Here is a 72,089-nt window from a genome sequence, read left to right on the forward strand (position 1 = left end):
GGACCTTCGCTCATTACCACTGTTCTCACAATTACACCCCTAGACACCGCCAGGGTAACTTAGTAGGCCGATCCGAAAAACAACCAGCGGCTCCTTCGGGGGTGAGCACTACATGTGGGGGCTCGTCCGGGAGAGTATTTATTGGAGAGCTCAGAGTGCCCGTGATGGATACGGGCATTCGGCTGTCCACGGCGGGACAGTTTGTCTTGTTGTCCTCCGAGGGGACAGAGATGTTGGGCCTCTTGTGCCCCAGATGTGAGGAGCTGGCCGTCAGCCTCCTGCCCTTTGGGCGATGCCGGGCTCCACTGTTCGTGACCATACCAGTGGTCGGACCCCCGCGGGACTATCATGTGAACAGGTCCTCCGGAGCCATCACCGCGGAGGTAGAGACCGCGTGGCCGGGGCCCATTGCTCCGGCTGAAGGAGGATCCGAAGTCCAGGAGCTGAGTGTTGTTCCCTTCGCCTCGTCCACTAAAGCCCCACTACCAGTGGCCGGGATCATTTACCCCCAAGAGGTGAGCCCGTTGGATGGGATGGGGGAACTGAGCGACTTCATGGCCTGCGCGGCCTGCTTACAGACCGAGACTACTCATGAGACCGCCTCGGCTGGCGCGGCCTTCATACGATGCGTGCCTGCCAGAGATACATCTCCCAAACCGATCGACTGGGGGGAGATACAGAGGATCATCCGATCAAATCCAGCCACTGCCCTGTCACCTTACCTTCCCGCTGGAGCAGAAGATTCTTCGGACCTTGATCGTTGGTCAGAAGGCTCCCAGATGGATGGTGGCGTGTGTTTTTTGAATGTCCAAAGGAGATCGAAGATTTGCAGTCCAGGGACCTCGGCTGTGGAATGCGCTACCAACTACCATCCGACTGGAGTCGGACCACTTGGCCTTCAGGAGAAAGATTAAAACCCATCTCTTCTGAGGTCAAGGGGTTCTCCTTACCCATGGAATGGAAACAGCGCCCAGAGGCGATTCAGTTCGCATGTGTTGCGCTTTTCAAGTTTTCCACTCACTCACTCAATGTGAGTTTAATTTTGCATTTAGGTATCTTTATGCACACATGTGAAGACACTTTCCGATCGGCTTTGGGAGTTCCCTTCACTAATTGGGTCTCACTTGCGGATGGTCAGTGTTGGCTGTTATTCCCGTTCTCTGCTTGTTAGCATTGATGGTTAGCATTGGTTTGGAGCATGCGTGTTTGTACTTCGGATTTTAGTCTTACAGACTTGTTTACACACGATCGGATAATCTGATGTAACAGATTTATTGTCAGACAGTTGGTGAGCATGAACAGCCAACATATTTTGTCGTTAATTCCGCCAACAATTGTCTGATGGAGCATACACACGGTCGGATTATACGACACAACACGTCCATCAGATCAATTATTGTCGTAAAATCCGATCGCGTGTATGTGCCTTAAGAGCGAGAGCAGTAATTCTAGTGCAAGAAGAAAACAAAAAACAACGCATATGGAGATTTTTAAGTACCATAGTTTATCGCCATTCCCTGAGTGTGTGAAATTTTAAAGCAGGACATGTTAGGTATTTATTTACTTGGCGTAACATCATCTTTCACATTTTACCAAGAAATTGGGCTAACTTTATTGTTTCGTTTTTTTTTTTTTATTCATTCAAGTGTATTTTTTTCCACAAAAATTGCTTTTGAAAGACCGCTGTGCTAACACAGTGTGACATAAAATATTGCAATGATCACCATTTTATTCTCTAGGGTCTCTGCTAAAAATATAGATATAGTGTTTGGGCATTCTAAGTTATTTTCTAGCAAAAATACTGATTATAAAACTTGTAAGCAACAAATCTCAGAAATAGGCTTGAAGCGGTTAAGCAATAAAATCTGGAAGCTGATTGGTTACTATGCAGACCACATTTTACACTCTCTGGCTTTAGTAAATCAACCCCAATGTGTTTTTGGGATTATATTCTATGCTGCACACGCTGCGTGTATAACCGACATGGTGGACGTGTTTCAGTGTAGCACATTTGTAACAAAAAAAATACATCAATGATGATGCAGCACTATAAACATGTTAAAAGCAGCTTGCTAATCATCATGTGGTTTAGTGAAAAGCTCTAATTAAACAAATAGTGGGTGGACAATGATGACGGGAGTGGAGAAACTCTACTGTAGTGCATACACAGACTGACTATTATACATGATTCATCATTCAGTTTAAAAGGATCGCCATTAACCATTAAGTATAATGGATTTTTATAGAAGACTTCCTTGTCTGCCTGCAGAACAAACACCCGTCATACATGCAAGGCTACAATCTACAAACACAATTGATTTCTGATTGATAAATTGTAGTGTGCAGCTGCAATTAACTGGGTACATCACACAATTCTGAACTCAAACACATTTTATAAGGGTTACCTTTGCAAGCGCCCTGTAAGTTACCTTTTTTTTTATAGCTTCAACAAAAGAACAGGATACTGTACACAGAAGAATGTGGCAGCTGATGTTTAACATTTTTGGGGGGGCGCAAACAAACTAAAAAAAAAAAAAAAAAAATTGCAGCCACTGTGCCCATCAAAATGTAGCCACTGTGCCCATCAAAATGTAGCCACTGTGCCCATCAAACGCAGCCACTGTGCCATCAAACGCAGCCACTGTGCCATCAAACGCAGCTATTGTCCCCTTAAATTGCTGCCAGTGTGCCAATCAATTGCTGCCACTGTGCCCATCAATTGCCGTTACTGTACCCCATCAATTGGAGCCACTGTGCCCATCAAACGCAACCACTGTGCTTATTAAACGCAGCCACTGTACCCATCAAATGCAGCCACTGTGCCAAACGCAGCCACTGTACCCATAAACTGTGCCATCAAACGCAGCTATTGTCCCCTTAAATTGCTGCCAGTGTGCATATCAATTGGCGCTACTGTGCCCCATCAATTGCTGCCACTGTGCCCCATCAATTGCCGCTACAGTGCCCCATTAATTGCTGCCAGTGTGCCCATCAATTACTGCTACTGTGCCCTATCAAATGCTGCCAGTGTGCACCCCCAGCCCGGCACTTACCTGTCTCGGGTCACGGTGCTGTCCTCCACGCTCCGAGTCCTCGATGTCTTCTCCCGTCCTCTGCTATGATTGGACACCTGTCGCTTGAGCCAATCAGGTGACAGGTAACCAGCGTCAGTTGGGTCAGTGTTAGGAAATTCCCTAACACAAAACTGAGTAAACAGCGAACGCACAGCATTGTGGCCGCTGTTTTTGCCATTTTGGAAGCCTATTAGAGCCTATGGTTCTAATAAGGACACCTATAAGGCCGGGTTCACACCTATGCGAATTGAGTGCAGCTTAAACCGCATCCAATTCGCAGAACATTTCTAAATACATTCATTTCAATGAGGCTGGTTCACATATGTGCGATGCATTCGCACTGCGCATTGCCAAAAAACCGTGTGCGTTTCCTAGGCATTGCAGTGCGGCTCAGGTGCAAATTCAGGCCCATTATCTTCTATGGGCACGCATCTGATTCGCAGATGTGTTCATTTCTCTTCAGGATTTCTCTCATTCTACTCAATACACTTCCCCCCTTCCCCTCCCCTCTCCCAGGTCTCCAAATTTGCAGCTAAAACAGAGATGATCTGCTGAACAGTTCTCTTATCTCTCTGCAGAGAGAAGAGCGCTGGAATTTGCACAGCACAAGTGTGAATCCGGCCTAAGAGCCTATGGCTCTAATCAGCCACTTAAAAAAAATGCAGCTGTAAGCCGACAAGGGCCCGGACACCTGAATAGGGGGCTATGGGGATAGAGGGGTGACAGGAAAGAGGGGGTGGCGCTCCTGCGCCCTTTATGGACGCACTGCCACTGGAAGAATGCTTGGAGTAGTAAAATGGACCCAACATCCGCTATATTTATTAATGTTAAGTGCATTCACGCTAAGTAATGTGTAAGTGTAACATTTACAAGCCTGTACAATGTATTATTTCTCTCACATATTACAGTACAACCCTTTATTTGCCGTTCTCTCTTGAAGGTAAAGAATTTGTACATCCTCACAGGGTGGCATTGTGGATGCGGGTATAATTAGCAAAGCGCCAAGTCATTAAATTTGTTAGTGAACCCTATGAATCTTTTAGTCACCAAATTACACAATTGTATTAAAAGATTATATATTTTATTACAAAACTTCTAAAACATATTAATACAAGTTAAAATTCTCACGGTAACATACTGTACCAAACTAAAGCATGAACATTGTGAACAAAAAATGTAGCGCTAAAGATACAATGTGAGATACCAGGTGAGGCACCAACACTAAATGGTGCAAGTGCACATATCCAACTGACATTAAAAAGTCAGAAAAAAAGTTCCATGTAAAAAAGAAGAAAAAACATGTAACCAAGTCTCTATTAGGAACTTGAAGTGGATCATCAATTGAACAATTGGTGAAGGGTGTGAGGTGGACTGATATCCAATGATTGAAGGAACAAAGAGGTGATCAAGTTGTCTGCAGTAATCTGTGAAAATCGCAATAACATCAGATATATGGTAGGTATGAATACGCTTACCAGATAAGTTGGACTCTGATACTGTACAGCAAAAGAGTCAAAGGGGCATAGTGGTCATTTGGAAACCGGGACCACTGCAACCGGGTATAGGATGGAAGTTGTAGATGAAGCTCCAACTGGCATGGACACCGGGAACCAGTGATGTTCGAATGGCGTGCTGTAGAACTGCAACGAATTCCGGATGGGATCCTTAGGCTGCGTATCCAGGAGTGCAGGCAATGAACTTAGCTGAAGCTCCGGTCAGACCATGAGATAAAATAAAGAAAGGGGGCTCCAATAGCGCAGGTCAATAAAACCAATGTAAGGTTTATTTAGTAAAAGTCATACATTAAATTATGACATAAAAGTGATTATGTGGTAAAGCAATATGGGGTGCTCAATGGCGTATACCACGTGATCACTTTTATGTCATAATTGATGCTGGCTGCTGGGAGATCTATTATTGCTGGTGGGGTCTATTGTTGCTGGGGAGGTCTATCATTGCTAGTGGGGGGGTCTGCTGTTGTTGAGGGGCCAGTTGTTGCTGGGAGGGATCTACTGTTGAGGAAGTGTTCATTTGTTGGGGCCTACTGGGGAGTCTATAGATGCTGGCTGCTGGGAGATCTATTTTTGCTAGGGGTATTTTGTTACAGGGGATCTATTGTTACTGGCTGAAGGGGATCTATTGTACTGCTTTCCTTGTTATTAACAAATTCCATTAAAATGACTTAGCTTACTTGGTTCTGTATTCCCTAAAAGGGGCCGTACTGAAAGTTGGGTAGGAGGAACCAAGTGAAGGTGTTTGGAGGTGAGCAGGGGCAAGGGCTGACTGGGAAGGGGAGACCTGCACCTATTCTTTGAGAATAAAAGCCCTGGATAGCGCCTTTATTCAGGCATCATCCAGGGCCATCATACACTTACAGGACTAGGATTCTAGCTCGGTGATGTAAATCCTGATGCCTGTTTAGTTATTGTCTGTGTTCATTTATGTCCGACACAGATCGGCCCCTGCTACAGCCTACCACCTTATTATTAACCACACATTTATTGATCATTGGGGGAGAGGAGACTGAAGAAATGTAACCTACTGCCTGCAGCATTATAACTATCTCTGCCTAGGAAAAGGCACATGAAGGTAGCCCAGGGCATGTTTTTAATGATAAAATGTACCACTTTTTGTACAAAATATTATTATTATTGCATATTGCGACATGCCAGGAATGTATTACTGCATATGTGTAAAGTTACTGAATGGTCCAGTTGAAGACATTATATTTTCAGAAAAGAAAAAAAAACAAAGCCCTCCTTGTCACATATTTAGTAGCGATCTGTTTTCAGAACACTGGTTATGCTATTTTTAAGCCAAACGTAACATTTTGATGCACAGACCTCCATGCATTCAGATACTGCATGCATTTAATAATAATGGCCCAATACTAATTTGGGCCAAAATTCCTCATAAACTCCTTGAATACTTACATGTTTCTAAACGTAGTACAAATGTGATCCTTAAGGGGTAAACTCCACTTTCGTGGGGGAGAAATTTACATTTAAAAAACATAATATAGCATATACAATTGTTATACAAGTCATATTGTAATTAAATGTTATTAAAAAAAACACCTTTGCTTTTTAGTCTGCAGCTCTGTAATTTTCTGTAAAATTCAATACAATGTGCAAACCGGGAGGAGTTCTGTACACCGTTGTTTTACAGAACTTCTCCATAAATGTAATTTTCTGCTTCTATAATTGGCTCACTGATTTTCCCACAAGTCTTTTGCAACAAAAATGTCATGTTGGGTGGGATGCTCCCAAAGGGTTTATCATTTCTAAAATGGATGCAAACACTGCAATTTTTTCATTAGAACACTGCAAGTGCAACAGCTAATTGATAATGAAAAAGTCACTCCCATTCAGATTCACTTTATACATGGACACAGAAAAACAAAGTTATCTCTTCGGAAAATAACAAAAAGTAGAAATCTGCAAAAAAGTTTGTTAAAATTCTTGCAATGTACATTATCAAGGTAAAGAAAAAGTGGCCGCACACTGCACCAAGATGCATTTCCAAAATGGTCACTTTATTCCAATAAAGTCAGTGTACGTACGTGCGTACGTACGTACATACAGCACCAAATACAAGAGAAGTTGACACGTTTTAGACAGTAGTGTGCTTAACCAATTGAGCTCGTTGAACGTACTATGTACATCCAAAGAGTGAACCCTTAATCACAAGCTGATGGCTGCACCAGCCATCAGCCTGTGTGTGTTTCGTTCAGTCGGCGATCGGCTTCAAAGTGAAAGTGATGCGACAGCTCCATGGAGCTTCCAACCACTTTCACACAGCTAGCTGCAAAGTGGCCCGCCCCATCCCACTGGCGGCCTTCCCTCCTCCTGTGGTGTCCTGCACTCACCGGAGCCAGGGAACACATCCGCCGGCTGGAGAGAGACTGCAGTGAGACCAAGGCAAATCCATGCCTCAACCTCACTTGCAAACAGTGAAACCAGAAGGGATGAAACTTCCAGTTTCATATGCACACTTTCCTGGCCCGTACAGCCAGGAGACACATCTAACCAAGCCAATCTGTGCTTGGATAGATCGAGTGAAGGACAGGGGAGACATTGGGGTCCATTAGACCCCTAATGTCTCCATAAAGAGTACTTGTCACCTGCCTAATGCGATCTCATAGGGGTTTATTTTAATAATACTATTAATGATAGTAATCAAGTAAAATAAATCTAAACCATACTGGCGGGAAGTGCGGAGCATTGTCCAACAATTCACTGACTCGGCCTTTTTACTGTACATTACGACCATTCCAGCCAAAAAATATAAGAAATAAATTCTACGACATTTGATAAATGCCGCCAAGGCATGCATCCCCCTCAAGTGGAAAAATGTTTCTCCCCCAACAATCGGCTGCTGGCTCCACAAAGTAGAAGAGATTAATAAATTGCAAGAGCTTACACTTAAAGCACAAAATAAACATGAAAAATATGCCGAATTATGGAGAATATGGAATATATTTATCCTCTCTGAAGAAGGTCTAAACCTACTTAGATCATTGAGCATGTGTGTCCTACCTAGCTAACCAAAGACTGGGCACTCTCATCCATCCCAGGGTATCCCCCCCCCCCTATTTCTTTTTATCTAGCTACTATATGCTGTTGTCTTATATTTTTCTCTCCCCTTTGAAACTACAAGCTGTCAATGTGATAACCTGGAATCGCCGGTTGAGATTTAAATAAAATATTTAAAAAAAAAAAAAAAAAAAAGAAACAGTAAAAAAAGAAAATAAATTATAATGAAATATATAAAGATAAAATGCTGAAAACCCTCTTGGCCAGCACAGCTGCGCAAACGCGAGGCCAGGGTGTGCACGTGCCTTTAAACAACGGTTGCACCACACGTGACATATTGTTGCAAAAGTCAGAGTGAGAACAATAATTCTAGCACAAGAGCCAACTCTAAACTGATGAGCTGTAAAAGCTTTTAAAGCATCACCTATGGTGGGGCCATCCCATTATACAAACTGACCTACGAGGCTAAGTGTTGCCCTAAAAAAATGTACACAGTCTGGGTCTATGGGTAAAATCCACTACCACTAATTCCACTTCTTACTTGACATGTACATTTGGATCAATTTTGGTATTTAAAGACTGTTGCAATCGTAGGTATAGACTGTAGCCTGTGAATGTTTCTGTAATCTTTCTTTTGTATACATGTTTTTTTACTCCTAGGAATACATATAAACAAAGGGCCAGATTCACAAAGAGATACGACGGTGTATCTACAGATACACCATCGTATCTCTGACTTACACTGGTCCTATCTATGCGCCCGATTCATAGAATCAGATACGCATAGATAGGGCTAAGATCTGACAGTGTTACACTGTCGGATCTTTTTTTCAATTTAAGAATGGCGCCGGGGGCGTTCCCGCTGATTTACGATAAATAATATGTAAATCAGCGAGATACGCAAATTCACGAATGTACGCGGACCCGTCGCAGTGTTCTTACGTCGTTTCCGTAGCGTTTTCCCGTCGTATACTTACCCCGGTTTTTAGCAGGCGCAGCCAATGTTAAGTATAGCTGGCGTTCCCGCGTCGAATTTGAATTTTCCAACGTCGTTTGCGTACGCCGATTCACGAACACGCGCGTCGCAAGTCCCGCTCACGTCTAAACCACTGACGTCCTAGTGACGTCAGTGGGAGCAATGCACGCCGGGAAATTCCCCGGACGGCGCATGCGCATTTAAATCGGCGCGGGAACGCGCCTGATTTAAATAGTACACTCCCCTAGCCGCGGAATTTGAATTCCGCCGGGGGATTTAGGATCCGCCGTCGCAAGTGGTTTGTGAATTAGCCACTTGCCTCCTAAACTTGCGGGAGCGGATCTTAATTCACGTAGATCGAGCGGATCTATAGATCTGCTGAGCTACGTGAATCTGGCCCCATGTCTTCATGTACCTGAATTTTGCATTTGTTATTCTGATGGTAACTGTTTACTTTTTATGTCATACACCATTGGTAAAAGAGCACTTTGCTCTCGTTTGCATATTTTTATTATAAAACGAATAAAGCTACTTTAAAAATATATATGTCAAATATACAGTACTGTACAAAATTTTAGAAAGGTGTGAGGAAATGCTGTAAAGCAAGAATCCCTTAAATATATATTTTGTTTATCAATTTACAAAATGCAAAGTGAATCAACAGAAGAAAAATCTAAACAAAAATCAAAATTTGGTGTGACCACCCTTTGGTTTCAAACCTGCATCAATTCTTCTAGGTACAATTGCACGCAGTTTTTGAAGAAACGTGCAGGTAGGTTGTTTCAAACATCTTGGATAACTAACCACAGAACTTCTGTGGAAGTAGGCTGCCTCAAAATCAAAATAATTTTGTCTCTGCATGTATTCCCAGACCGACTCACTGATGTCAGGGCTCTCTGGGGACCAAACCATCACTTCCAGGACTCCTTGTTGTTCTTTACACTGAAGATAGTTCTTAACCTCAATGGTTGTATGTTTGTGATCGTTCTCCTGCTGCAGAATAAATTTGGGGCCAATCACATGCCTCTTGATGGTATGGCATGATGGAGAAGTATCTGCCTTACATCCCGTTTTGGTTTGGGACAGATATTGAAGGGAAATCTCTCCAATGGGACACAGATGGCAAAAATCTGGCAGATGTTATAACCTTCCTTTACTCCATCCAAATGAAAAACATTTGTACCTTTAGTTACACTTTAAGTATATTGAGGTAGACTTTAAGAGCATTAGTGATCTCAAAGTGGTCAAAAAGGCTGAAGGTTTTGTTACCTTCATGCATTCTATGCATGAAGGTAAAAAGCTTCTGTGTGCCGCTCCCCCCAGGACACCCCCCCCCCCCCAATTCTCACCAAGTCCCCTCCCAATACAGTGATGTGCAGGAGAGCCTCGGCTGTACCGGGACTCCCTCTCCTCATTGGGTGAGACGGCAGTGGGAACCATTGGCTGTCAATCGCAGCCAGTGCGCCAATGAGGAAAAAGTGGATGCATACAGCAGGGTTTGGGAGCAAACATGCACCAGGGCCCCCATAGCAAAGGGGGGGGGGGATAGAGAAGCCATGAGCACCATCAGGAGACCCCAAGAGAAGAGGAGCAGGGCTACGCTGTACAAAGCAGGTAAGTATGACTTTTCTTTACTAAGTAAAATTCCAGCAAAATCTTTTTCTTTCATTTTTTTTTTTTAATGGCTTGCATATTTATTTTTGATAGTAGAGCTATGACTCATGATATTGTTAATATCCCAGCCTAAGCCACAAACAGGAGTAGAGTGAATTTCCCCAAAAGGCAGCCACTGCAAAAATGATACCAGATACTGGACATACATCTGTGTAAAATCTAAATTTGGCATTAGTGTTATTCCACTGCAAACAGACTCTGGGTACTGTATTTTGTGAGAAAAAGGAAATATAGCAGCGGTAAATGCAGACAGGTTCAGAGAGGTCAGATCTGCAAGGCCCTATTAGTGCAACCATTGCCTGAACATTTGTGTTTTCCTGCCTTATGTACCAACTAGTGTTTCAGCACAGGGACATTATAGTGCTGTCATTTCTCCATGTGTAAAAAACAATATTTGCAGAGGCTAGCAGAACTGCAGCACTAAATAAGCATACCATTGCAGGACAGTCAAAGACCACTGAAGAGCCTGGTACAATCCTTGCATCATTTTCAAAAAGAGGATATTTTTCTACGTTCTAAATTTCCTGCAATGGCAGCAAACAAGTTGAAGTCAAGTAAGCTTGCCTTACCACCTAACTTGTGAATAGTGTAATCAATGAAGATTTTGGACAAAACCTAGCAAGGTCAAAACGTAGAACAGCCTTGATAACCAGACCATCAAAAAAAAAACGAGTGAAAGATTCAGCAGTCCAGACTTTACTCAGATATTGGCACTGGACAGCAAAATTAACTCTGATGGCTGTAATACATTATACTGCTGTAGACATTTAGGTCTCATGTACACTTCTGCTGGTAAACGCACATTTAGGAGTAGTTGGGCAGTTGCCCCCGAACTCTCCTCTATGTTATTTTATCAGTACATGTACACAGGGTCATTTCTAGGTAGTTGAGTTTTTTTGGAAAGTAAAAAAATATAAAAAATACATTGAGACATTTGAAACGCCAAAATGCCTGTAACAGCTTGTAAAATGCAGTAACTCATTTCATTTACAGACATTTTTCATTTTTGGCCATTTAAAAAAAAAAAAAAAAAAAAAAAAGTTATATAGCATGCACATCAGGATTTTTTCGTCCGGCATCTCAGAATCAACCGTCGAAAGGACCATACTAACAGTAAGGTTATCAGACATCATGAAAATTACCGTACAAATTTCAGAACGTCTGTATGGGGCTTTAGTCTGCCTGAAAACCAGACAGCTGAACCCAATCAGACCTCTTATGTGAAAAGGCACTTATGGGTAAACTTCAAGGAGACCTGTGCTGGAAATGCTACTTGCTTGATTGTCAGATTTTTTTTTTTATGCAACAATCATGAAGCATTCACTTGCTTCATGCTTTTATTAGGGTACAGGCTCAATACATTAAAATCAGCAATACTGTCTGGGAACTGGCATTGTCAAAAGATGGCAAGCAATGGCAGCCTCTAAAATGTAAAAGGACAATTGTGCACATATTGTTTGGCTGTCAGTTTGTGCAGCTCTCATGAGCTACAATGAAGCATTTCTATTGTATTAATGCAAGGGCTGTATACGCATTCACAGTTCACACAGAATACGATTTGGAAAAATATATACCGTATTTATCGGAGTATAACGCGCACTTTAACAAATAAAAAAACTGAAAAATTGGGCGTGCAAAATTAACAGAACCTTTACTTTCAGTGCAGCAAACTCTCTCCAGAAGTACAGTGAGGATCTCTGAATGATCCAATGTTGACCTAAATGACTAATGATGATAAATAGAATCCACCTGTGTGTAATCAAGTCTCCGTATAAATGCACCTGCACTGTGATAGTCTCAGAGGTCCTTTTAAAGCGCAGAGAGCATCATGAAGAACAAGGAACACACCAGGCAGGTCCAAGATACTGTTGGAGAAGTTTAAAGTCGGATTTGGATACAAAAAGATTTCCCAAGCTTTAAACATCCCAAAGGAGCACTGTGCAAGCAATACTATTGAAATGGGAGTATCAGACCACTGCAAATCTACGAAGACCTGGCCGTCCCTCTAAACTTTCAGCTCATACAAGGAGAAGACTGATCAGAGATGCAGCCAAGAGGCCCATGATCACTCTGGATGAACTGCAGAGATCTACAGCTGAGGTGGGAGACTCTGTCCATAGGACAACAATCATTCGTATACTGCACAAATCTGGCCTTTATGGAAGAGTGGCAAGAAGAAAGCCATTTCTTAAAGATATCCATAAAAAGTGTTGTTTTAAGTTTGCCACAAGCCACCTGGGAGACACACCAAACATGTGGAAGAAGGTGCTCTGGTCAGATGAAACCAAAATCGAACTTTTTGGCAACAATGCAAAACGTTATGTTTGGCGTAAAAGCAACACAGCTCATCACCCTGAACGCACCATCCCCACTGTCAAACATGGTGGTGGCAGCATCATGGTTTGGGCCTGCTTTTCTTCAACATGGACAGGGAAGATGGCTGGAGCCAAATACAACACCATTCTGGAAGAAAACCTGATGGAGTCTGCAAAAGACCTGAGACTGGGACGGAGATTTGTCTTCCAACAAGACAATGATCCAAAACATAAAGCACAATCTACAATGGAATGGTTCACAAATAAACATATCCAGCCAAGTCAAAGTCCAGACCTGAATCCAATCGAGAATCTGTGGAAAGAACTGAAAACTGCTGTTCACAAACGCTCTCCATCCAACCTCACTGAGCTCGAGCGGTTTTGCAAGGAGGAATGGGCAAAAATGTCAGTCTCTCGATGTGCAAAACTGATAGAGACATACCCCAAGCGACTTACAGCTGTAATAATTTTGCACGCCCAATTTTTCAGTTTTTTTATTTGTTAAAAAAGTTTGAAATATCCAATAAATTTCGTTCCACTTCATGATTGTGTCCCACTTGTTGATTCTTCAAAAAAAATTACAGTTTTATATCTTTAGGTTTGAAGCCTGAAAGGTGGTAAAAGGTCGCAAAGTTCATAACACACACACTTACAGAATCATCATAAAAATGCTAAAAGACAGGTAAACAGAACCTGAAAAAGAATGCACATTTGAAATAACTACAGCAGGTAATAAATACTATTTACGACACTGGTGTTTTTATCGTCCTGAAATGCTGAATGTTTCAGGATACAAGCAGATAGTCTGCAAGTCACACTGCAGGACTGGACATTTTTGGCTGACTCAGTGAGTGCTCCAATGTGAAAAAGAAAACCAGTTTGACAGGACATACATAGTATAAATCTCTATTGCACATAAATCTACTGCATAATTTTAAAAGTCAGAACACATTGGTGGATCACCAGAAGTGTTCTTAGAACAGATTTTGTGTAAGAAGCAGGTTAAAAGACAGGTCCACTTAATATAAACAAAAAATCATTTTAGTGAACAGCTAGTCCTCCTGATATTGGCTTTAAGGGGGGAGCTGGAAACACAAGTGCATAGATTTTACTTCCAGTCTTCACATCATACTAGAAACTGGCGAGTGCCTAAGCAAAATTTGATAGGCCTTATTATAGAGGTTCATAACCAAGATGTGGCACACAAGTCTGATTTCATCCTTAGGATTCCACTTCCTGTTACAACACAAGCATCCAAGAATGAGAAGTCTGGAGAAAGCCTTAATTTTAAAGAATATATTTAGATGGTCTTTACTATAAAAATATACTATGCATTTAAAAAAAAAAAAAAAAACATGGCCAAGTCTTTTTCCATTTCAGGGATTTGGGGGAGGAGGATTAGGGGCAGACTCCGCAGAGTCATTTAAAGTTGATGGCGATGATGTGGCTTCTGGATCAGGTAAAGCAGGATCCTTCTCTTCATATTTTGGTGGAGGGTCCGATGAAAAGTAAGGGTTAGTATAAGCCTCAGGGGGTTCACTTGGCAGTGAAATGGTGTATATACTTTCTTGGTCTCCAATGCTTCCTTGGCCAATATTACAAGACCTACAAAACATAAAAAAAGTAATAGAAGTAAACCTCTACAAAATAGAAAACTAAAATTTCAGGTGATATTAAATGCATCTCTTGTAAAAAGCACAGGCTGATAGATCTGATTTTGAAACTTTAGTGCAAACTCAGTCAGCAGGAAATGGACAGTGAAAGGTAAAGTGACGAGCGCAATGAATATGACTAAGTAATCAAAGTGTTAATCAGTGAACATTGATAATAAACTAAAATTGAAACAAAGTGCTAAAAAATATAAAAACATCAATAATGAATAAAAACGTTCAGCCAGCAAGTGGCCAGTGAAAAAAAAAAAAAAAAAAAAAGTGTGCACAAAAATAGCTGCAAAAGTCAGCAGGCAAACATAAATATGAAGCCTAAATCAGTCCTGGAATAATAGGCTAACAATACAGCCTTTATACGTGCATAAAAGTGTAGGAAGTTCCATAAAGACAAAAATAAATATAAACTTCTCCAATAGTGATAAACAAATGTTTAAAATCTTCTCATGTGGGTCTTCAAATAATGTGGGCTCACAATGCGCTTACCTTCCCAAGGTAGTAATCAAGCCTTGATTAAATGGATATCCACAAGGGGTGTTGTTGAATCTGCAACTAGCTGTGGATGTTCAGGGCGTCCTGTATAATCCAATGTTTGTAGGCTCCAGATTTCTATTTGGCAGCGGTGGTGCTCAGCATGGGGAAATAAAAAAGGTAGCTTCCCATAGTGTAGTAAACCAAGGCTAATTTATTGGTAAAAACGCTAACAAGTGCATTTTAAAAGATCAAATAAAACGAAACTAAGAAACAGCTGATGACAGCTTACTGATGTATTGCTTCAAAAATCAGTCCGTCCCTTACATGTTACACCACGTCACGTGGCTTCATCAGAGGAAGCCACGTGATGTGGTGTAACATGTAAGGGACGGACTGATTTTTGAAGCAATACATCAGTAAGCTGTCATCAGCTGTTTCTTAGTTTCGTTTTCTTTGATCTTTTAAAATGCACTTGTTAGCGTTTTTACCAATAAATTAGCCTTGGTTTACTACACTATGGGAAGCTACCTTTTTTATTTCCCCATGCTGAGCACCACCGCTGCCAAATAGAAATCTGGAGCCTACAAACATTGGATTATACAGGACGCCCTGAACATCCACAGCTAGTTGCAGATTCAACAACACCCCTTGTGGATATCCATTTAATCAAGGCTTGATTACTACCTTGGGAAGGTAAGCGCATTGTGAGCCCACATTATTTGAAGACCCACATGAGAAGATTTTAAACATTTGTTTATCACTATTGGAGAAGTTTATATTTATTTTTGTCTTTATGGAACTTCCTACACTTTTATGCACGTATAAAGGCTGTATTGTTAGCCTATTATTCCAGGACTGATTTAGGCTTCATATTTATGTTTGCCTGCTGACTTTTGCAGCTATTTTTGTGCACACTTTTTTTTTTTTTTTTTTTTCACTGGCCACTTGCTGGCTGAACGTTTTTATTCATTATTGATGTTTTTATATTTTTTAGCACTTTGTTTCAATTTTAGTTTATTATCAATGTTCACTGATTAACACTTTGATTACTTAGTCATATTCATTGCGCTCGTCACTTTACCTTTCACTATTTTATTGTATTTCTATTTGATATTTATACATTATTAGATTGAGCAGCATCATCACTTTTAGTTCATTACTATTATTTTACTTCACATCTTAAGCTTTACTAGGTAGGCGCAAGAGCACCCTCACTTTATCAGGAAATGGACAGTGCCATCTTCTCCAGGTTAAAATCATTATGTTATGGATTTATAGATGAATAATTAAAAGTAGTATGAAGCTGCAGGGCCATTACATGACATCCTATTTTTTTTCAAGCCTAAAAGGTTTCAAATGCAGTGACCAACTGGATCAGGACAAGGCATACCACTGACTGTATAGGTTTTAATACTACACTACAACCACTTATCCATTTATGCTGCATCATCCCCAAATGTTTCTAGCAGTCTTTAAAATGTAACGATCATCTGAGATGAGTCATGTGGCTGGGAAAGGGAGAAATTGTGATCATGTACCATCATTGCTCCAGTCTACTCACCTGAAGATGGTCAGAACAAGGCCAACTGCAAGTCAGATGCACTGGTCAATGACTTCCAATGATCCCAGAAATGTCTCAATAGCAAAATGCCACTGACACAAGTGCAAAGTCCACTGACAAGGGCCATAATAAATCCGCAGCACAAATGTGATGGCATGCCATACTGCTGAATAACTGATACTGAATCCTAAGAACGAGTACATATTCCTACTGTTCAAACTCAATCTTCAAAATTCTAATAAGCAACTCACAGTTAGTGTCGCTAACCAGAAATATGTACATTGACATGTCTAGGAGGAGCAGGATGGGAGGGGCAGACAGAGCGGCTATATAAGACGCATTGCTGCTGGAAAGGAGACCAGGTGGTCCAGTGTCAGAGGTATAGCAATAGCTTTTCTCCTGGCACTCAGTAAAAATATAAAAATAAATTGTAAAGATAAGTCCATGAGGTGGCATGCACCTTGTTGGACAAAGACAAGAAAGCTGGATTATGAATATTTATGTCCCTCCCTGGCCAACAAATATGAGATTTGATGGCAGTGTAACATGCTGGGGAAAAATACAACCATTTGGATCGACCTTGAAAAGGTATTTATACCCCACAGGCCATGGCCTGGGAAGGAGCTGTATCAGTATCACCATTAGGCCCATTATGCTTAGTTAACTAGACCTAGGTTTAGGTCTAAACTCTAAATCTTGCTCTGCATGGAAGGAGAGAAGCTGGTATACCAGGAAAGAAACGCTAACATTAGAGGGGTCCTGGAAAGCTGTGCGAATCTGGAGCCTTGTAGGAAGGCTGGTATCTCATCTGGGAGATAGCTTTATTCTTCTATCTGCTCATCAGCGAAGGTCCTGCAAGATACAGAATGCTGGTCAGAGCTAAAGGTTTCTGTTCTGTACTGATGCGAGAAGAGTCTTCAGTCTGTACGGTTCTTAGGGTATCTGGTGCCCTATCAATACCTTTCAATAAGATGCTGAATAAACTCCACCATTAGTGGCTGATGCCAAGTGTTTCATACACCCAGCACATACCGGGAACACAGCCTTCAGGTGAAATGCTTGCTTATTGTGTCACCTGGGAGACCTCCACCACAGTTTAGTGATGACAGCTTGGTCACATACAATACTATTAAGAAAAATTGCTGCAAGTGAGCAATCAAAGCTATAAAAAATTTAAATGTCTTTTACTTCAAATCTTAAGTCGGTCATGTGTTTCCTAAAAAGAGTATTTTAAAGTAAATTTACATTTGGAAGAAAGAATATCCAAATGTGGACAGAGTAGTAGACTGAGCTAGTTGAACACTTCTGAATAATTAGAATTTATAAACTACCAGCACTTAATGTAAAAAAATGTATGCAGTTTAGTTGACTAAATTAGCTTTATAAATCGATATATAAACAATATATAATATGTCTAGGTAATTAGGAGAGCATTGGTAATAGTGAATTTCAAGTAGGGGATGAATTGATTTCAATTTACAAATACTGTACTGGTGACCCTACAATAGGGATAAAAAATTTCCGCGGAAGGGAGTTTAACAAGACACGTGGCCACACATTAAAATTAGCAAAGAGGTTTAACCTTAAACCACGTAGTAAGTTCTTTACTAAAAGAGTGGCAAGGATGTGGAATTCCCTTCCACAGGGGGTGGATTAAGCAGGGAGCTATTAGATAAGCACCTGAACGACCACAACATACAGAGATATACAATGTAATATTGACATATAATCACACACATAGGTTGGACTTGTGTCTCTTTTCAACCTCACCTACTCTAACTATGTAACCCCCCACAATACACTTAAAAGGTTTGTTACAAAAAAAAGGGGGGGGGGGGAGAATATCCTGTTGCTTGTAAAGCATGTTATATAGAACAGTGCTTGTACTGTGCAATTTTGCCCTCTGTAACACCTGAAATACCTGGCTGATCCTGCCCTCTCCTCTGTAAACTGACCATGGTTTATCATGGCTGCTGAACACAAGACACCGTGGTCAGTTTACGTGCCTATGTCATCCGCAGCTCTGTCTACCCCTGTCCCCCCTGCCTGTCTGCTTGGTGTTAAGTGCCGTCCCCTCTCCTCCTCCTGAAATAACATTTTAAATCTTATATAATCCTGTGTGTTTGCTAATGATATGTGCTCCTGTCTCCATCTTTTTTTTTTTTTTAATGATGTCTATACCTGATTTTAGAGCGATCCTCACGTGACTGGCCAGCTCTCTTCTCCTTTCGTTCCGACCGACGTCAGCGGGGGAATCTCGGCCCCGCCCGCACTAGCTGTCAGGAGGTGAGAGGAGAGAGCCAACCAGTCACATGAATGCTCTGAAATCAGGTATAGCCAGCATTATTTTTTTATAAAACACAGAAGCACCCATCATTAGCGAACACACATGATTATATGAAGTTAAAGGAGTGGGTTAACAACCACTTTAGGAGCGCCAATATATAGAACACAATCCAACAGTCTTCAGGTTTAAAGCAAAAGGAAGTCCTTCTCAGAGGCAGAATACCAACTACACTCTGGAAACACAAAGGGTGGGCCTGGTATACATTACTTACTGTAGAGCAAGACTTTTTACCTCGATATGAGTTTACAAATACCCTGTATGCTGATGCTTACCTTATGTTAAAAATACTGTTATAAGAAGGTGGATTGTCACTCCTGGGTAAAGGAGTTCCTTGGCCAGTCCCCGATGATGAAGGATCAGCAAAATAGGGAGGTGGGGGTGGCGGGAAAATTATAATAGCATCACCTGAAAAGTAAGGAGGTGAAAAAAAGTTACAAAGTCTGACACATCTCCACTTGAGGCTAAAGAAAAAAAAATTTACACCATTAGGCAGCAATCCATACCAAGAACAAAATTAAAAGATTAAAGCTATGCTTATACAAATTACAAGAATTTTGAGCTTGCATAGTGCTGAACAACATGCGATAGACAAGTAGTGCTCATAATTACTATTAAAATTTTTCCCTTTCCTAAAGAAAAACTGCTCTAGGCTGAATGCATCAAGATAAAAAAAAACCTGACTTTACAATCACTTTAAATGCATATCCTCTAGAAATTGCTGCTCCATGCTTTCATTGCCGACCACGTCTGCAGGTATATGGACATGTACTCTATGGTGAACTGAATGATCAGCCAATCTGATCTGATTTAGACCTTCTTTGGAGAGAACCATGGGCTTAGGCCTTCGAACATGACTGAATGGCAGAACGTACTCTCATGTTGCCCCAGGATGCATCTAAACCCATGGGTCTGTTTGCTTAGTTATTACTGCTACCTAGATTTTTTTTCAAATCTCCTGATCCTTTATATTTTGCATACTGCTTTATTTTGAATCATTGCCAGATCTATCCTTTTGCGCCAATATACAATCAGATGTACAGTGCCTTGAAAAAGTATTCACACCCCTTGAAATTTTCCACATTTTGCCAAAAACATAAAATGTATTTTATTGGGATTTTATGTGATAGACCAAACACAAAGTGGCACATAATTGTGAAGTGGAAGGAAAAATGATAAATGGTTTTCAAAATATATTACAAATAAATATCTGAAAAGTGTGGCGTGTGCATCTGTATTCAGCCCCTTGTTGAAGAACCACCTTTCGCTGCAAGTCCTTTTGGGGAGGTTTTGCTTTGCACATCTAGAGTGACCTTTTGACCATTGCTCGTAACAAAATAGCTTAAGCTCTGCCAGATGGATGGAGAGTGCCTGAATAGCAATTTTCAAGTCTTGCCACAGATTTTCAATTGGATTTAGGTCTGGACTTTGACTGGGCCATTCTAACACATGAATATGATTTGACCCCAACCATTCCATTGTAGCTCTGCCTGTATATTTAGGGTCGTTGTCCTGCTGAAAGGTGAACCTCTGCCCCAGTGTCCTGTTTTTTGCAGACTCTAACAGGTTTTCTTCTAAGATTGCCCTGTATTTGGATCCATCCATCTTCCCATCAACTCTGACCAGCTTCCCTGTCCCTGCTGAAAAAAACATCCCAACAACATGATGCTGTCACCATCATGCTTCATGGTGGAAATGGTGTGTTCAGTCTTAGTTTTCCGCCACACATATAGCCAGATTCAGGTATAGTTACAACGGTGTATCAGTAGATACGCGGTCGTAACTCTGAATCCGCGCCGTCGTATATTTAAGCGTATGCTCAAACTGAGATACGCTTAAATATTGCTAAGATACGACCGGCGTAAGTCTCCTACGCCGTTGTATCTTAGCTGTCTATTTACGCTGGTCGCTAGGGGCGTGTACGCTGATTTACACCTACAATATGTGAATCAGCAAGATACGCCTATTCACGAACGTACGCACAGCCGTCACAGTAAAGATATGCCGTTTACGCAAGGCGTTTTCAGGCGTAAAGATAAACCACCAAAAAGATGGCACAGCCAAAGTTAAGTATGGACGTCGGACAGCCGTCAAATTTTTCACGTTTTCCCCTTTTTTTCGTAACTCGTCCGTGAATGGGGCTGGGCGCAATTTACGTTTATGTCGAAAGCATTGACTTTTTGCGACGTGATTTGGAGCATGCGCACTGGGATACGTCCACGGACGGCGCATCGAAGCGTCATTTACGTGAGGTCATGAATAATTTCCATAAAACACGCCCACCTCTTCCACATTTGAATTAGGCTGGCTTACGCCGGCCAATTTACGCTACGCCACCGCAACTTAAGGAGCAAGTGCTTTGTGAATACTGCACTTGCCTCTCTAACTTGCGGCGGCGTAATGTAAATAACATACATTACGCCCGCACAAAGTTAAGCCGCCGTACGTTAATCTACCTAAGAGCGTTTTTCTTTTAGGCCACAAAGTTCAATTTTGGTCTCATATGACCAGAGCACCTTCTTCCACATGTTTGCTGTGTCCCTCGCATGGCTTCTCGCAAACTGCAAATGGGACTTATGGCTTTCTTTCAACAATGGCTTTCTTCTTGCCACTCTTCCATAAAAAACTAATTTGTGGAGTGCACGACCCTTTGGAAAATAAAATTCTGATCACTTTTATTGCTGTCAAAAGGAATGTAAACATACCTTGTGACAGGAATAGGCAGTGACAAGTACTCTTTATGGAGGGAAAGGGGGGGGGGGGTCTATGAGACCCCAAATCCCTCCTTTGTACCGAAAAGCTTTCAAAAACGGCAAATATGTTTTGAATACTGTAATTCTTTTTACTTTGGCACCTTTAAGTCTTCTGTAAACCGAAAGTGATGTCAGGACGCATTGGTTGTTATCCTAAGAAAGCCAACCGCCGGCTCAAAAAAACGGTACTGGGGTGATGCCTGCAGCTGCAAGCATCACCCCGTAAAGGTCAGCGTGAAGGGATTAAAAAGTCTGTGGGCCAGGTCCACGTGAATTCATCACGTGCACGGATTTTGCGGCAACTCGCAGGTTGCCTACCCGTGGGCCATAGGTTGCTGACCCCTGCCCTATATAGATCTTTAGTGAGACCACATTTAGAATACTGTGTCCAGTTCTGGAGACCTCACTTACACAAAGATACTGACAAGATAGAACAAATTCAGAGACATGCAACAAAAATTATGAACTGTCTGAGGGACAAAAAATATCATCACGGAGGAGTGGAAGAGAACTCCAGTGGCAACCCTTTAAGCTCTGGTGAATGCCATGCCCAAGAGGGTTAAGGCAGCACTGGAATATAATGGTGGCCACACAAAATATTGACACTTTGGGCCCAATTTGGACATTTTCACTTAGGGGTGTACTCACTTTTGTTGCCAGTGGTTTAGACCTTAAAAGTCCAAGTTCCGTAAGTCTGGAGCTGTGTTTACACTTAGAACTCCACTGGAACTTCCAGATCCGTTCCTGTTCCTTGAAGTATCACCTATTCAGATACCAAACTGGCTATTCCCTATGACCTATATGGGGAATGGAAGTAGACCCCCAACAAGGTCAGGACAAAGACAAAGACAGGACCCACAGACTCATACTCAGGAGGATACTAGCAGACAAGGTGATCCGGTAAATGGACAAGTAGAGTAAAGGTACTGACCTTCAGGAAGAGAAGGGGGGACAACGTACAGAGGGGGTGGAAAAAGTTGATGAGAAGAGGAGGCATACATGGGCCAGTTGGAAAACGGAGGATCGGGGCTAAAGTCCCCCGCACCCCACTTTTTTTTTTTTTCTCTCTGCCTCTCCCCGGAAGAACCCTATGCATGGCCCCGACCCTCGACCTTCATGGCCCCCCTTTTTTTTTCATGGGGGCGGAGCCTTACATGTGTGTGTATATATATGTACCCACAGGGTTTTTGTGGTTTTTTTTCTTTTTGTCACTCTCGGTGGGGGGGGGGGGGGTGAAGTGGGACTGGATGATGAGTTGAAAAAAAAAGGGGTCCTCCCCCTAACACCTTGAAGGAGAATCACCGAGATGGACAAGAGAATGGACTTAAAATTAAAAAACAATAAACTAGGGAAGTAAATAAATAACTTGAGGGGTAAATAAGTAGAGGACGGCTGCTGGTAAAATTGAGTGAATAAGGGGTAGAATAAAGAGGGCCTACCAAGAGGAAGTAAAAGTGGGACTGGGGTGGTGATTGGAGAGGGAGGAACATAGAGGGTTTTTTTTTTCTCTCTCTTTTTTTTTCTCCCCTTTTTTTTTTTTGGCACTGGTTATAGTAGCAGGGTTAGTAATAAGATAATTATAATGGAACTAAGCACCAACAATACACCTATATACACTTTAATATTAATATTAAGTCGCAAGTGCACACAGCACTCAATGCACAACACAACGCACAATAACACACATTATAAACACCAACAGGTCACAACAAGGGCACAATAGGCCATAACAGGCCGTAAAAAGGTTTAAGATGGGGGGTCTGACTATGGGGTTAACTGCGGGGACACACCCCCCTTTTTTTTTCCCCCCCTCACACTTGCACTAATTATGTATTATACAAGAACACCACAACACAAAAATGGACACGCTGGAACCGGGGGGCCGCAAAGGAGGGCTAAGGGATTGCGGCTCCTATAGGGGGCACATCACAATTCCTCTAGAATAGTTCCTCTCTCTCCATCTCTCTCTTCTCTTTTTTTTTGTGGTAAATGTAGGTGTGTAGGTACATGCGTAAATGTGGGCATGTATATTCATAATCTCCGATGAGCTACCACTTGTTATAACCACATAGAAGTTAAGGACATGCAGTGATGAAGTAAAGCACCCTTCCCTCCCCCCTTTCCTTTGTTTTTTTTTTTCTTCTTCATACCACCCCACTGGTACTCCCCCCTTGGCCGGGAAGGGAGAGGGGGAGGAGGGGAGAGGTCGGGGCATGTATATGAGCGAATACCAATATATGTAATATATGTAATTTATGTAAATTCAAACCTATCTATATATGTAAGTAAAATGTATAAATGTACTGGTAAGGGGGAAGAGGTAGCATCTTTTTCTAATTAGTACCCTCAGAATAAGGGTACGCGACCTGGCCCCTCAGTACTATCTCCTCATATGAAATGAGAAATATAGAGTAACACAGTGTAACACAGTGCACTATTGGGCCTTTATGGCCCTCTCCCAAGGAGCCTAGATGGGTACCACAGAGAGGCCAGGAGCTCCAAGCTTCTTCTTTTTTTTTTTTCCTTTCTATTAGGCTTGTTTTAACTGGGGTTTCTCCTCTTCTTCTTAGAATCGGAGGAACCGCTATCTCTTGCTGGATTCTTATTTTTTTTTACTTAACTTTTTTATCTCTCCGTCCCCAGGGAAGAACCTCTGCATATATCCATACCCAGAGGTTTACATAATTGTGTATTTTTCTATGGAGCAAACAGGCTCCCTGAAGGAGAAGGGATGTAGGGAGGTATAGGACCCACCTGGGGGTACACGCCCCTAACCATAGGCCGACGCTCAAATACCGTGGATACTGTGAGTGTTTATTAGCAGATTGCTAAGAGTAGTACTAGTTTTTTTTTTTTTTTGTTTTTTTGTTTAATTTTTTTTTTTCTCTCTTTTTGTGTTTTCTCTCCCCTTGTCCTACCTCCCACTGCCCCTGTCCTCCCTAACACGAAGGAATAAAGGGAAGTGAGATGGAGGTCTTAAATATATTGTCCCTGAACGCAAAAGGACTGAACTCACCAGAAAAAAAGAAGGGTCCTTATGCACGATCTGCAAAGACTAGGAGTAGACGTGGCATATATACAGGAAACCCACTTTAGAGAAGATAAAGCCCCGGTCTTAAAGAATAGGCTATACCCAACCGCATATCACGCAACAAATCAAGAGTCAAAGTCAAAAGGGGTGTCTATTCTGATAGGAGGGAGAATTAAGTGGACACACGTGGACTCGATGAGACACGAAAGGGAGATACTTATTCGTAAAAGGCAAAATAGGAGGAATCGGGGTAACGTTTGCCAACGTATACGCACCAAATGAACAACAGGAAACCTTCCTGAGGAAAACGATTAAACGCCTACAAGACTTTACAGAAGGTCACTTGATACTGGGTGGGGATCTGAATATTCCGTTGGATCCCAAAATGGATACATCAACGGGAAAGTCATCCATCTCTTGTGGGGTTAGAAATCGTATCACTCAAATCCTATTTAAAAATCAGTTGTCTGATATATGGAGACTGATACATAATAAAGAAAAAGACTACACATTTTATTCTATACCACACAAAACTTACTCTCGAATAGATCTTTTCCTAATCCCACATGCCCAACTACACTCAGTACGATCGGCTAAAATAGGATCCATTACGTGGTCAGATCATGCCCCGATATTTTTGGAATATGAGATACAAGATTTTAGACAGACTAGACCCAACCAGTGGAGACTAAATGAAAGCTTACTGCAAGACAAAAATACTTTAGAAGAGGTAACCAAAGAGCTAGAATTTTACTTCAGCACCAATGATACCCCAGAGTGCGATCCCGGAATTATCTGGGAAGCACACAAGGCGGTCATCAGAGGGGTGCTAATTAAACATGGGTCTAGAATAAAAAGAGAACGAACGGAAAAACTAAAAAAGCTAATGGAGGAGCTAGCCAAGTTAGAGAGTAGGCATAAGCAAACAGGATCCATAACAGGAGAGGAAGAGGTGGTTAGGAAAAGAAGGGAAATTACAGATCTTTTGTACTACAAAGCACAAGCAGCAATACAGAGGTGTAAAAAGTTTGCATATGAGTCAGGAGATAAGTGCGGGAAGGGATTGGCTAGATTATTATGCGAGCAGAAAACGAGTAACTATATTCCGTGCATTAAATCATCAAAGAAACAGAAGGTTTTTAAACCAAAGGATATAGCGAAAGAGTTCCAAGAATATTATTGCTCTCTCTATAACATACAAAGTAAACCCTCGAACAAAGGAAAGATCGATCAGTATCTTATGGAATCAGCAATACCAAAATTATTGGAAGCAGATAAAGAGAAGTTAGATACCCCCATTGCAGAAGAGGAAATTAAAGCGGCAGTTAACTCAATGAAACGGGGGAAAGCGCCAGGGCCCGACGGGTATACGGGTCAATATTACAAAACCTTACTCTCCCCGCTATTGAAATATATGACTAAATTTTACAACGCTTTAGGGACATCGGCTAGTTTTACAAAGGAAACTTTATTGGCCTATATTTCGGTGATACCGAAAGAGGGGAAAGATTTGAGCCTATGCGGAAGTTATAGGCCGATTTCCCTGCTGAATTCGGATGTAAAGATCTTTGCTAAGGTTCTGGCAAACAGGATACAACAACATATCCCAGACCTGATACATCTGGACCAGGTGGGGTTCGTGCCCACGCGGGAAGCACGCGATAACACGATAAAAGTCATCAACCTGGTACAGATCGTAAATACAACACAGACACAATGTGTACTATTAAATACAGACGCAGAGAAGGCCTTCGACAGGGTGAATTGGAGCTATATGAGGGCAGTCTTACAACATGGAGGCTTTGGAGATAAAATAATAAAATGGATACTGTCTATGTACTCAGGCTTAACGGCCCAAGTACGGGCTAACGGAATACTATCAGAGCCTTTTCAGATCCTGAACGGTACAAGACAGGGGTGCCCCCTGTCTCCGCTCCTCTTCGCCCTGTCGCTAGAGCCCTTCCTATGTACCGTGCATTTAAATAAAAATATATCAGGAGTACACATAGGAAAGAATCACTGCAAAATAAGTGCCTACGCAGATGACATGTTGTTTACACTCACCAAACCATTGATCTCTATTCCGAATTTAATGAGGGAATTCGAGAAATATGGCTCTCTCTCGAATTTAAGCATCAACTTTAATAAATCAGAAGCATTGGGAATTGGTGTCCCACAAACACTAATAACCCATTTAAAACAAAAATGTAAGTTTAGATGGGCAGAAAGAGCACTAACATATCTTGGTATACAATTAACAGGGAGAGTAGACAAGATTTTCGACTTAAACTTTCCCCCGCTACTTCAGAAGGTGAAGATACTATTGGATAAGTGGAACCAGGGGTATCACACCTGGCTAGGCCGATGTAATGTGATTAAGATGAGTATACTCCCAAAAATTCTCTACTTATTGCAAACATTACCAATTCATATCCCAGGGCAGTTTTTTAAACAATGCCAGAGTCATCTTTGAGTTTATATGGGCACATAAAAACCCCAGAATACAAAGAAAACAACTAATGTATACAAAACAACAGGGAGGACTGGGGGTGCCAGATATACGGAAGTACTACTACGCCGTCCACCTGAACAGGTTAATTGATTGGAACAGGCATTCAGATACCAAACTCTGGGTACAAATTGAACAGTCCCAATCTAAAACGCCATTAGAAAGGGCATCATGGTGGTATGTTTCACTACCTAAAGAAATTAACAAAAACCCGATACTGGGAAACAGTGAAGACATGTGTAATAGCTTTTTCCATGATGGGGATGGACCCCAGGACATCCCCACTATACCCAATACTGGGAAACCCCCTTTTTCCCCCGGGAGACGAGGACGGAGCCTTTCGGCAACTAAGGGAGGCGGGTTGTAGACAGGTACAGAACTATATACGAAGGGGAAGATGGCTAACAATAACTGAACTGATGGAGCAAGAGGGGGGTTTCTGTTTAAAGTTCTGGAATGCACTCCAGCTAGTTCACTTCCTGAACACACTACCAAATCCGGGGGTTTTTGAAAGACCAATCATGAGTTTTGAGAAAATGTGCAATGAGAGGGGAATATTACAACACACTCTCTCAAAAAGCTATGATATATTGGCACAGTCAGGGAATCACCCTTTGAAGTGTGTTCAGGTCTGGGAACAGGAACTAAAAAAGGTATTTAGTATGGAACAGCGACAATGCATGTACAAACGAACGTATAAAACATCAATATGCGCAAGGACACAGGAGACAAATTATAAGATCTTCGCGAGGTGGTACAGGACACCGGAGAGATTAAACAAAATGTTCCCAGAGGTGTCAGATGAATGCTGGAGGTGCCAGGGTAGTAGAGGGACGATGCTACACATTCTGGGACTGTCCTCTGCTAAAGAGTTATTGGCTGGAGATTAAAAGGATACTTCAGATATGCTCAGAGTATGAGATACCGGAAGATCCAGAATTTTACCTCTTACACGTGAATCGAATTCAAGAGAAAGTATACAGGGAGACAAGCCTAGGTCATCTATTAGATGCGGCGAAAGCGTGCATAACAAAGAATTGGAAGTCACCAACCCCACCCACAATAGAGATGTGGATAAACAAAGTAAAAGAAATCAGTAAATTAGAAGAACTAGTACAAACAGCACAACAGCGAAAACAGCGAAAGGAAAGATACTTAAAGCGGGGGTTCACCCTTAGAGGGCACTTTTCCCCCTTAGATTCCTGCTCGTTATTACTAGGGGAATCGGCTATTTATTTTAAAATATGTGCAGTACTTACCCGTTTACGAGACGCATCCTCTCCGTCGCTTCCGGGTATGGGCTTCGGGAATGGGCGTTCCTTCTTGATTGACAGGTTTCCGAGAGGCTTCCGACGGTCGCATCCATCGCGTCACGATTTTCCGAAAGAAGCCGAACGTCGGTGCGCAGGCGCAGTATAGAGCCGCACCGACGTTCGGCTTCTTTCGGCTACGAGTGACGCGATGGATGCGACCGTCGGAAGCCTCTCGGAAGGCTGTCACTCAAGAAGGAACGCCCGCTCCCGAAGACCCATACCCGGAAGCGGCGGAAGAAGATGCAGCTCGAAAACGGGTAAGTACTGCACATATTTTAATATAAACAGCCGATTCCCCTAGACCGAACGAGCAGGAAGCTAAGGGGAGATTTTTTTTTTTTTTTAAATGGGTGAACTCCCGCTTTAAGAATATGGTCCTCCTGGAAATCCTTCCTGGATTTAAGGGATGGAGGGGGAGAGGGTGGGAGTGCGGGATAACGGAGAGAGCTTAGATGGAAAAATTTTTTTTTTTTTTTTTTCTGAACTCCCTTTTTTTTCTTTTTTTTCTAAATTTCTATTATTTATTTATTTGTTATGGTTTTTTTTTTTCCCCTTTTTCCCTTTTTTTCTCTTATATGGGTAGTAGTGCCTAGGACCGCACTTACAGGTTAGAGGGGACGCATAACAGGATGCAGATGCATGCATAGTGGATTTATTTGAATTGTATATATACTGAGTTGCGCACCATAATAGCATCATAACAGTAATAAGCACTATTACGATTGTACAATGTATTATTAATTTATATTTAAATAAAAATGGAGGTTTAAATCTAAAAAAAAAAAAAAGTCCAAGTTCACCTTTTTTTTCTAAATTCCAGCTCCCCTATGTACCAATATATCATTTATGTACCTTTTTTGCAAAAATAACAAAGCGTTCCATAAAATCTACAGACACATACCTTCCTTACTGTCCTACATCCATGATTCAAAATGTATGGTCATGACACAGAAAGGAGTTGACCAGCTGATCTCATTAGCACACACCCTGCATCATCCATCCACCCCCCCCATTCCTAGCTGCAATCAGTGATCACCCTTCTTACTAAATACACAATATACAATCAGATTGGATAGTGTATGGCCATCTTTATACAAGTAAATAAGAGGAAGTGGACAGAAACACACAGCTGTCAAGCCCCATTCACATCTCTGCATAGTGGGAACTCGCATTTCCACATGCATTTTTTTCTAGCAAAGTTGAGAGGCGTTTGGAGCATTTTCGCTCATCGCACATTGGGCAGCCCATCCACCTGAATTGGCTGCCCTACACACAGTAATTGCCCCAAAGAAACTTCAGATTCCTCCGTTAATCCCCGCTGAGCTGTTGGCTGACAGGGCGGTCCCCGCGCACTGTGCAGAGACCGCCCTGTCTCTCCTCCGCTCTCCCCTATGGGGAATCGGATGAATACGGACCGTGTGTCCGTATCCATCCGATCCGTTCCGCCAGACGGAAGAAAAATAGGGTTTTCTTCCGTCTGAAAAAGCGGAACTTTGCGGACGCGGATCGTTGCATCATCCGCTAACGTCTGCAATCCCATAGGGATACATTCCAAGTCCGTAAACGGACTTGTAATAAACAGTCCATTCGTCCGCCCGTGTGAAAGGGCCCTAAGACCCCATTCACACCTGAGTGTTTTGTAGCTTGAAGCTACAAAACGCTGGGGGGGGGGGGGGGGGGAATCTATTATTCTCTATGGAGATGGTTCAGATTTCAACTTCAAAACGCCTGAAGCTCAAACAAGTTCCGGGACTTTAAGGCAGATTTGGGCGGTTTTCTGCTTTTTACATTGGTGACCCTTTGACCTGTACAAAAATGCGGCAAAACATCGCTGTAAAATTGGTCTTAGGAGCAGTTGGGTGTTTTTTTTCAGCTGCCCCTGAATCCTCCTCTATGTTATCTTATCAGTACATGTACACATTTAAAAAAAACACACTTCTAAAAACGCGGCAACACAGAAGTTTTTAAATGTGGGTTACCATCTCTCAAGTTAAATCGTTCAGGAGAGGTTTTTAAACGTCCCGTGTAGCCTTAAAGTGGATGTAAACCCACTCTCATCCTTTCTAAACTACTGCCATAGGGCTGATCTATAAGGATATAGATGCCTCCTGCATGTATCCTTACCTGTCAAATGTCTCCTCTCCGTCTGTTATAAGAACTGAAAAACTGCAGATTCTGTGGGTGGGTCTGTTGTCTGGAGCTCGGTGGGTGGAGTCGTGATGTCAGTAGACTCCCCGCCCACCTCTACACTCCCCTTACACTAAATTCTGCCATGATCACCAACATCGAGTCGAAATCCAGAAAAGTAACCACATGACTTCAGAAAAGGAGTGGGGGTGGGAATTAAAAAAAAATGCCCGTCTCAGGCTAGTGCATGAGATATGTAAATAACCTGTCGCTCACAGAAAGGGGGAAGAACGGGCAAAAGTTTTCTCCCGTTTGTCAGTTTATCTCACTGAAAAAAGAAAAGAGGATTGCTCAGAGCTGGATTAACTCTTTGTGGCAAGACTGGACACAGGTCATAGGAAATCGTATTCTCTACATTGGGACAGCAAAAAAAAAAAAGGGCTTGGTGGATTTTAACCCCTTAAGTACCGTCGCACGACTATTTACGTTGGCAGGATGTGCTCCGTGACCTGATCGCCGCCGGTGTCCCGCGATCGGGTCACAGAGAGGAAGAACGGGGAGAGGCAAGTGTAAACAAACCTCTCCCCATGTTTCCTAGTGAGCCTGTCACTGATTGCCTGTTCCCTGCCATAGGGAACGATCAGTGACATCACACGCCCAGCCACACCCCCTACAGTAAGAAACACAAATTAAGTCACTTAACCCCTTTAGCGCCCCCTACAGGTTAACCCCTTCACTGCTAGGGTCATTTTCACAGTAATAAGTGCATTTTTATAGCACTTTTCGCTGTGAAAATGACAATGGTCCCAAAAATGTGTCAAAAGTGTCCGCCATCATGTCGCAGTCACGAAAAAAAAAAAAAATATCACTGATCGCTGCCATTACTAGTAAAAAAAATATTTTGGGGATATTATAGCAAAAAAATATTGATTTTTTTTTAAATTGTCGCTCTATTTTTGTTTATAGTGCAAAAAAAAAAAAAACGCAGAGGTGATCAAATACCAGCAAAAGAAAGCTATTTGTGGCAAAAAAGGACGTCAATTTTGTTTGGGAGCCACATCGCATGACCGCACAGTTGTCAGTTAAAGCGACACAGTGACGAATCGCAAAAAGGGGCCTGGTCCTTTACCTGCATAATGGTCGGGGGCTTAAGTGGTTAAGGAGATTCTCCCTCTCCATTTGTCCTGTTTATCATTGAAAGTAAAAAAAATGCAAATTTTGGATTGTCCCCAGAAAATTAATAGGAGGGGGAAATCTTCCAACAGGGACACTAGTTCTGGGGACCCCAAGATCACCAAAGAATTCCCTTCATTTGCAGGGATTTCCCCTAACATCAAGTTTGGCTATGGAGCATGAAGTGAAGGGAAATTTCTACAATGGGACACAGAAGAGAAAAAGAAAAAAAATATCTGACGGGTTATATAAAAAAAAAAAATAAAAAAAAAAAAGGTTTTGCCTATAGTTCTACTTTAGGCTCCATTCACACTTGTGTGACTTGTCATGCTACTTTGGACATCAAAGTTGCATGACAAGTCATTCCCAGTGTTTGCCAATCATAACCATTCATTTATGGGTGACTTAAAGTTGCAGCGAGTTCAAAGTAGGGGCCAAAGACTTCAATGTTAAAGTTGTTATATGCCAAAAAAAATAAAAATAAATAAACACCCTGTAAAGCAAAAAAGGCATAATGAACTAGTATGCACCGCAAACTAGCTCATTATGAAATACTTTCCTTAGAACGAAGCTCCCACAGGCCACCCTTGCACCGCTGAGGGAGCGGACGTAAAATTTACCAAGTGGACAATACAACCGCTTTAACTCTCAGAAGTAGCCTGAAAGTCATACCTAAAGGTTATACAATGCAACTTGGTCCTTTTTCTACTGGTCACTTTCTGTTTCTATTGCGGTTTTGGTTTTCAAATTTATAAAACACGTAACATGGTTGGAAATCGGTGGCGATTTTTTTTTTGGGGTGGGGGGGGTTAGGGGGTAGGATAAATGATAAGCTACTGATATGATAACTGTAGATTTTTCCCTGCAATGTTCAAGTTTAATATATAAATGATGGTACATAAGAATGTAAAATGTTGTATGGAATACTGTGAATAATAATAAAAATTTTTGATTATAAAAAAAAAAAAAAAAAATCGGTGGCGTTTGTTTGAATAGGGATATCATTCTAGTACACCTAGGGCATTGTGTGCATTAAATATCAGAATTAGTTAAATTTCAACCCTTGTTTGACAAACAATATAGAAGAGAATTCACACTTTCCAGGATATGCCTAGAACAAACAGGTGAGAACAGGCTAAAAGGCTTTGGTGGATTTAAAGTAAAGCCGCCCTTCCATGAACACTGTACAACCATAAACAATGTAAATATAGAATTTTTTTTATACACACACACACACACACACACACACACACACACACACACACACACACACACCTATATAAAACTGTGTTAAATATGAAAAAGGGAGATCGCCTTATTTCACAGCACAAAGCTGATTTTAATTACACCTGCCAAACTAAAAAGGCAACCTGTCACAATAAAAATATATATATATATATATATATATATATAATTTATTTGATTTTGCAACGAGTGTCATCCTCATCTCTCTAGTTTATGAACAAATACGTAGGTTGGAATTCTTCTCTAGCTGCCCACAATGATGCAAGGATGAGGATGACCTCCCAGAAACCATCCATCCTGAAAAACAATTTCCAAGTGCCAGCGTTAAAGTGGTTATATAGTCTATTTTTTTATTTTTACCTACAGTATAAAAAGGCTTATCTGTACGTAAAGAGTATCTCCTAAACCTGTACGGTTTAGGAGATATTCCCCTTGCAATGAGCCGCTGACTTCAGCGGCGTATTCGCATCAGGGATTGACTAAAAGCCCGGCAGACATCGGACCTTGCCAGAAAGAAGTCTCCTGTGCGCATGCACAGTGCACAGGAGTGACGACATCGCAGCTCCAGCCACTCACAGCGCTGGAGCCGGGATACCCGTAAGACACGCCGAGTCAAAATGTCAGTTGCCTTGGCATGGACCAGGTGAGATACCGACGCCTCGTTCTAAGGTAAGTATTTCGTAATGAGCTAGAATGCGGTGCATACTAGCTCATTATGCTTTTGCCTTGCAAGTGTACCAAAAAAAAAAAAAGTGTCAGCAGGTATACAACCGCTTTAAGGCCTTGTTCATACCTATGCATTTTTAGTGCCATTTGCACTACAGAATATGTTCCATAGGAAACCATGTTAAAGTGGATGTAAACCCACTGTCATCCTTTCTAAACTACTGCCATAGTGCTGATCTATAAGGATATAGATGCCTCCTGCATGTATCCTCATTCCTCACCTGTCAAATATCTCCCCTCGGTCTGTTATAAGAACTGAAAAACTGCAGATTCTGTGGGTGGATCTGTTGTCTGGAGCTTAGTGGGTGGAGTCGTGATGTCAGTAGACTCCCCGCCCTCCTCTACACTCCCCTTGTCAACGTGCATTTTTTCCTATGTATTCCTTACACTAAATTCTGCTATGACCACTAACATCCAGTCAAAATCCAGAAAAGTAACCACATGACTTCAGAAAAGTAGTGGGGTGGGAATTAAAAAATAATGCCCGTCTCCAGGCTAGTGCACGAAATATGTAAATAACCTGTCACTCACAGCAAGGGGGCGGAACGGACTAAGGTTTTTCTTTGTAAGTCCGTTTTATCTCACTGAACAATAAAATAGGATTGCTCAGAGCTGGCTTAACTCTGTGTGGCAAGACTGGGCACAGATGATATCTTATACTGTACATTGTGACATAAAAAAAACAAAAAAACAAACGGGTTTACATACACTTTAAATGGACTGTAGTGTATTTCTGCAAATTGCAAAAAGCATTACAAATACATAGATGTGAACCAGGCCTAAGATTATATCCCAACAGGTTCTCCTTTCTACAATGTACAACCTCCACATCAACTGACGTGTGAAGCCTGAAAAAGGACTAGTAGATGGAGGCTAAACCAATGCCCCAGAACACAAGGTTACAGAGCACGTTTGGACTACAGAGTGGCCCTGCCAAACCTAGACTGAATCATGTTAAATCAGGGCTTGACAAATTTGTTTGGAATCTAGGAGCCAGCAACGCGCCCTGTCCCGCCAAGCTCGCGTGCAGAAGCGAACACATATACGTGAGTAGCGCCCGCACATGAAAATGGTGTTCAACCCACACGTGAGGCATTGCTGCGATTGGTAGAGTGAAAGCAATAATTCTAGCCCTAGACCTCCTCTAACTCAAAACATGCAACCTGCAGGATTTTTTAAACAATGGATATTTTAAAAGGGTAAAAGTTTGTCGCCATTCCACGAGCGGACGCAATTTTGACATGTTGGGTATCAATTTACTTGGCGTAACATTATCTTTCACAATATATATATATAAAAAATAAAACTGTATTAACTTTACTGTTGTCTTATTTTTTTTTATTAAAAAAAAAAGTATTTTTTCCCCAAAAAAGTGCGCTTGTAAGACCACTGCGCAAATACGGTGTGACAGTAAGTATTGCAACGACCGCCATTTTATTCTCTAGGGTGTTAGAATAAAAAATATATATAATGTTTGGGGGTTCTAAGTAAAGGGAAGGAGATGGGCGGGCAGTTAAAAACAGGCAGGGGAAGCCCCATTAGCATAGCTGGTTGTCTTGTCATACCAACAGCCACTACAAGAGGGCGCCAGATTCCAGAAGGAAGCATAGAACTGCAGAAGGCCGCAAAGCCGTGCCCTCAATTACCGCCCGGCGAGGCCCAACGCGATCGCGCTGGAGGGGAGCGCACGGACACAGGATACCCCAGCTGTGCCGCCCCAGGTGCCAGGTCACTAATTCACTGCCCCCCAGCAGTAATTTTTTCTCTAGTCGCTAATTCTAGTCGCAAATGCCGACGCCTGGGGTTTGTCGAGCCCTGTGTTAAATTGTAAGAGAATAACAACATTTTGAAGATTTTTATGTAATCAGAAGGCAAGGTCAGTTTTTAAAAAGGATCTGCATTGAGTTTGTGGATTTCCTCTAGGTACGGTAAAACCTTGGTTTGAGAGCATTTTGCAAGACAAGCAAGAATTTGTAATTCATTTTGACTTTATATACAAGCGATGTCTTGATATACAAGTAGCGTCACGCCACAACTGAGTATAAAAGAGAAAAGAGGTGCCTCTCAGTGTAGCAACATGGTTACATTTAATCATCAACCATGCGAGTTGCTAAAACAGGCACATCCAAGTATGCAAGCATCCGGGATAAAGCTGTCCACATAGACTGTCCTCATCGCCGTCGTCCCTTTCACGCTGCGCTCCACGAGCTGTTCGATCGCTCTACTGCAGGGTAGTCTTCCCAGTCACGATTGCACTTACAGAGGTGAGAGCCGGCAGTATGGTGGATGGTCTGAACAGCTTTACCCCGGATGCATGGAAGATTAAATGGGCCTCTTTAAATCCTCAACCATGAGAGTTGCTAAATGTTGTACCTTCATTAAATGTAACCCATATTGCTACACTTAGAGGCACCTCTCTTTTACACTCTGTAGCTCCTGCTGGATTTTGCTTTAACCACTTGCCCACCGGGTTAATTCTGGCACTTCTCTCCTTCATGTGAAAATCACAATTTTTTTGCTAGAAAATTAATCAGAACCCCCAAACATTATATATTTTTTTTTAGCAGACATCCTAGGGAATAAAATGGCAGTCATTGCAATACTTTTTGTCACACCGTATTTGCGCAGCGGTCTTACAAGCGCACTTTTTTTGGATAAAAATCACTTTTTTGAATTAAAAAATAAAACAATACATTTTGCCCAATTTTTTTATATATTGTGAAAGATAATGTTACGCCGAGTAAAATGATACCCAACATGTCACGCTTAAAAATTGCGCCCGCTCGTGGCATGGCGTCAAACTTTTACCCTTAAAAATCTCGATAGGCGACGTTTAAAAAATTCTACAGGTTGCATTTTTTGAGTTGCAAGCCCCATACACACTATCAGTTTTCCTGACAGTTTTCTCTTCAGGTTTACCAAAACCATCTAATATGAGGTAAAACCTCAAGAGTTTCAATTTGTATGCAACCAGGCAGGCCCTTGCACTACATGGTTTTGGTAAACCTGAAGAGAAAACTGACAGGAAAACTGATAGTGTGTATGGGGCTGCAGAGTAGGTCTAGGGCTAGAATTATTGCTCTCACTCTAACGATCGCGGCGATACCTCACTTGTGTGGTTTGAATACCGTTTTCATATGCGGGCGCTACTCGCGTATGCGTTTGCTTCTGCGCGCGAGCTCGTCGGGATGGGGCGCTTTAAAAAAATTTTTTGGGGTTTTCTTATTTATTTTTATTTAGTTTTATAATTTTTTACACTGAAATAAAAAAAAATAAAAAAAATTGATCACTTTTATTCCTATTACAAGTAATGTAAACATCCCTTGTAATAGAAAAAAGCATGACAGGTCCTCTTAAATATGAGATCTGGGGTCAAAAAGACCTCAGATCTCATAATTAGACTTAAATGCAAAAAAAAAAAATGTTTCTTTAAGAGGCTGGGCGGGACTGACGTTTTGACGTCACTTCCGCCCAGCAGAGCTATGAGGACGGGTGAAGGAGATTTCTCCTTCAGTCCCGTCCCCGCTCAGCTGCCGGACACATCCGATCCCCTCCGCCGCTACCGACGGCTCCGGTAAGCGGCGGAGGGCGCGGGAGAGCGGCGGGAGGCCCTCTCCCGCCACCGATAACGGCGATCTCGCGGCGAATCCGCCGCGGAGACCGCCGTTATCGTGTACACCACCGCCCCCTGAAAAGATGAATATCTCGGTTGTGGCAGCAGCTGCTGCCGTTATCGAGATATTCAACTTTAAAAACAGGACGTCTTTTTGACATGGGGCGGTGGTCAAGTGGTTAAAATCCCCTTGTGGAGGCTTACATTTGTGGATTGAAATTTTATGGTTGCACAATCCATCACATTGCTATAATCTTTTTATATGGACTTTAAAAACGGAAGGACTTATGAATAAATGGCTGTGGAACTAATCTTTTGAGTTTCCATTATTTCTTATGGGGAAATTCGCTTTGAAATACAAGTGCTTTGGATTACAAGCACGTTTCCAGAACCAATTATGCTTGTGTAGAGGCCTGCTCCTGTTGAACAGGCGCCGCTTTAAATTTAGTGGGGTCTGAGCTGTTATCTGGGCTCAGACTGGTGTGATTAACCACTTCAATACCAGGCACTTATACACCTTCCTGCCCAAGCCAATTTTCAGCTTTCAGCGCTGTCGCAATTTGAATGACAATTGCGCGGTCATGCTACTCTGTACCCAAACAAATTTTTTATCATTTTGTTCCCACAAATAGAGTTTTGTTTTGGTGGTATTTGATTACCTCTGGGGATTTTATTTTTTGCGCAAAAAATAAAAAAAAAGACAACATTTTGAAAAAAATTCAATAAATAAAAAGGTTTTCTTTGTTTCTGTTATTTTTTTTGTAAATAAGTACATTTTCTACTTCAATGACGGGCACTGATAAGGTGGCACTGATGACGGACACTGATAGGCGGCACTGATGGGTACTTATGTGGCACTGATAGGTGGCATGGATGGGCACTGATGGACACTGGATGGCACTTATGGGTGGCATTGCTGGGCATCATTGATTTGCAGTCTTTCACAATGGTGCCAATCAATGCCCATTTGTGGACACTGATTGGCACATATTTGACATCAATTTGCATATGTGGATGGCCATGTGGGATGTACCTGGCCATCCGCATGCTTGGGACTTCCCTGGTGGTCCAGTGTGGGCATCCGTGGGGGGGCTGCGCTGATAAACAATCAGCGCAAACCACCGTCAGGAGAGCCATCGATCGGCTCTCCTCTACTCACGTCTGTCAGACGCGAGTGAGGAAGAGCCGATCAACGGCTCTTCCTGTTTACATCCTGATCAGCCGTGATTGGACACGGCTGATCACATGGTAAAGAGCCTCTGCCGGAGGCTCTTTATCGAGATCGGAGATGCAGGGTGTCAAACTGACACCGCGCGCCCGTGAGGCCTGCATCTTATCCTGCTGGAAGTCAATAGACGTCCAGTCAGGATAACAGAACCACTTCCCGGACGTCAATTGTCTATTGACCGGGCAGTAAGTGGTTAATAACAAATTAAGCCTCTGTTCCAGCCATGGCTGTGCTGGGAGTTCCCACCATTGTTCATTACCACTCCAGGCCAAGGGTGGCAGCAGCAAGGTCAAGGTGCATTGGGTGTCCCCTTCGGCAGCGAATCAGTGGGAGTGGTCGCCCTGCTGTGCATGCTGGGGAGGGGTACTTAATGGGCAGACGCAATTGGGCGGGGGTCCATCCGTTGTTCGTGCCCCGCCTGGCCCGAGGTGTGTGTCCTGAATCCGGGGCCACGTTGGTCCGGGGACGTGGTTTCGCATGGGAGGCCCAGTAGTCAGACTGGGGCCTGCTTTCTGAAGAGGTGATCCTGTGCTGTCCATCCTGCAGGAGGAAGCAACTTGATGAAGGAAGCCAGGGGAGGACCTATCCTGAAGAGGACCATGCAAGAGGCTGGTATCTTGGGAGTAGGCCTGGAAACTTCATCGAAGGATGCACCGTGCACTGAAAGGCTTGACAGTGGTTACCTGTCGAGTCTAAGTTCTACAGAAGTTAAGCTGGAGAGATCCGGGTGCTGAATCCTGTGGCAGGGGATTCTGGACCAAAAGTGTCTCCTCATAAAGGAAGGTCTGTGGCAGAGACTGTACTTTATTTGGTGTGTCATTCTGGCTGCTAGGCCAGTGAGAGGGACCTATCCGGGTGAGCAATACCCACTCTGGCTAGAGTGGCGATGAGAACTGGTTGCTGGAAACAGGAGTGTTTCCCATTTGTGAATATGCACCTGAACCTATCTACCCTTCCACCCCTTTTACTTCTTTTCCACTGAAGTTCCGCAAATAAATCTTGCCCTGTGTGGACATTGAAAATCATCAGACTCTCCTTTCACCCTGGACAGCGAGAAGATAAGAGGCAACGTGCCACCCAAAAATACTCAGCAGCTCCTCCGGGGGTAGTGCAACACTCGCAATCCAAAGGTTGTGCTGTATATGTTTTCCACACAATCCAAACCCCCCCCCCCCCCCTGTAAATGACCTGGTTCCTAGCTAAACATGACTCTAAAGCGTAAATGTGTGACAAAAGGACATGAAGTTACCCTTCTATGCGGGTAATATAGTGCCCATGTATGTAGATGTTTACAGACAACACTGTATATTGTGAAAGGGTAAAACATTGACAATAAGTAAAATTAACCCGTTTTAGTAGGGGGAAAAAAATGGCACCTGCAATATACCTGGATACTACGGGGAAGACCTGCAATGTCCTATCCTCCAGTATTTGTAGGCAAGGTCCGTGTGACTCTTGACCATTTGAGTGTGTGTGTGTAAAAAGCCAAGTACTTATCTTCTATATATCCCTGACTACTGAATTCTATTAGTTCTGAATACAAAACAGTTGGTTACATAAGAACAATCGTTGGGTGTGTTGTGCAGTAATTAGGTTACGCATGCCATCGCTGATTTGCAGTCAAAAGACAACAACCAAAATGTACACAGCCACAGAGTGGAAAAAAAATTGAATGCCATAGCCTTGTGCAAGCATATAATTCCAAATGGTTTAGTGCTGGATTCACACCTGTTTGCTCTGGATAAGTGTTAATGTCCTTTTTTTACCATCAAATCAATGGGCTGGCAACACACTAGGACATAAGAAAACATAACGAAGAACAAAAGTGGACATTCACCACTGCAATGCACAATGAACAAGTGTCCCAACAATTAGGATCATTTACATCAATTTCTTCTGGGTGTTGAAGAGCATCTACATTTTTTCCATTTCCACTCCTCCCCTGTGTTTTGTGTCTGCACTTATCATATGTCGCTGATCTGTTATCAAAGTAATCCCATCCTTCCCACCATAAAAGTGTGCTCAAAGAAATAACTAGATAAATTAAGCCAGTGGATGAAGCAAAAGACAAACTAGAGAAAATGCACATACAATAAAAATGACTTGGAAAAAAATGGAGTTCCCCCGTCGTACACAACATCCATTACATGACATAAGTGGTATGCAGGTAGAGAGCCATGACCCGAAAGAGAAAAGCTAGTCTGCAAGTCTAGAAATACATTCCAATTCCCAGTGACATGTCCTGTTGTACACAAGCCTGCAATGTAGTGTGGGGGTTATAATTTTGTGTTTTTACAGAAGCTTTTGATGTTGGGGGGGGGGGGGGGGTATTATACCTTATGTAATTGCATCAAAATAAAAAAAATAGAAACTTAAGACCCGGTTCACACAGGGGCAGCACGATTTTGGGGGGGGCGACTCGGCAAGGCGATCTCAAGACGACTTCAGAGGCGACTTGCAAAATGACTTCTGTATTGAAGTCAATGCAAGTCGCCCCCAAAGTCGTACAATAATCTTTTTCTAAGTCGCTCCTATTAGAACGGTTCCATTGAACAGAACGGGACGCGACTTGTCAGGCGGCTGAGTCGCCTGACGAGTCGCCCCTGTGTGAACCGGCTCTGATTGGTCATTATAGGAAATACCTCTGCAACTGTTCACACATGGGCAAGTCTCCATCCTCCTGTCAGCAAGAATATTCATTCACAAAAACACAAGCCGACAACAGCACATACCAGCTACCACACTTGTCCAAGACAAACTAGTGTAGTAGCCAATGTTTGTTATTGTCAGCTTGTGCTTTTGTGAAAGAAAGTGCTCTTTTCCAGGCACAATCATTCACAACATAACCTCTGTGAGCACTAAACCGGAGAGATGAGGAGACAGCTCTGCAGACTGGAGAGAGGAAAGTGCTCAGTGCCAGCTACCCCCCTTCCCTCCCCAATAGGAAGGCTCATAATTTACAGGGTGGAGCTACAGCCAGCAATGACAGAAAATAATCTTTTATTGTAACATCCACCGTTCAGATGTTAAGCACCAAGCCCCTTGGGGGATTTAGGCTTCTTTTTTTTTCCTTCTGGTAATACTACCTCTTTAAAGGGGTTGTAAAGGTACATGTTTTTTCACCTTAACGCATTCTATGCATTAAGGTGAATAAACATTCTATGCATTAAGGTGAATAAACATATCAGCATTAGCAACCCCCCCGAGCCCCCGTTTACTTACCTGACCCTTTGAAAAGTCCCGTGCCGTGAACGGCAGGCTTCTCGGCTCATTCATTGGTTGATTGAAAGCAGCTGTCAATCATATGCAATGACGCGGCGCAGAGTGATACAGTGAGCGGCTATAGCCGCCGGCTGTATCACGGGAGCGCGCCTGCAAGAACTTTCCACCATGCGAGAGCTCACATGAAGGTGAAAATTTCTTGCGGGGGAGCTGAGACAGCCGCAGAGGGACCCCAGAAGACCAGGTTCGGGGCCACTCTGTGCAAAACGAGCTGCACAGTGGAGGCAAGTATAACATGTTTGTTATTAAAAAAAAAAAAAAAAAAAAATTCTCTTTAGTGATCCTTTAAAGGCTCCATTGACACGTGTGTGACTTGTCGTGTGACTTTTGACAGTCGCATGACAAGTCACAGCCACTTTGAAAATGTGCCTGCACTATTTTGATGCGACTTGGAGCCAGAGAGTGTAAAGTCAGATCAAATTCGCACTGGAAATCTTCCAAGTTTGGAGTCACGCAAGTGTGAATGGAGCCGAAGAACATAAAATACGGTCAACAGCTGTACCAAAAGATCATTTTAAAGTGCAGGTTAACAGATCTGGCAAATGTGAATGGACACAGGACACAAACACTTTTTAGAACTGATGTCGGCAGAAAAAAAAAAAAAAAAAAAAGAAGGGGGGGGGGATCTACTGGACCCCCAACAGTGCTAGCTACTTATATTGATATAACCATGTAACATTGTATTACAAATGCTGCATGAGAGATTAAAAAACAGTCAAAGTGCTGACAACTACATTTTTGTGTACTCACCTACAGTTATTTGAAAGGGTTCATCTGTTGGCGACTGTGGTTCCTCATCTATAATCGATTCATTATTATCAGAAAAACTGCGCTTCTTCTTTATATGGGCCACCACAAAGAAACACAACCCAATCAAAACAATTAAAGGTCCCATTATTTGCAGAGAAAGAAGTCCACAGTTTCTATAAGATGTTCCTGTCACGGTACCATTCTGGCCTGAGGAAACGGCACCACACCCAGGTATCCAAACACCCAGAACACTAACTAGTATTCCACAGGCAACAAACAAGAATCCAAATATTAAAAACTGTATAAACTGACGGCTTTCACCACAGAAAAAGAAGCTGTCCGGATCAGTCTGATCGCCTTCAGAATGTCTTCTGCTGGCCTCAAGCCTGGCTTTAGATCTTGCCATCACAACAGAAGCCAGTCCTATCACTGCAAGGGCAGGCCCCAGTACTTTAAAAGTCAAACTGCAATTGTTGAAATTGTCCAACTGGCAGGTCTGAAATCCAAAGATGGACAAGAGGAAGCCAGCACAGAAGAGCATCACTCCAAATACAAACATGAAGAATATCAACCTGGAGCTCCGGGCAGCTCTGTTGGACCCAAATGGGAAAGAGAAAAAAGGATGCATTTTTAGGGATAACTTTGTCCAGTCTGCTCATTAAAAGTGAAGCATTACCTGTTGGAAAAAATGAGATACAAATTATTGAGTTTATTAGACAGAGAAAGATATCTTTTCACATGCATAATATGAACTACTTTGCCTTGGGGCAGGTATTCTGAGCTTACAATTAAAAGTTGTCCCCCCACCCCCAAGCATATCAATGAACTGCATGCAAAAACTTAAACGTCACCAGATCAGATTTATATGGGCATCTTTGCATATCCTGAGACCATTGCTCATTTCTAAAATGACCAGTATATGAAGGACGTTCAAGCCAAGCCGTGACTTGAGTTTATATAATAAAAGAACAAAATTTCAAGGAGTGGAACCTGCATTTATTTTTACACATACTCCCCTGCTACATTTATACACTTATCCCAGAGTTTATTGCCTGGAAAGCTTTTTCATAGAAGCTTTCACTAACACAGTTGTATGCCATCTTGATTAACGGTCTCTGGACTGGCCCGCGACATGTGTGCCGCCTATAAGTAATAGGACACACTTGACACTTACTACTGCGTGTAGTACCGCCACGCCAGTCCTTTTTATACCTGTAAAATTAAAAGTCCCAGCTTGACTTGAATGCCCCTTATAACACCCTACTTGTAGCTGAAAATTGTAGCATCATTAAAATAAACCAGTTATGAAGGAAACAAAGGCTGCCCTTGTATCCTCCATCTGAAAAAAGTTGGATGTTATGGTTTATCTCAAGCTTCAAAATTTTAGACCAGCCTTTTTCAACCAGAGTGCCGTGGCACCGCAGGGTTCTACCTGAGGTCACAAGGGACGCCGTGGCATTCTGGTAGAGAAAGGCTGTCACATGAGACAAGCTCCCCGACCCTCACGCAAACTGTAAATAGGCACAGTGGGAGCTTGGTCAGACTGTGTTTACATTTAGGGGAGAAGTCCAGCCTGAGCTTGTTTGGCTGGGCTTCTCCTATGGGTCACAGGAGTGCAAATCGTTCTGCACTCCTGTGACCTGTTTTCAGCGGAGAGCGGTCTGAAGTCCTCTCTCTGCTGACGTCACACAAATCAGTCCAGGTGCCGCGTAAAACTGACTCTGGAAGTTTGGAACCACCAGGTGCCTGGACTGATGGCTGTCTCGGCCTCTCAGTGAGCCACTGAGACAGCCGCTCCCCTCCCCTCCCCTCCACAGCTCAGCACTCCAGACTTCAGGGAGCCGAGAGAACTCAGCGATCATCGGTGTTCGATGGCTCAGTTCTCAGTGCAGAGACGCCGGGGGACAGATGCAGCATCGGACTGACGCTCATCCACCTAAGTAAGTATTATGAGGGGAAAAAAACTCCATACTTCTCCTTTAAAAAGTGAAAGCAAGGGAGGGGTGTCTTGCACAGCGAGGGAAACGTAAGGGAACTAGGCAGTGAAGCCCTGGAATGATCTTGTAGTCTTCTGGGACCTGTGAGGTGTCCAAAAAGACTGCAGGGAAGGAAGGGGTGAATTTCCGGCTCAGATCACTGCTGCAAATCTGACCGGAAACCTGTCAAAACCAACCCCCAAAATGTGTCAGGTTAGGGGAGGGAGGATGCAAACAAGTGGAACTTCCGCTCCAAGCCTCATACACGCACGATAAGAATATTGTCCATTTTTTGTTTGCATGCTAGTCTCCTAGCGGAAACCAATAGGTTACTAAAGTTACGAAAATTATCGTACAACTAAAAATACAACTTTGGATGTGATAGATTGTAAGGTATTCTTTAATTTCTCAGCATGTGTCATCTTGGTCACACCATTTTTTTTTGTACAAATACTATATTAATACATGAAATACATTTTTGTTCTGTTATCGTAAAAAAAAAAAAAAAAAAAAAAAAGAAAAAAAAGAGCATTTGTCCCTTTGGACAACATTTTCACATGAACTGTTGTGATCCGCTCCCGAAAGCTGGGTACCAACGATCAGATTTACGGAAGATCACTCATGGTCGAAAGTGGTATTTTTTGGCCAATATTCTCATCATGTGTTCTAGGCTTTAGAAGAGATATTAACGATACAGAGTAAAAAGTCACAATGTCATGTTTTATATAGCTCTTAAAAGTATAACAGCAGATATTACAGGACTATAAAATCAGAGTAAACAATACAGAGCATCATAAGTAAATAAACCAGTTTAAGGAGCAAAAGCAAACGACATGATAAACTTCAAAGAATCTGTACATTTTCAATGCTAACTTCCTGATGAAAATGCTAGTTGTCTGGCAGTATATAGATTGCATTCGCTGAATCCATACATTAATGCACTCCAATATGATTCAGCAATAAATCCAGTTGGAACAGCCATGCAACTAGTGTTTTTGAGAAAGAAAAGTCAACAGTGGCCTACATAGCAGGTTCCCATTAAAGAAGTTGAACATAAGATAACATTCTGGAGGATTTCACTTAAAGTGTATGTAAGCCCTTCTCAAAGGACTCCTCTTACTGCCCCTTTTAGTCTGGTATATATACACACAGTTTAAAGCACTTTTGAACAGAATGAGCAATTCTAACAAACAGTGGTTTCACCTAGACGAGGACTGTGGAAGTTCGACACCTCTCCCCACCCGAAAACTCCTGTGACATATGTCCTATCCCAGGAGGCTGCAGGACCCGTATGAAAGCGCAGCATGTCTTGAATATGTGCAGTAAGGAGCCAGCTGTGAAACATCAGGAAGTCACAGCCTGTGTTTGTTCCTCCTATCGAGATGGATCCCTCTGTAGTGCGCAGGCGCAATCCGAGGCAACGGAAATCTCAGAGCGGGAACAGCTGTAGACGCGCTCGCTCCCGATGCCCGATTATAGACGCCGCCAATGCTTGGTAATACACGGCACTCTATACAGCAAGGGGCGGATGCAATATTGAGCAGTCATTTTTTGAGGGGGATGGTTTTCTCAATAAAATAGACGTCTCACATCCGCCCCTGCCTGTATAGAGCAGCGTGGATAACCAATCAAAAAAGCACTGCTCAATATCACATCCGCCCCTTGCTGTGTAGAGCGGCGTATACTATAGAGCGCAGTGTATAAGCAGGCATAAGGCATCGGGAGCGAGCTTGTCTAAGCCGACAATCAGCTGTTGAGGCGCAGAGATTTCCGTGGCGTCCTATTGCGCAAGCGCCACTCCTGCGCAGTCGAGGCAGGAACCAGCTCGAAAAGACACCGGTGTGTTGTCATATTCTGCTCCCTATCGCAGAATGCGCGATGCGTTCCAAAAGATTTACGACAGTACACACCAGTGAACCCATCAGAATATGTCACGGAAGTGACAACCATAGATGGGGGGGGGGGGGGGGAGAGAGAGAGAGACATACAGATACAGATATAGAGATACAGAGAGCGTTAATCGGGGCTCAGGGAGGGGATTACCTCCCCTATGTGCATTACTTGCCCTGTATCTCTCTCTCTCTCCATATTCTGATGGGTTCACTGGTGTGTATTGTCGTAAATCTTTTGGAACGCATCGCACTTGTGGTTGGAACGCATCGCGCATGCGCAGTTTGATTTTGCTGGCCGCAACGTCACTTCCACAGCATTCTGCGATAGGGAGCAGAATATGACAACACACCTGTGCGGCTTCCTATAGTCAAGATGGAGTTTATGGGGATCCGAAGACTGGCAAAGAGCTGGCTTGGGTAAAGACAACGCTGGACTCATGGGCTGGTAAGTATCGGTTTATTAAAAGTCAGCAGCTACAGTAATTGTAACTGTTTGACTTAAATTTTTCTAACAATGACTGTAGTTCCTCAAATAAATAAATGATCCTCCTGCTTCCTTGGTGTAGTAACCCATGTCCTTGCCAGGATTCTGCCAAACTTGACCACTGAAAGCCCAGTCTGCAAGCTGCAGCTGTCAACCACAGTGGCTCCTGCTTGAATCATCACTACCAACTGCCACAACCAAGAGCATTACGACTTATTAATGCCATTCTTCTAAGTAGTGGGTTAATCTGCACTGTGATGTGCTGCAGTGCATGTCCATTAGCAAGGTGTGTTAGGGTGCCATAAAGGGGGAAGGCACTGTAACAACACGCACACCAAGCTCTTTTGGTGAACGTTACCTGAGGGTAAAAGTGTGAACTGAGCCTAAAGCCACACCAGTTCTCAGCTGAGCAAAGATACAGATTGTAATGGAAGCCTCAGATGAGATATATGTGATGTTCCCTGGTAGTGTGCGCTGTGTAATAAAGTTCTAAGAAGAAAAAAAAAATAAAAAAAAGTTCATGCATTGCTGTGGTGTCAACTGACACCATTAGAAACAAGGAATTTTGCCCAGTCTATGAATATTTTCGAAAAAAATGCCAACATATCCTGGTAGTTTATTGGAAAGTCACTCACATGCTGGACCCAACTATTGTGAAGAACAGTGATCCAGCCCCCTTCATCAGGGGCCATCGCAAAGAATGCCCCTTACATCAGGGGCCATCGCAAAGAATGCCCCTTACATCAGGGGCCATCGCAAAGAATGCCCCTTACATCAGTGGCCATCGAGAAGAATGCCCCTTACATCAGTGGCCATCGAGAAGAATGCCCCTTACATCAGTGGCCATCGAGAAGAATGCCCCTTACATCAGTGGCCATCGAGAAGAATGCCCCTTACATCAGTGGCCATCGAGAAGAATGCCCCTTACATCAGTGGCCATCGAGAAGAATGCCCCTTACATCAGAGGCCATCGAGAAGAATGCCCCTTACATCAGTGGCCATCGAGAAGAATGCCCCTTACATCAGTGGCCATCGAGAAGAATGCCCCTTACATCAGTGGCCATCGAGAAGAATGCCCCTTACATCAGTGGCCATCGAGAAGAATGCCCCTTGTTTAAACGTTTCTATTTTTAGTTATTTTATTTGGTGCGACAGTGTGTCTCTATGTTATTCTATACTTGTAAAGAAAAAAAAAAAAAGGAGGAAAAGATTGCCGCTATATTAGTAGCCTTCAAGAAGAATGTTGTTTATATTAGTGGCCGATAAGAATACCCTTTACATTAGTGGTCATTGAGAAGAATGCAGCCGACATTATTGGCCATTGAAAGAAATGGCTTTTGCATGGCCATCAAGAATGCCCCTTACATTAGTGGCCTTTGAAAGAAATTACTTTTACATCAGTGGCCATCAAGAAGAATGCCCCTTGCATTGGTAGTCAATGGGAAGAATGCTTTTTATTGGCTGTCAGTGGAAAGAATACTTATAACCTTATGGAGATATGCTACCTATATCTTCTGTAAGTAATATGGACATAACCTGATCCTATGGAAGTATACTATCAGATCTCCTCTGAGTAATATGCACATAAGCTTGTCCTATAGACAAATACTATGAGATCTCATCCAAGTAATATGGACATGATCTGGTTCCATAGAAGTATTACTATGAGATATAAAAGAAGTATATAGAAGTATACTATGAGATATAGAAGTAGTATTTAGAAGAAGTATTACTATGGGATATAGAAGTAGTATTACTATGGGATATAGAAGAAGTATTACTATAGGGTATAGAAGAAGTATTACTATGGGATATAGAAGAAGTATTACTATGGGATATAGAAGAAGTATTACTATGGGATATAGAAGAAGTATTACTATGGGATATAGAATAAGTATATAGAAGTATTACTATAAGATATAGAAGAAGTATTACTATGAGATATAAAAGTAGTATTACTATGAGATATAAAAGTAGTATTTAGAAGAAGTATTACTATGGGATATAGAAGTAGTATTACTATGGGATATAGAAGTAGTATTACTATGGGATATAGAAGAAGTATTACTATGAGATATAGAAGAAGTATATAGAAGTATTACTATAAGATATAGAAGAAGTATTACTATGAGATATAGAAAAAGTATACTATGAGATATAAAAGTAGTATTACTATGAGATATAAAAGTAGTATTACTATGAGATATAGAAGAAGTATATATAATAAGTATACTATGAGATATAGAAGTATTACTATAAGATATAGAAGTATTACTATGAGATATAGAAGTATTACTATGAGATATAGAAGTATTACTATGAGATATAGAAGTATAAAGAAGTACACTATGAGATATAGAAGTATTACTATGAGATATAGAAGTATTACTATGAGATATAGAAGTATAAAGAAGTACACTATGAGATATAGAAGTATTACTATGAGATATAGAAGTATAAAGAAGTACACTATGAGAAATAGAAGTATTACTATGAGATATAGAAGAAGTATATAGAAGAAGTATTACTATGAGAAATAGAAGAAGTATTACTATGAGAAATAGAAGAAGTATTACTATGAGAAATAGAAGAAGTATACTAGGTGTATGAGGTAAAGTGTCCCCAGCAATGAGGGAAGGTGACACACTGACATAGGGGGGCGTCTCTGGCTCTCTGTCTGTCCCGGAATAAAGGTGAACATACTATGTGTCCAGCCCCGACTCTCCCGCCCTCTCCAGTCCTCTCACCCGGTCCCAGCACAGTGAGGGGGGTCCTTGTAGTAGGAAGTGTCCGGACTCCATGGACCGAGAGCTCCGCACCTTCTCCACAACACCCGATCCCAACCGCCGAGCCGTCCAGGGTGTGTGCCGCCTAATCACCCCTCCCCCTCCCTAATGACACAGCCAGGTGTGTGTGTGTGACCGCACGGGGCGGGGCCGCCATGAGCACAGGTAGCCCAGGTGTGGCAGAGGGGACAGGGCGGCTGTGGGAGTGCTGGGGGCGGGTGACATGTCACTTCTCATCCTCACACACGGCGCCCCGCACACACATAGTTATCTGGGGGCACAACTCCTTCCCAGGTGGAGGGGAGGCCGCTGATTGGCTAGAAGACGCGTGTTGATACAAAAGTATCCCTCCTGGCGGAAGAGAGGTCACGTGACCGGCTCCCGCCTTGACCTTGAGCTTGGCCGGTTGTCAGTCACAGGTGGGTGCGGGGTCACTGAGCACCGACATATCTTTTCACTTTTCAATAGTTAGGAGGTAAATTAGAACACCTGTCAGGTTTGTGTCCCCCTATTTGTCTGGTTTACCATTTTTACCAAAAGTAAAAAATATAGCGGCCAGTCCATAAGGGGTGACACCCCCCCCCCCTTAGTTTGCATGCAGGGCACCGGACTCATGGTTTTCTATGAGTTTTTTTTTTTTTTTTTAAACCACTTAGATACCGGGTACTTTTACACCTTCCTGCCCAGACCAATTTTCAGCTTTCAGCGTTCTCACATTTTAAATGAAAATTGCGTGATCATGTGACGCTGTACCCAAACAACATTTTTATCATTTTTTCCCCACTAATAAAGCTTCCCTTTAGTGGTATTTGATCACCACTGGGGTTTTTATTTTTTGCGCTACAAAGAAAATTTTTGAAAAAAAATAAGTTTTTCGATACTGTTACAAAACTTTGTAAATAAGTAAGTTTTCTCCTTCGCTGATGGGCACTGATGAGGTGGCACTTATATGCAGCACCGATAGGTAGCACTGATAGGCAGCACTGATAAGAGGTGCTGGCAGGCATCACTGATGGGTACAGAGTGCCATCCCTAATGGGCAATGATTGTCATCCCTGGTGGGCTGTAGTGGGCTTACCTGTTGGTCATGGGGGGGCATCCTCAGGGGGGCTGCACTGATAATCAATCAGTGCAGACCCCCCCTGTCAGGAGAGCAGCTGATCGGCTCTCCTCTATTCGCATCTGTCATCGCGAGTAGAGGAAAAGCTGATACACGACTTTTCCTGTTTACGCTGTGATTAAGGATGAGCTCCGGCGTGTTCGCATAGAACACGTGCAGAGCCCGCCAAAAAGTGTGTACGGAGCTGTGCTAATCACAGCCAGGGAGACATTGTCCCGATGCTTGGCTGTAGGGATCGTGAAATGTCTCCCTGGCTGTTATTAGCGCAGCGCCGTACACACTTCCTGGCGGGCTCTGCACGTGTTCTATGCGAACACGCCGGAGCTCATCCTTAGCTGTGAATAGACACAGCTGATCACGTGGTAAAGAAGCTCCATCATAGGCTCTTTCTCTAGATCAGGGATGCAGTGTGTCAGACTGACACACCACAGCACCGATCGCCGTGCTGGGCGCTCTATCGCTGCTTATCCTGCTGGATGTCGTATGACGCCCAGTCAGGATAACTGAACCACTTATTGGCCGTCATTCTGCTATAGGACAGGCGGGAAGTGGTTAAGCACATGATTAGAGCCTGAGGGCTGGGTTCACACTAGTGCGAATTCGCATGTCAGGAGACTGTGACCGGATCTCTATAGAGCCGGTTCACTCATCTCCGGAATGGTTCCAGTGTGAATAGCACAGTCCTGTGTGTTTTCTGGTTTGTTTCAGGTCCAAATTCAGCCAAAAATTCGGACTGAAATCAACTAGACCCCTGCTGTGAGCCAAACCCACCCACTTGTGACTCTAGCGAATCAATATTCGCTATTGGTTTCTGACTTCTCCTGGCCAATCAGGGCAGGAGCCGGATCTGAAGAAGACCAGGCTGGCCGGAATGGGAAAGCCACAGCGGTGGAGGGGTGAGTGTGGACCTGGGGGGCCTGTGCATGACAGGGAAGAAGGAGCTATTGTTGTATTGCTGGGTGTTGATGTACCCATAATTGCATATGGGGTTTAGGGCATGAGAGAAAACGGAAACTTGGATGGTGCGGAGAAGTGCTGATAATAGTTGCCGTAGTTGACCGCTACGCCGCTCCCGCAGCTGCCATGGCACCCACAAGAACTGCACACAGTGCACCCCGTCTGGGACTGTTGCTGTTGGTGGTGGCCTGATGTTTGGTTGGCAACATGCAAGTTCATGGTCGGGGAGTTTGCTCCACCGCTGTCCATAGCTGTTGTCGGATACAGATGTCAGGCTTGAGCTTGGTAATGGGCAACTGGGCAGATTGGCTTTGCTGCTGTATGATGTAGATGTGAGGCTGCTGTCAGAAGCATTGCTGTTTGCGCAGAAGTTGCCGACACCCCCCCCCCCCCATAAGTTAATCACCAGCTACCACTGGTGAAAATCCCAAATTTATGGTTCTCGCCAGAACTGGAATCCATGTATTGTCGCCGCTGCCCACTATTCAGATGGCCGGCTCCCTGGTGAGCGCCGGCCATCTGAATAACGGCAGCTGGTTGGCTTTGGAAGTGTCACTCTGATAGGCTTTCCGATTACAGCCTAAGGGCTGTAATCGGCTTCCAAATAGTTAACCAGGGGATGCACGGGGGGTGCATTCCCTGGCTAACACTGACCGGTGCCAATCAGGTTCACCGGTTCTAGTTACCGGTAACCTGATTGGCTAAAGCGACATCGAGGGTGGGACTACTTTGAGAGATCATGGAGGAGGACCCGAGGATTTCTAACCGAGAAAGGCAAGTGCTGGGGGGGGGGGGGGGGCAATCTGGCGGCATTTTAGGGGCAAACTGGCGGCAATTGATGGGCACAGTGGAGACAATGGCATGGCACAGTGGTGACAATTGATGGGCACAGTGGCAACAATGGCATGGCACAGTGTCGACAATTGATGGGCACAGTGTTGACAATTGATGGGCACAGTGGCGACAATGGCATGGCACAGTGGCTGCATTTGGCATGGCACAGTGGCGACAATTGATGGGCGCAGTGGCGAAAATGGCATGGCACAGTGGCGACAATTGATGGCACAGTGGCTGCGTTTGGCATGGCACAATGGCGACAATTGATGGGCACAGTGGCGACAATGGCATGGCACAGTGGCGACAATTGATAGGCACAGCGGTGACAATGGCATGGCACAGTGACTGCGTTTGGCATGGCACAGTGGCGACAATTGATGGCACAGTGGCTGCGTTTGGCATGGAACAGTGGAGACAATTGATGGGCACAGTGGTGACAATGGCATGACACAGTGGCGACAATTGATGGCATGGCACAGTGGCGACAATTGATGGGCACAGTGGCTGCGTTTGATGGCATGGCACAGTGACAACAATTGATGGGCACAGTGGCTGCGTTTGATGGCATAGCATATTGGCGAAAATTTTATAGCACAGTGGCAAAAAATTTATGGCACAGTGGCTGCGTTTGATGGCATAGCATAGTGGCGACAATTTTATGGCACAGTGGCTGTGTTTGATGGCGTGGCTGTGTTTGTTGTTTTTTTTAAAGTGAACCTGTGTTGCTAAAATAAAAAACAGGAAAAACTCCCTGAACTCTCACCTCCAAACAATGTATATTCAGCCCCAAAGATATGGGAATATCCTTCAGGCTCCAAGCTACAGGATACAATGTATCGTCACAGGTGATGTGTTATCAGCTTCTCAGGGCACATGTGGTCACACCAATATCCAGGGCTTGTTTTCTCGGAAAATAGGTACAGGAACTCAATCACACACCCACCAAACTGCATCAAATAGTGGGTGTGGTCAAATTTCACTAACAGTGGAAGGGTCTTAACAGGGTCATTAAATACCAGGAGTACATTATGTACGGACTGCAGAGTTCAGGGTGTGCTATGTAAAGAGTGCAGAGTTCAGGGGTGCGCTGCATACAGAGTGCAGAGTTTAGCGTTGCGCTACACACAGAGAGCAGAATTCAGCCTTCTTCCACAGCTGCTTACCTCTGCATCCCCCATCCACATCTCACATTTACCCCTCTTCAGCTCTGACTTCTGCATGTCACTTGTAAGCATAGAAGCTGGACTTTGTTTTTTCAAATAATAGTGGTCAGCAAGGAGCAGAGGGACTGAGCCAGAGGTGGTGGAACTGAGTTCCACCTGAAAAAAAAGGCCTGCCGATATCCAATATCAAGCTCCAGACGCCAGGCTTCAAACCTTTATATCGCTATAGGCTCCAGTTGGCATGGAAATCAAATGAATAAAAATGCCCCCCATAGTGTAGTATGCTAAAACTAAACAGTAATTTATTTAAGACAAATGGGTTCTTGCATCAAAATATCATAAAAAGTGCGCATGGCCTGGTAGAGTCGGGGATTGGAAGTGATGTGAGAAGGCGTTTAAACGTCGTGATTTTACCTTATTGCATTTTTTATGATATTTTGATGTAAAAACCCATTTGTCTTAAATTACTGTTTGGTTTTAACATACTACACTATGGAGGGCATTTTTATTAACATATATACTCGAGTATAAGCTGACTTTTTCAGCACATTATTTATGCTGAAAAAGCCCCCCCTTGGCTTATACTCGAGTGACGGTCTCCCACTGTGTCATGCAGTCTTAACTGTTCGGCGGCCATCCACTGTAACAAAGCCCGCCGCCTCCTAGTCCATGATAGACGGAACACTGAACACTAATACAATGCTGGGAAACTGAATCAGTGTTCCGTCTATCACGGATGAGGAGGAGGCGGAGCTTCGCTACAGTGGATGGCCGCTGAACAGTTAAGACTGCATGACACAGCGGGAGACCGTAATATAAGGTACATGAGGCTGCATATGGGCAAAGTGAGGCTGCATATGGCCACACTGAGGCTGAAGTGGGCACAGTGAGGCTGCAGATGAGCACAGTGAGGCTGCAAATGGGCACAGCGAGGCTGCGGATGGGCACAGAGAGGCTGCAGATGGGCATTGTTTTTTTTTTTAACAATCAGGAGTGCTTATTGAAGGATTAAGTAACAATACAGAGATGGGCATTGTTTACCAGTAGCTGTTGCATTTCCCACCCTAGGCTTATACTTGTGTCAATGGATATTCCCATATCTCTGAGGCTGGATATACATTGTTTGGAGGTGAGAGTTCTGGGAGCATATAACAGTTGTGTGAAGACACTGAATGAATATTATTTATTAGAGATAGTTTAATCATCAAGAATATTTTTCACATCATTTGAACTTTATTTTGTACATCACCATTGCACGTACAGTTATTACGAGCATAGTCCGTTCCAGGAGTATGCTTGTAATCCAAAGTACCTGCATATCAAAGTGAGTTTCCCCATTGAAGTCAATGAAAACTAAAATAATTATTTCCTTATTGACTTCAATGGCATGCAATACCGCATGTGGTCAGAGGTAGGGGGGCGCCAGAGAACCTCAGGAACACACGTAAAGGCTAGAGGACAGCTCGGTTGACCTTGAAAAATCTCAGAAAGGCTAGGGAACCAAGTATTTCCGAGTCCTTTCAAGCATTTCCGAACGACTCCGGCGCCCCCCCACTTTAGGCCAAACGCCTTGAGGCCATTTAGTTTGTATGTGTAGCGCTATACAAGTTATTCACTCACTCAACGTGGTACTGCACACCGCTGTGGCTTAAATCCTGCTCGTTTTGTGAGACAACACTCGTTACAGAGCAAATACAGTGCTCGTTACTCGCAATCCGAGGTTCCACTGTATTTTATTGTATGTGACAGTTCATTACTGCGCTAGATCACTTTTAACTTATTAACGTACTATGTGTGTTGTGAACACTATAGGTTTTGTAGCTGGTAATTATCATTGTCACGTTTTTCACACTTTATTTTTCACATTGATGCAATAGTTAGCACGGAGGGCCTTCACAATCACATTGTATCAATAGATATCATCCAATTATGGACATATTATCGATTGATAACATAAACCGTAGATTTTTCATCAATCGATTACACGATCTGGGGTTACATTTTAACACACACATGCGCTGTAGATTTGTTCAAACTGTTTTCAATCGATTCCACTACTAATGAAATTAAAATTAGCCAGGTTTCTAATCAGGGCTTACTATCAGACCCATTCATTATTCCTTCAAAATCTGCAATGCTGTTGTCATTTTTATGTTTTATGTAAACTTTGCAAGATCAGTTCAAAGTTTACAAAACTCAATAAAGTGGAAACAACGTAGGTTGTGTAACTTGTTTTTTCACGCGCTTACATATATACTGCACATAACTTTGTTCATCTATAAATGTCCCATATTCCTTTACAGCATTTACTTCACTTATCTTTTGGCCTCTAATGCTGAGAACAGCAGCCAATACCATTCTTGTTTATGACCCTCGTCCAGGATTTATTTTATTGTGATTTTGTACTGGAAATACCGGGCATACTTCAAAGGTCATTGAGGAACTAGAATTTGTTAGCTTCAAAGACAAACAGTTCAAGATTGTAGGATAATGCATGGGAAATCCTTTATGTATGAAAACAATTATAAGACTTTGGCCGGGTTCGCATGACAGGCGAGTGTGACCAGCTCTCAATGGAGCCAATTCACACAGGCCCAGAGTGGCAGCGAAGCAGATTGCAAAAGGGTCCTGTCAGGGGTCAAGTCCTGGGGAAAAAAGTGTGGGAACTCCCACCCAAGATCCACTCCCCCACCAAAAAAAAAATGATACACTCATATGCATAATTACTAAACCGCGTGTTTTTTTTTGTTTTCGATCCACTGTACCTTAGTAATCCTTTATGTTACTGGTCGCTTCCTGTATATGGATTCATCGGGTAGTGTGCGGGTATTCCGTCACTTCCTTGATGCCACAATGTCTCCTGGGAGCTTTTGTCATTGTTCCCAGGAGACATTGCGGAGGTCTGCCGTGAGTTATCGTGGGATTTAGAAAGAACTTTAAGCAAGATCTCCGCAATGTCTCCTGGGAACAATGACAAAAGCTCCCAGGAGACATTGCGGCATCGAGGAAGTGACGGAATACCCGCACACTACCCGATGAATCCATATACAGGAAGCGGCCAGTAACATAAAGGATTACTAAGGTACAGTGGATCGAAAACAAAAAAAATCCATATACAGGAAGCGGCCAGTAACATAAAGGATTACTAAGGTTCGCCTGCCCCTGACAGTGACTTGAGCTGGGCATCGCCGCTTAGTGAAGGATTGGCTCGGGCGGCTCAGCTGCTCTAGTCCTGCAAAGGGAACTGCGTTCCTGCTGTGAAAAAAGTGCAGGAACTCCGTTCCCACGCGTTCCCGCAGGACTTGAGCCCTGGGTCCTGTGCATGTTTTGGTCCAGATCAGGTGCAAGTTCAGGCAAAAATTTGGATTCGGACCTGAACCAGTGAACCTGACACGCACCAGACACCAGGCACAAACCCGCGGCCTCACATATTTATGAACCTTAAACCGCGGCCTTAAAGCGGAAGTAAACCCATCGATTTAACAGTTTTAAAAAGCAGTTACATTTCCGGCATGCCAGGATTTCTAACTGTCACATTGGTTGTGCTCTTAACCAAACTGTCAAACCATCCAATGGCTGGTGTCATAACTGATCACATGTGCAGCACCATGGCAGTTGAAGGTTAAACATAGGCCAAGATGGCAGCTTCCTTGGCTGAAAATGATATGTGGCTTTACTTACACTTTAAGCCACTTTAGTACTGCACTATAGCCAAAACAAAGCTACCGTGTGGTACTATAATACTAGGAGGGTACCCATAGCGGTCCTCCCAGAACCTCACCCCCTGTGGCATGCATTGGGCACACTTTGTGACCATTGTGTCCTTCAGACACAGCTGATCAGTGTAAAGGGTCAATCACAGCGGCCCTTTACCATGTGATCACCTGTGTCCAATTACAGCTGATCACATGTAAATAGGTTTTCTGCATATCGGCACTCCTTTCCTCACGCACTTTGTCTAGGAAAGGAGTGCTGATAACTGGCAAGCCTGTCAGCTTACTGTTTACACTGATAATCATGGCACTGATCATTAGTGTCCTAATGATCAGTGCCGCCTCATCAGTGCTGCCTCGTCGGTGTCCAGTAGATTTTTTTAAACGTCGCCTATGAAGATTTTAAAGGGTAAAAGTTTGTCGGCATTCCACGAGCGGATGCAATCTTGAAGCGTGACATGTTGGGTATGAATTTACTCAGCGTAACATTATCTTTCATAATATAAAAAAAAAGGGGATAACTTTACTGTTGTCTTATTTTTTAATTAAAAAAAGTGTAATTTTTTCCCAAAAAAGTGCGTGTGTAAGACCGCTGCGCAAATACGGCATGACAGAAAGTATTGCAACGATCGCCATTTTATTCTCTAGGGTGTTAGGATAAAATATATATATATAATGTTTGGGGGTTCTAATTAGAGGGAAGAAGATGGCAGTGAAAAATAGTGAAAAATTACATTAGAATTGCTGTTTAACTTGTAATGCTTAACTTGTAATACCAACGGCCACCACCAGATGGCGCCAGCTTACACATCTGGTGGTTATAACTTGTAATACCAACGGCTCACCACCAGATGGCGCCAGCTCACAAGCCAAGTCGCCAGGACCCTATTTCTAGGTCGACCTGGTGACCGGGATTTGTCGAGCCCTGCACAATGCAAACTTTGTCCAGTTGCTAGTGAACCAAAAAAATATTTGCTCAGTGGATGGACCTGTCGCCACCCTTCTGTCCAACATCCTTTGATTGGAAAAAGTAATTAGATGGATTAAAAATTGTTGGGTAATTGGATGGTGTATTGTTTAGCTGAAGGTCAATATGTATTGAAGGGCAGTACCAATTGTACAACACAGAAAGGTTTTTGCTGGGTCCCCTTCATTTATCAATCCTTAGTGAGCCATGCCCAGCAGGGACTAGGAATACATATAGTGCATCCGGAAAGTATTCACAGCACTTCACTTCTTTCACATTTTGTTATGTTACAGCCCTATTCCAAAATGGATTAAATTCATTATTTTCCTCAAAATTCTACAAACAATACCCCATAATGACAACGTGAAAGAAGTTTGTTTGAGATCTTAGCAAATTTATTAAAAATAAAAAAAATCACATGTACATAAGTATTCAATGCCTTGGCTTAAAGCGGTAGTTCACCCCCCCCCCCCCCGACACATTTTACCATCGAGACAGGCATTGTAGCGCGAGCTACAGTATGCCTGTCCCGATTTTTTTAACCCCGGACTCACCTTGTAATCGGACATCGTAGATTTCGGCTCCCGCGGGGAATGGGCGTGCCTATGGAGAGGGAGGATGATTGACGGCCGGCCCTGGCACGTCACTCTCCCCGAAGACAGCCGGAGTAGGTCTCGGCTCTTCACGGCGCCTGCGCACAGGCTATGCGCACGCGTCGTGAAGACCAAGCCTATTTCGGCTATTTCCGGAGAAGCGTGACGCGCCAGAGCCGGCCGTCAATCATCCTCCGTCTCCATAGGCACGCCCATTCCCCGGTATCTTCGATGTACGACTACAAGGTGAGTACGGGGGTAAAAAATTCGGGACAGGCATATTGTAGCTCGCGCTACAATGCCTGATTTTAAGGTAAAAGAAAAAAAAAATTATTTTTTCGTCGATAGGGTGAACCCCCGCTTTAATACTTTGTTGAAGCACCTTTGGCACCAATTACAGTCTCAAGTCTTTTTGGGTATGCCTGGCACACCTATTTTTGGGCATTTTCCTCCATTCTTCCCAGGACCTCTCAAGCTCCATCAGGTTGGATGGGGAGCATCAGTGCACAGCCATTTTTAGATCTCTCCAGAGATGGTCAATTGTGTTCAAGTCTGGGCTCTGGCTGGGCCACTCATGGAAATTCACAGTGTTGTCCCATACTACTCCTTTGTTATCTTGACTGTGTGCTTAGGGTTGATGTCCTGTTGAAAGATGAACCTTTTCCCCAGTCTGAGGTCCAGAACGCTCTGAAGCAGGTTTTCATCAAGGATGTCCCTGTACATTGCTGCATTCATCTTTCCCTCAATCCCAAATAGTCTCCCAGTGCCGCTGAAACACATCCCCACAGCATGACGCTGCCACCACTATGCTTTACTGTAGGGATGGTATTGGCCAGGTGATGAGCGGTACCTGGTTTCCTCCAGAAATGATGCTTGCCATTCAGGCCAAAGAGTTCGAACTTTGTTTCATCATGGTCTAAAAGTCCTTTGTGTGTCTTTTGGCAAACTCCAGTTGGGCTGTCATGTGCCTTTTTACTAAGGAGTGGTTTTCATCTGGCCATTCTACCATACAGGCCTGATTGGTGGAGTGCTGTAGAGATGGTTATTCTTCTGGATGGTTCTCCTCTCCACAGAGAAATGCTGGAGCTCTGTCAGAATGACCATCAGGTTTTTGGTCACCTCCCTGATAGAGGCCATTCTCCACCAATCGCTCAGTTTGGCTGGGTGGCCCACTCTAGGAAGAGTCCTGGTGGTTCCAAACTTCTTCCATTTATGAATGATGGAGGCCACTGTGCTCATTGGGACCTTTAATGCTGCAGACATTTTTCTGTACCCTTCCCCAGATCTGTGCCTTGATACAATTCTGTCTCGGAGGTCTACATACAATTTCTTGGACTTCATGGCATGGTTTGTGCTCTGACATGCAATGTTAACTGTGAGGCCCCGTACACACGACAGAGGAACTCGACGTGCTTGGCACGTCGAGTTCCTCGTCGAGTTTTGGGATGAAGCCGCCGAGGAGCTCGGCGGGCCGCCTTCTCCCATAGAACAACGAGGACAACGAGAAAATAGAGAACATGTTCTCTATTTTCTCGTCGAGTTCCTCGGCGGCTCCATCGAGCCAAAACTGTACAGACGACAGAGTTTCTCGGCAGAATCCGGGTTTTGACCGAGTTTCTCTGTGAATTCTGCCGAGAAACTCTGTCGTGTGTACGGGGCCTCAGACCTTATACAGACAGGTGTGTGTCTTTCCAAATCATGTCCAATCAACTGAATGTACCACAGGTGGACTCCAATCAAGCTGTAGAAACATTTTAAGGACGATCAGTGGAAACAGGATGCACCTGAGCTCAATTTTATGTGTCATGGCAAAGGCTGTGAATACTTATGTACATGTGATTTTTTTTCATTTTTTATTTTTAAGATTTCAAACAAACCTCTTTCATGTTGTCATTATGGGGAATTGTTTGTAGAAGTTTGAGAAAAATAAGGAATTTAAAGCTGTAACATAACAAAATGTGGAAAAAGCGAAGCGCTGCGAATACTTTCCGGTTGCAATGTAACAAGTCCCAGCTCTAGCATTAGTGTGTATATAAACTTTAACTGGATAACCTTATATAAAAATCACTTAATAGTTTACAGTATATTTATATATTAAAAATGTAAAGGAATGCATCCTCCATGGTAAATTTTTTGTAAGAGAACTGTCAGTGCGCTCCAGGCGCACGCACATGCGCAGATGTGCCAATGCACGGAGGAGCGCGCACGTCTTCGGGAGCACATCCACGCGTTCCCTTGGCGCCAGGCGGCCTATTTAAGGGGCGCACTGATCCCAGTCTAGTGCTGACGGATCTCAGCTGTTCCGGTACCTGTATCCTGTGTTCACCTGCCTGTCACCTGTTACTGAACCTTGGCTTTCCCTGACCCTGCTACTGGATTTCGTTACACTTCTGATTATCGGTTCCTGAACTCGGCTCTCTACTCTGACCTTGCTCCTGCCTGATGACTTTGCATCTTACTGCCCGTCTGTCTATCTGTGTGACTACGCTCCTGTCTCCTGTTTGGCTCTACTCTGCTTCCCGGGTATCTGCAACTCTGTGCCTGCGACTTGCTGCCCTCCAAGAATTGCATCATCTGCTTCAGGCTTCCAGAGCTTCGTCTTCAGGCACTCGTGTCCCTCCGGGTCCTTGGTTTATCCTGTCTCCACTCTCAGCAGAACCAGGGCCGCAGATACAAGAGAGGCTGACCTTGTCACTTCAGACTCCGTCCAGGTACGTGACATTTTTATTCGGAAGTTGCGCACTGTATGTGGTCTTTTTTTGGCAAACAAGTACAGAGTACTATAAAGAAGTCCAAAGTATTGGATTTTTTTTTCTCCAGTCAAGTCAAGCTTAACCTCCTTAGCGGTATTCCCGAGCGTGACTCGGGGTGGTTTTTCTATGCTACTATCGGTATCCCCGAGTCACGCTTGGGGTAGATGTGCAGAGCGTGCAGCGGTGCGGCTTACCTCGCAGCATCCACAGACAAAGGTACTTACCTTGTCCCTGGATCCTGCGATGCATCCCCGCTGTGTGAGCGAGCGGGTCCTCGCTCGATTCACAGTGTCCCCGTGTGCCGCCGATCTCCGTTCCCTGTGACGTTACGACGCACGGGGGCAGAGAACGGCGCCAAATTCAAAAAAGTAAACAAACACATTACATACAGTATACTGTAATCTTATAGATTACAGTACTGTATGTAAAAAATACACACACCCTTGTCCCTAGTGGTCTGCTCAGTGCCCTACATGTTATTTTATATAATAAAAACTGTTCTTTCTGACTGCAAACTGTAGATTGTCCATAGCAACCAAAAGTGTCCCTTTATGTCAAAAATGGTTTTAGAGCAGCTAGAAAACAGCGATAATAAATTATAATCACTTGCAGAATTGTGCGATAGCGATTTGTGGGGAAATTCGTCATAAAAAAATAAAAGTAATGACAGCGACAATTCTGCAGCTTGATTTTGAGTTGATTACATTATTGAATCATTTTTATTATAATTATATTATTATTTGTTATAATTATTTATAATTATTTATTATATTATAATTTATAATTTAGTTTTTAAAACAAATTCATACCCGGGATGCCTACTAGACTCTTGTTTGGTCAGATTTAAATGAGTTATTCCTAAGAATTGCAGGCCTACAGTATACAACGCCAAATTTCCTTGCAAAATAATTGTACCGCTTTTGGTACGTAATTCCAGACAGAATCATACCGCCAGGGAGATTAACAATGCCAGTTTAGTTATTTTGAGTGGATAGATAAAAGGCATACACCATAAATTTACAGTATATTAATTTTAAAATATAGTGATCTCTTAAATTAAAATGTTACCTGTTCCTAATCTTATACGGTAATATAACAGTTAGATATGGTAGCTAAACTTGGTAAGAGAATTAGAATACCATATGTATGTAGGGTTGCCACCTCATCCCTTTAAAACCTAACACATATTAATTACACAGGTTCTGAGGCCAATTTATTGCAGATAAGGCACTAAGTGAGTTTAATTACCACCTTAATCAGCCACATAACTTGTGTATATAATATGTGATTGGTTTTAAAGGTATGAGGTAGCAACCCTATATATATATATATATATATATATATATATATATATATATATGACTGAATCTCTTAAAGCAGGTGTCTCCAAACTGCTGCCCTTTGCTTGCTTTTATCTGGCTCTTGGCAGTATTCCTCCACCTGACACAAATGATTAAGCACCATTCCTTCCATTGACCCAGATGGGGCACTATCCCTCCCACTGATACAAACAATGGGGCACTATTCCTCCCACTGACAACAACAATGGGGCACTATTCCTCCCACTGACAACAACAATGGGGCACTATTCCTCCCACTGACATCAATGATAGGGCACTATTAATTTCATTGACTCCAATGAAGGGTCACTATTCTTCCCACTGATACCAATGATGTGGCACTATTCCTCCAACTAAAACCAATGAGGGGGCACTATTCCTCCCTCTGAAATCAATGATGGGGTACTATTCCTTCCACTGACGTCAACGGTGGGGCACTGGAGCTGCAGAGATCCACAGCTCAGGTGGGAGAATCTGTCCACAGCACAAGTATTAGTTGTGCATTCCACAAATCTGGCCTTTATGGAAGAGTGGCAAGAAGAAATCTATAAGAAGTCCCTTTTGCAGTTTGCGAGAAGCCATGTGGGGGACACAGCAAACATGTGGAAGGAGGTGCTCTGGTCAGATGAGACCAAAATTGTACTATTTGGCCTAAAAGCAAAATGCTATGTGTGGCAGAAAACTAACACTGCACATGACCCTGAACACACCATTCCCCACCGTGAAACATGGTGGTGGCAGCATCATGTTCTGGAGATGCTTTCCTTCAGCAGGGACAGGGAAGCTGGTCAGAGTTGATTGGAAGATGGATGGAGCCAAATACAGGACAATCTTAGAAGAAAACCTGTTAGGGGCAGATCCACAAAGAGAGTACGCCGGCGTATCTACTGATACGCCGGCGTACTTTCAAATTTCCCGCGTCGTATCTTTGGTTTGAATCCTCAAACCAAGATAGGACGGCATCTGGGTTAGATCCAACAGGCGTATGGCTTCGTACACCTTTGGATCTTAGATGCAATACTTCGGCGTCCGCTGGGTGGAGTTCTCGTCGTTTTCTGCGTCGAGTATGCAAATTAGCTATTTCCGACGATCTACGAACGTACGCGCGGCCGTCGCATTCTCTTACGTCGTCTCTAGTCGGCTTTTTCCGGCGCATAGTTAAAGCTGCTGTTTTGCGGCGTATAGTTAGACTTGCCATATTAAGTATGGCCATCGTTCCCGCGTTTATTTTGAATTTTTTTTTCTTTTGCGTAAGTCGTCCGTGAATCGGGATGGACGTAATTCACGTCTATGTTAAAAAATATGACGTCCTTGCGACGTCATTTAGCGCAATGCACGGCGGGAAATTTAGGGACGGCGCATGCGCAGTTCATTCGGCGCAGGGACGCGCTTCATTTAAATGAAACACGCCCCCTACTCGCCGATTTGAATTAGGCGCCCTTACGCCGCGAGAGATAGACTACGCCACCGTAACTTACAGCGTGAATTCTTTGTGGATTCGAAGTTTAAACAAGTAAGTTACAGCGGCGTAGCGTATCTCCCATACGCTGCGCCGGTGCAAATCTCTGTGGATCTGCCCCATAGTCTGCAAAAGACTTAAGACTGGGGTGGAGGTTCACCTTCCAGCAAAATAACGACCCTAAGGCCTTGTACTCACGAGCAGACATGTCCGATGAAACCGATCCACGGACCGTTTTCATCGGACATGTCTGCCCGGGGACTTCTGTTCGATGGCTGTACACACCATCGAACAGAGGTCCGCGCGTAAACAATATGCAGGGCGTGTCCGCGGTGTCGCCGCGTCGATGATGCGGTGTCGCCGCGACAATGACGCGGCGACGTGGGCGGCCTGCCTTTAAAATGCTTCCACGCATGCGTCGAAGTCATTCGACGCATGCGAGGGATGGCGGGCGGCCGGATATGTACGGTAGGTCTGTACAGACGACCGTACATGTCGGGGGGACAGGTTTCCAGCGGACTGTTTTAAAGCAAGTCCAGGATACAGTTGTCCGCTGGAAACCTGTCCGATCCGCCCGAAAATGGTCCGCTCGGGCCTACACACGGCCAAACATGTCTGCTGAAACTGGTCCGCAGACCAGTTTCAGCAGACATGTTTGGTCGTGAGTACGGGGCCTAAAACTACAGCCGGAGCTACAATGAAAGGGTTTAGATCAAAGCATATTCATGTGTTAGAATGGCCCAGTCAAAGTGCAGACCTAAATCCAATTGAGAATCTGTGGCAAGAATTGAAAATTGCTGTTCACAGACGCTCTCCATCCAATCTGATAGAGCTTGAGCTGTTTTGCATAGAAGAATGGACAAAAATGTCACTCTCTAGATGTGCAAAGCTGGTAGAGACATCCCCAAAAAGACTTGAAGCTGCAATTTCAGCGAAAGATGATTCTACAAAGTATTGACTTGTAACATGACAAAATGTGGAAAATTTCAAGGGTTATGAATACTTTTTCAAGGCACTGTATACCCCCATTTTTTTTTTTTTTTAGTATACAATTTGAATAGAATGGGGAAAGGTTCAAATCTGGTTAGGTTTTACTGCTATTTGAAGCTCCATTAGAGAACTTTCCCCTTACTTTCTATTCTGGGGATAGACAGATTTTAAGTCACTGACTGCTGGATTCACGTAGGGCGGCGTAATTGTGAGGCGGCGTAGCGTATCGTATTTACGCTACGCCGTCGTAAGTCAGAGAGGCAAGTGCTGTATTCACAGTTACGGCGGCGTAGCGTAAATGGGCCGGCGTAAGCGCGCCTAATTCAAATTGTGAAGAGGTTTATGTAAATAAACCAAGACCCGACGTGATTGACGTTTTTAACGAGCGGCGCATGCGCCGTCCGTGGACATATCCCAGTGTGCATTGCTCCAAAGTACGCCGCAAAGACGACCCATTCACGGACGACTTACGCAAACGATGTAAAATTTTAAAAATTCGACGCGGGAACGACGGACATACAGTACTTAACATTGGCTAGGCCAGCTATTTGTTCGACTAACTTTACACCTGAAAACGCCTTACCTAAACGGCGTATCTTTACTGCGACGGGCAAGCGTACGTTCGTGAATAGGCGTATCTCGCTGATTTACGCATTCTAGGCGTAAATCAGCATTCACGCCCCTAGCGGCCGGTGGAACTAGACAGCTAAGATACGACGGCGCAGGCAGTCGTATCTTAGCTACATTTAAGTGTATCTCAATTTGAGAATACACTTAAATGTACGACGGCTTAGATTCAGAGTTACGACGGCGTATCTACTGATACGCCCGCTTAACTCCTTGTGAATCTAACTATAAGTCTCCAGAAATTGCAACGGAATGGGAATGAAATAGGAGTGCTAAATCGCACTAAAAACGCAAGAATTGGAAAACGCGTTTGTGAAGCTAGGCTCACACAGTATGGAAAGCAATAAAAGTTAAGACGGCTGTGCGTGGCAATTTTCTTTCTCACCCATTCATTATGAATCAGTTGCCAATGCACTGCAACAGATAAAAAAAACACATGTATGGCCCTTTTTTTTAAAGGGTAACTCCACTTTCATGGGGAAAAGAATAGCAAATAAAGAAAAAATAATATAGTGTATATAATTGTGACACAAGTTATATTGTAACTGAATGTTATTAAAAATTACCTATTCTTTTCAATCTGCAGCCGCTGTATTTTTCTATAAATGCAATGCAATATGGCTACCTGGAGGTGTTCTGTACAATGTGTACAGAACGCTCCTAGAAACATAATTTCCTGCTTGTGTGATTGGCTCACCAATTTTCCCAGAAGTCTGCCTAAGATACAAGTCAGATGTCAGGCATCACCTGCAACAAAAATTTCATTTTTGGTGAGATACTCCCAATAGGAACATGTTATAATCCTTACAATGTACATAGATCACCCAGAGGGGAATGTTTTTTTCTCAAAACAAACCAGCACACCACAATGCACAGTATATGCACTTTTGTGTGCTATGGTGCGTCAGGCACTTCCTTACAAAGCATTTAGGTGTCATTCATAATGAACAGCACCGCAATGCACTTGGATCAGGTATATTACCACAATCCATAAAGGATAAGTTCACCTTTTTATATATATATATATAAATATATATATATATATATATATATATATATAGATATATATATATATATAATTAAAGCACATATTTTTGCAGGTTAAAAAATGTGTATATTTTTTTTTTTTTTTACACTGGAGCCTTTAAAGCATTGCACCCATGATCAGCAGATCACAGGTACAATGCCAGGATCCTACAGACTCGCAGTACACTGTCTGTACCTCTAATGCAGACAGTTACTGAATGGCAAGAGGAATCAATTAAATACGAGTGCGCTCACCAGCACCCATGCAGTTCATTGAGATCTCCAAGCCGTCAGCTGCTGTGGCCATATGGGCGAAGCCCAGCACAACATCGCTGTATTTTTAAATAGTGGCAGGGGTGTGGGGAGAAGATCTCCCGCCCACTGTCACAGGGAGAAGGGATCGGGGTAGAGGAGGCAGGGGCTTGAACATGTTACAAATTCCACCCTAAATACGGGTGGAACATGAAACAAGTTCTAAAGGTGAACTTACTGTAGCCTTTAAAGGTCTATCTTGGATGAAGCAGAACATGATGAACCTGTAGTTTGTACTTGAAAGGTTCTGTGAATGCCACATTATGCAGTCATGTCAAGACTTGAAAATAAACAAAACAAAAATCACACTAAAGCTTTATCTGTTGGTACAGCGTAATCACACTGCTGAAATATTTCCTTAATCTCTGGAATGGTTTCACTAGCAAAGTGTTTGCATAACTTTTAGGTCTAATGTCTAGTACACATGACCGGTTTTTCCGTCGGATAAAAAAACAACGGTTTTCCCGACAGAATTCCCCTCAGCCTGCCTTGCATACACACACTCAAAAAGTCCGCCCGTTCAAAGCGTGGTGATGTACAACACGTACAACGGCACTAGAAAGAGAAAGTTCCATTCCAACGGCGCCACCCTTTGGGCTGCTTTTGCTGATCTTCGTGTTAGTAAAAGTTTGGTGAGAGACGTTTCGGGCTTTTCAGCACTTTGCAGCGTGACGAATGTGATATCTCTATTATGAATGCTAGTTTTAGCAGAAAGAGCGCTCCCGTCTCATACTTGATTCTAAGCATGCACGTTTTTTTGCCCGTTTTCCCGCCAGGATTTTTTCCTAGCGGGAAAAAAGATATCCTGCTCTCTCTTTTTTGTCCAGCAGTTTTCCCGTCGAAAAAACTGCGATGGAGCATACACACGGCCGGGATTCCAGACGAAAAGCTCTCATAGCAGTTTTCCCGTCGGAAAAAATGCCCGTGTGTACGAGGCATGAGAGTTTTATGGAGGAAGAGCCTGTAATGTAATTCTAGGGGATCACTGGAGATGGCAAAGGGAGCATGCATTACAAAGGAAGTACTGGAAACCCTGATTCTTTTTATGGAAGTCTTGGAAACCCTGCTTCTTAACCTCTTGACCACTGGGCACTTAAACCCCCTTCCTAACCAGACCAATTTTCAGCTTTCGGTGCTCTCACAATTTGAATGACAATAACTCAGTCATACAACATTGTGCCCATCTGAAATTTGTGTCCTTTTTTTCCCACAAATAGAGCTTTCTTTTGGTGGTATTTGATTTTTGATTTTTTGCGCTATAAAAGAAAAAACACTGAAAATTCTGTAAAAAAAAAAATCTTGTTTCTGTCATATTAGCAGGTATTGCGGAGTATGGGGGGTATTGCAGAGTATGGGGGGTATTGCAGAGTATGGGGGGTATTGCAGAGTATTGGTGTTATTGCAGAGTATTGCGCAGGGAGGGATGGCTGGATCTGTGACTGCAGTTGTCACAGATCCAGCCCACAGCAGCTGCTGCTGCTTCCGCTCTCCCCCTTCTCCTCTCACACTGTACCGATCGGTACAGAGAGGAGAGAGAGGAACCAGCGTCATGACATGACGCCGATTTGTTTACAAGTGATCGCTCCGTCATTTGACGGAGCGATCACGTGGTAAACGGCCGCTATCAGCGGCAATTTACCGCGATCTGTGATGCAGACCCGGCACTCACAGATGATTCTGGGAGCGCTCCCCAGGGGGCGCGCGAGTGAAGGATTCTGGGAGGACGTCCCAGGGACGTCCTCCCAGAATAACTCCACCGCGCTGTAGACGTCTTTTGTCTATGGCGCGGTGGGGAAGTGGTTAACATGTTGGTGCACAGCAGGGAGATCTTCACAATAGAGTTTCTGGCTCATCTTTCATTGCAAAAGAGCCTTGTTCCTTTTGTTATGAAAGTAAATGTGTTCATTCTCCTGCAGTCATATCTGAAATTTAAAACAAAATAGGGCCTAGATTTACACTATATTGCCAAAAGTATTGGGATACCTGCCTTTACACGCACATCAACTTTAATGGCATCCCAGTCTTAGTCCGTAGGGTTCAATATTGAGTTGGCCCACCCTTTGCAGCTATAACAGCTTCAACTCTTCTGGGAAGACTGTCCACAATTTTTAGGAGTGTGTCTGAGAATGTTTGACCATTCTTCCAGAAGCGCATTTGTGAGGTCAGGCACTGATATTGGACAAGAAGGCCTGGCTCGCAGTCCACACTCTAATCCCCCAGTGTGAACCTGGGCTGAAAAACAAAATCATAAATTATAATAAATAATTATAAAAAATATATATAAAATTATAATGAAATTAATTTCCCCACGAATCACTCAATTCTGCAAGTGTTCTAAGTTACTATCGCTGTTTTCTAGCTGGTCTAAAACCAGGGACACCTTTTGGATGCCATAGACATTCTCAAGTTTCCAGGCAGAAAGTGCATGCAGGGCAATGGACAAGGCATTAGGGACAAAAGGGAGGTGAAATTATTTGATACAGTAATATAATCTTACAGTGTACTGTATGTGTTATATATTTTGAATTTGCCGATGGGCTCAGGCCCCATGCATCACGACGCTCGCAGGCCAGCACTGGGATGTTTGAGAAGTATCTAAAGTAACAAGCAACTGCGTTTGCCTGGTCTACTGTATACATCAGTAAAACTCAAACTGTGTGCTGCGTGAGATTTGCAGGTGTGCCGTGGGAGTTTGGAAAAATATAAAAAATTGCTAGCATTTTGAAACCTTAAATATATCGAAAAATGTATGGTAAATCAATGTTGCAAAAGTTAAAAAGGTAACATACAAAAACGCAATCTCTGTCAGTCTGTCATTCATTGGTTCCTTTCGTAACGTGAGATTATAATAAAGACCGTCCCAATTGTTTGTTCTGTTTGTCGATTTTGGAGCCTCGCTTCAATCTGATTTGCTCTCGAAAGCAGGCACATCCTTCACATTAAATAAAAAAAATGTAATATATATGTAAAAATAAATAAGTTCTCCACAAAAATTGTTAAATATTTTTAGGTGTGCCGTGAAATTGTTTAGATCTTTTTAGTGCAGACAAAAAAGTTTGAGAAACACTGATATACATACATATTTGTAGCCTTTCCAAAGATAGTGGATATCACACATGCAAGGTTAGCCTGTAGCCAGTGTAGCAAATCTTATGCCGCGTACACACGGTCGTTTTTCGGCATTAAAAAAAACGACGTTTTTAAAAACGTCATTTAAAATGATCGTGTGTGGGCTTTACATCGTTTTTCGGCTTATTAAAATGTAGTTTTTCGTGTTGTTAAAAATGATCGTGTGTGGGCAAAGACGACATTTTAAACCCGCGCATGCCCAGAAGCAAGTTTTGAGACGGGAGCGCTCGTTCTGGTAAAACTACCATTCATAATGAAGTAAGCACATTCATCACGCTGTAACAGACAAAAAAGCGTGAATCGTCTTTTACTAACAAGGAATTAAGCTAAAAGCAGCCCAAAGGCGAATAGAACTTCCCCTTAAGAGTGCCGTCGTACGTGGTGTACGTCACCGCGCTTTGTTCATCTTTTTTTAAAAACGATGGTGTGTGGGCAACATCGTTTTTAATTATGAAGTTGGAAAAACGTTGTTTTTTGGACATGCTGAAAAACTTCGTTTTTTTCATGCTGAAAAACGACTGTGTGTACGCAGCATTAAAGTTTTTTTCTCTTATCGTCCATTACAGACACAGCTCCTTAAATATTGACAAGTGGGTTATGTTCCTGTTCACATGAGAGGACTAGGCAGAAACATGTTAGATAATTAAAAACATGTAACAGAGTTGAACAGCCCCGCCCAGGGGGCGGTCCCTCCAGGCATAACCCTTCTCCCTGCAGTCCACATATGACTGGGCTGTGGTGTTGTCTCACCCACAGTGGATCGGGCCAACAGCTACTCCTACATGGTGTATGCCTGTCAGGAATGCGTCAGTGGGTCCTCGCATGGACGGGTAAGTACAGTCCTTCCCGCTTCGTCGAGTCGGTACGAGCATTTCTGGGGTTTGGGGGTCCTCCTATCCTCCCTTCCCCGCTCTCTGTCATATTTTCCTCTGCTGCTCTATTGCTACCGGGGTGGACCTGTGGGGGGGGGCTCATTTTCCCACCAGGGGACTGTGGGGTGTCTGGACCTGTGTATTTCTGTGGGGGTGTATTTGACTCAGAAAGGCCTCATTATGCTTTCTCATCCACGTCGCAGCATTTTGCTTCCATTTTTGTGGTGCCGGCGCCATTTTTTCATGGCCTACTGTTATCATTGTGAATTCCCATTGGCGGCCATTTTGTTGTGGTCGCGCTATGGCGCAGCTTACTATTGCGGTCGGCCATTTTACTGTGGCCATTTCCTGCTCTGAGGCGTCCGGCAGCCAATTTGGAGGTGTTTTTGGCCTCTAGTTCTGTCTTCTACAGCACGCAGCATAGATCTCCTCATGATTTTAACTCACAGTTTTACCTCACAGCTTTTCTCCTCACACGCACGCTGTGTTCTAAGGGCAGCCTCTAAGGGCAGCGACCTTCTTCTATGAGCAGCCTCTGGCTCAGAATTAGAGATGGATCTGTATATAGCCACCCAGACCCTCCAAGAATTTGGGTGGGTGTTAAACATTCAGAAGTCGGTCCTGGTCCCGACTCAGCGTTTGGAGTACCTAGGGTTGATTCTGGACTCCTCAGAAGTGAAGGTCTTTCTTCCCCTGGAGAGATTGCAGACTCTTCAGTCTGTG

At 43.2% G+C, this 72,089-nt stretch overlaps 1 protein-coding gene across 2 annotated transcripts; it reads right to left on the reverse strand.

Annotated features, from left to right (window-relative positions):
* Nucleotides 1-13,316: 13,316 nt before the first annotated feature.
* Nucleotides 13,317-49,738, reverse strand: TMEM171 (transmembrane protein 171). 2 transcript variants are annotated; one of them, XM_040341453.1, is made up of 4 exons: nt 49,470-49,738; nt 42,371-43,046; nt 18,896-19,028; nt 13,317-14,179 (listed from the first exon to the last, which is right to left on the reverse strand). In XM_040341453.1, exons 2-4 carry the CDS (start codon nt 42,996-42,998, stop codon nt 13,951-13,953), a joined length of 990 nt encoding a protein of 329 aa, XP_040197387.1. In that variant the 5' UTR covers nt 42,999-43,046; nt 49,470-49,738; the 3' UTR covers nt 13,317-13,950. The 2 variants fall into 2 exon arrangements, with proteins under 2 accessions (XP_040197387.1, XP_040197388.1); XM_040341454.1 differs by having other exon boundaries at nt 49,426-49,738.
* Nucleotides 49,739-72,089: the final 22,351 nt, after the last annotated feature.

The sequence above is a fragment of the Rana temporaria genome, chromosome 1 (assembly GCF_905171775.1).
Source record: "Rana temporaria chromosome 1, aRanTem1.1, whole genome shotgun sequence".
NCBI lineage: Eukaryota > Metazoa > Chordata > Amphibia > Anura > Ranidae > Rana > Rana temporaria.

What these genes read in the sequence shown, in the direction of transcription:
- TMEM171 (XM_040341453.1), bottom strand. Translation starts at nt 42,998, where the DNA reads ATGCATCCTTTTTTCTCTTTCCCATTTGGGTCCAACAGAGCTGCCCGG. An exon ending in ACCCTTTCAAATAACTGTAG is followed by an intron (nt 19,029 to 42,370) that starts GTGAGTACACAA and finishes CTTACTTTTCAG; the next exon opens with GTGATGCTATTATAATTTTC. An exon ending in AACAGTATTTTTAACATAAG is followed by an intron (nt 14,180 to 18,895) that starts GTAAGCATCAGC and finishes TATGTTTTGTAG; the next exon opens with GTCTTGTAATATTGGCCAAG.